The following is a 70,442-nucleotide window of genomic DNA, read 5'->3' as shown; positions in this document are numbered from 1 at the left end:
TACTTAAAATGTGTCTGTCTTTATATTTAAGCATTATTATCACACATTACAATAAATATATGACTACAAACTTGAACGAATTATCCGGTATACAAATTTCATCAAAATCGTTGGAGCCGTTTCCGAAATCCCCATACATCTATAACACACACACACACACACACACACACACACACACACACACACACAGACACAAGATATATATTTTCTACGCAATGTGAGTGGAAAATACATTACGAGTATTTTAATTACAAGTAAGTTCAGTCAAGTCAGTTAGTGCTTGAAAATAAACATAGGTAAATAAGTGTTTATTTTTTGGCTTTGGTTCAAACAGGGGTCAAAATCGAAAAGTATTTTTGTGTCATTTAGTATTTTATACAAACATTTAGCTACTGCTAATGCTTCTGGGGAAAGTTAATTGACCTCCCTTAATAATTTCTTAAACATAAAAAAATATTTTTCAATAAATCCTAACAAGAGAACAAAAATGAAATAACTATAGTCCGAATTAATTGTCTATGTCTAACCCAGTATTTAATAATTTTAAACGAATCACAAGGCAACAGACGGGTCGGGTATTAACAGCAGAGCGATTGTGATGTGGCACGTCATTTGATAAATTCAGGGAAGGATTACGACGTCCTATTTTTGAAAGTTTTTTCAGTTCTCCGCAGAGAACTTTAATTGCATTGCATACAGTAGCCAGTATCATAGATTAACATTATAACAATTACACTTTTGATCGAGGTTCTTTGTGATTTTGTTTAAAGTAGAAAAAAATATTATATACTCTCAAAGACAAAAAAAACTCCGTCAACTTTTACACTTTAATTAAAGTATTAAACATGATGCAATTAAAATTTATTACCCGACTGCGAAGAAGGAGGGTTATATGTTTTTTTGAAAGGATTCATAGAATTTCCACCCCTAAAGGGATGAATGAACGGATGAACGGGGTAGCATCGTCAAGGAGTTTTTTGGTTCGCTCTTCTTTAATGTGGCGTAGATTTCAACTATTGTGATGGGTTGGTTCTGTAAGTAGGTACATGGAAGCACCTCCTTAAGCGGGAATTAAAGGTAAGTATAACATGACTAATACTGATGACTAATAAGACTGATAAGCCGTGGTGGCATAGTGGTTTGACCGATCTGCTGAGGGTCGTGGGTTCAAACCCCGGCTCGTACCTCTGAGTTTTTCGAAATTCATGTGCGGAATTACATTTGAAATTTACCACGAGCTTTGCGGTGAAGGAAAGCATCGTGAGGAAACCTGCACAAACCTGCGAAGCAATTCAATGGTGTGTGTGAAGTTCCCAATCCGCTCTGGGCCCGCGTGGAAACTATGACCCAAGCCCTCTTGTTCTGAGAGGAGGCCTGTGCCCAGCAGTGGGACTTATATAGGCTGGGATGATAACATGACTACGATATTAGAGACTACGAAAAACGCGCTGATTTTTACATTTTCCATTGTCTTATTGTTTGATGCAAATCGCAAACGAAGCGCTTTAATAGTACATTGTGTCTTAAGGGCGGTAAATAAGAAATTACGAACTTTTACGGGCTTTAATGAGTCGATGTTGGTATATTCTAGTACCGCCCATGCGACATACAATGTTTTTCATCACATTTGCAAGTAAAATTTTATATTTGTAAAAGAAAAAATATAGTTCTTCCAAATATTGGCGATACCTTAGGCTGTGCTCTTGGCAGCGTCGCCCTCTACCTCCCCCTCCCTCGGCATGCGCCGCAACGTGCGTGTGCATGTGGTGGTCCATGTAGTCCTGCAGCAGCGCGCGCAGCGCCATCAGTACGGGCACCGACTCATTTACTGACCTTGGGCTTCATGACAGGAAAATTTGTACGCGCAATGACTCATTTACCGACCACGGGTTTCATGACAAGCACATTAAGGTCGAGGGTTTTATTTGGGGGGTTGCAACTAAGGTAGCCTGCATGTTACGACACTGTTTACGAGCAAGTGCGATGAAAAACATATTTTTCTTAGAGTGCTATAAACATCGAGGGATTTAATAGTACATTGTGTCTTAAGGGCGGTAAATAAGGAATTACGAAGGAGAGTCTATTAGAAGCCCGAAGTCGAAGACTGAGGGCTTTAATGAGTCGATGTTCGTAATTCTAGTACCGCCCGTGCGACATACAATGTTTTTCATCACATTTGCAAGTAAAATTTTATATTTTTTAAAGAAAAAATATAATTCTTCCAAATTTTGGCGATACCTTAGGCTGTGCTCTTGGCAACGTCGCCCTCTACCTCCCTCAGCATGCGCCGCAACGTGCGTGTGCATGTGGCCCATGTAGTCCTGCATGCAGCAGCGCGCGCAGCAGCATCAGTACGGGCACTGACTCATTTACCGACCTTGGGCTTCATGACAAGAAAATTAGTACGGGCAATGACTCATTTACCGACCACGGGTTTCATGAGAAGCACATTTAGGTCGAGGGTTTTATTTGGGGGGTTGCAATCAAGGTAGCCTGCATGTGTTACGACACTGTTTACGAGCAAGTGTGATGAAAAGGATGTTACGAGCTAAAACTAGAGTACAATTGAACATAGGTAAAGCTGAATTAGACTTGATCTCTTTCTCGGTACTTGGTCTCTTGAACAGGCTTAGTAATCAATCATGTTGCTGCATTCGTACACAAACGTTTGAGAATATCAGGAATTTCTGAGTAGTGGGTAGGTACTGGTGCAGGTAAGTCTTTGTGTTGGAGCCGGTCGTCATAGTTACGACCCGATTCCGCATGTGGCGAAGGGGAAACCTCAATCTCGAGTTATTGACCGCCGCATTACCTGCTGCTGACACTAAAATATTAAGGATTCAAACCAGACGGATCAATTAGGTACGACCTTATTGATTTCCATTAAATGTGTTTTAAAGGATGAGGCCATTGTCACAGTTTTTTTTTACTTCTAGATTTTTAGGTATGTTCTTCATGGCCTCTGATCGTTTGAGGTTACCGGTCATAAAACTAAAAAGCTAAAAAGTATAAGGTAGGTTCTTAACTTATACATTATATTTAAGCATAAAACGGATATCTAATGTTTCACCGACAAACGATTAGCCTAGACTAACGATTTCTTTCAATAAAACTTTTTTTACTTATTTTTTATATAACTGCTCTAGTTAGGTACAGTCACGTCTAAAAATATGTATACAAAAACAAGGTTGCATAAATATGTAGTCATACATTGTATCAAAAATATTTATCTATTACTGACACCAAAAATTTGTATTCATTAAACTTTTTCAGTATTATGTAATCACAAAATACTTCAGAAAGTTGCATACTTAAATAAATTCCATTTAAATGTATCCACCTCGTAGGCAAAAATAAGTACACATGAATGGGTTCCATATACATATAACCACACCAATTTGGCAAATATTTGTATATGCCGTTTGATTCATAAATATGTAAACACGATTTGATATTTTGATTCAGTTTGAAGAATTACTGTTTTGTTAAGATTACATGTCTGTCTCTTTCGTAACCTGCATGCGGGCAGGGACATACATACTACGAATCCATACTCCATTAAAATAATATTATATACTGGTGACCCGTTCCGGCACAACACGGTTTCGTTATACATAGACAACGTGAATCACACTATTTATTTGTGAAAACCGCATCAAAATCCGTTGCGTAGTTTGAAAGATCTAAGCGTACAGACAAAAAAAGCGACTTTGTTTTATACTATGGAGTGATGAATTGAAAGTAACTCTGTCTGTTCCGGTATCACGTCGAAACCGACTGGTTTCGACTGTCAAGGGGCTGAACATAGGGTACTTAGTTTTTATCTCCAAAAGCAACCCTTAAGGGGAGAAAATGGGGGATGAACTGACTGGAGTGAGCTGGATGAAATTTGGTACGGATATATTTAATTTTTTATACACCATCAAGATCACCAAATACTTGGAAACGTCCAGAGTGGTCATTAATATCGACTAAGCCAAAGCGATCAAGTTGTTCGGGTCATCCACTGAGGACAGATCCACTGAAGCATCTATAATTTGCAATCTTTAATCATTGCTTCACGTCGATATTCTGTGAGAGTGTGGTACTACCCCGGGTCGAGCCCGCCCATTCGTACTGCAAACCAAGAACTGGCTACAGTGCGGCTCTACCACTAACAATTAACAATATAATTAAAATCAAAACAAAAAAAATGCTTAGTGCACCTTTCTGAGAATGACCCTAAACTAATACTAATACTCAATATTTACAAGTCAATTCAATCTAAAGACTGTCAAGTGCGTCATAGAATAATCGTGAGATAGACGTATGCAGTGACAAGTCCGCACTGTTTTCGTGAATTGTCAAATCAGTTAAATATACAACTTACGATTCTATGCCAGTCAGACAAGGTTTGTTGTTGCAGTCTGGATACATATTTATGAATCAAACGGCGTATACAAATATTTGCCAAATTGGTGTGGTTATATGTATATGGAACCCATTCATGTATACTTATTTTTGCCTACGAGGTGGATACATTTTAATGGAATTTATTTAAGTATGCAACTTTCTGAAGCATTTTGTGATTACATAATACTGAAACAGTTTAATGAATACAATTTTTTGGTGTCAGTAATAGATACATATTTATGATGAAAATGTGTGGCTACATATTTTTCAAATTTTTGTGTGTATACATACTTTTAGACGTGACTGTACATTATTAATTCTAGAACTAAGACTGTTTTGCAAGCAATGCGTGCGAACAGATTATAACATTAGTTATACTTCCCGTTATTGCCATCAAAAGGCTTTTACGCATCGGTAGAGTAGAGATACAAAGACAAAGACCTCCTCTGAGCCTCTAAGTTTAACCAGTAACCACGAGCCACGTTCACGCGGGTCTCTAAGCTTGATTAGTAAAATTAAAATAAAGTAAATGTAAATGGCTAGAGTAACAATCTATTTCGTTACTGACTCAAGTAAAGTACCTATTTACTGCTCGAAACAAGGATAAATTGAGCATCATCGTTTTTGATTTAATATTTATCTGTGAAGGTATCACAAGGTCGTAACTATTTACTATACCTACCTACTATTTATTTAGTGGTTCATTGTTTCAATGATCGTCTTTTGCCATTAAAAAATTGAAAATAACTGAAGTGCCTTTTATAATAAAAAAAAACAATGTTAAAAACCCTGATGCTAACAACAATAATAAAAGTTTATTTTCGGTATTTGCTACGGAACTACGGTTTATGTTTTCATTGTGTTATATATGAGTACCTACCTATGAGTAATTTACATCAGGAAATAGATTATCTGTTGATGAAAATAATGTGGGAGGTACTATGTGATGTTACATATATACTTTAGTATGATATATCATGCTTATGATACACCAGCTGTACTTATTGGGTACTAATGAATGTAAGTGAGTAGGTAATTAAATTTAGCTACACTATTTACATATTTTAATCATGAACTAACAGTATTCATTCGACACACGAATACCTACTGCACAGCTGTCACATCTGAGCGGTGTGGCTATGATGATTTTGTAAAATTCTCTTACTAATAAAAAAATCCCAAAAAATACGGGGCCAGCATCGATTAGATCATAAATTTATCATCATCATCATTCCAATACGTCCCACAGCTGGGCACGGGTTTCTTCTCAGAATGAGAGGGCTTGCGCCGTAGTTCCCACGCGGGCCCAGTGCGGATTGGGAACTTCACACATACCTTTGAATTGCTTCGCAGGTTTGATAATTATAATAATATATAGTATATTCAGCCGCCCTAATATTATAAATGCGACAACTCTGCGATAACTCTGTTAGTCTGTCTGTTTCCTCTTCACTTTTAAAACCGCTGAACCGATTTGAAATTTGGTATGGATATAGTTTTATATAAGTACCTAGGTAGCTTGGAAATGGACAAATGATAGTTTTATCTCGGAAAATTGCATTATTTCCCTCGGGATAGCGATAAACAAATTGTTGTCAAAGAAGTCGCGTACAAAAGCTAGTAAGTATATAATATTTCTCACATTAGTACATCACCAGATAAGTAGCTATTAGTGAGTTGTTTTAAATTTCAACTACATACTAGTCTTTGCCAGCGGCTTCGTCTTAGAATTCGTTTATGGCTTTCCCGCGGGAACTTACCAATTTTCTGGAATAAGTACCTACTATCCTGTGTCTTACGCAGGATTTTCCACTCTCCGTACCAAATTTCATCTTAATCGGTTCATCGGTTTAAGCGTGAAGAAGTAACAGACCGCCAGACAAACAGTCATATAGAGGGACTGGCAAGAATTACTTTTGCATTCTTAATATTAGTAAGATAATACTATCTTACTAATATTAAGAATCGTATCGTATGGCTATGAATGCATAGCCATACGGCTTAGTCAGGATATCTCTTCTGTTATTTTAATAAGAGTACGGGTGCGTGTTTTGTGGCATAAATGTGGTAAAACACGTGTATCAACTTCGAGACTTGGAACAACTTGCCACCACCTCTACGTCTACCAATGTAATATAAACACACATTTAAATTAAAGCTAAAGAAGCACCTTTTCGATTACCAAAAAGAACAACCTGTTGGTGGCAGAGTTGTTCCAACTTACTTGAGGCGTCCCTAATTTTATTTGACTTTGTTGCATCATTACTATTGTCGTTATTGAATTTTTTTTTCTACTCTTATTTTATTTTTAAATCTTTTCGTACAAATTTCCACGCATATATATTTTATGTTTATAGGTATTTTATAATTCTTATATTCGTCATATATATATATTCTTTATATATAATATATAGTTTTTTCTTTTCCCGCAATAATTACGCGTTCTGTTACGTGGGTGCACACTCACCAGGGTTCAGCTGAAAATCAGCGCTGCAGCTCTGGTTACAGGGCTACGGCACATGCTGAGCTGAGTCCTTTTGGCATCACACTACAGCACAATATCTCTATATAATTTTTCTCTCTTCTCCTATTTACGTTTTTACTGTGTTTTTGTTGTCAAAAAATGTTGTGAGCAAAGAGGAAGGAGAGGTTGTGAGTGAGTTTTAGTGACACCTTTTCAACGAAACGTCTATTACTGTAAATTGTCGATTATTTTGTTTCATTCCCTTTTTTTGCATGCGGTAGGTAGCCAGTAGCCGGGAATGCTTACTTGAGGCGCCATCTATTAATCTTCTTCAACCAATGTAAAACTTGTTACAGCACCATCTGTGTTCGAATTCAACAACTACGTAGGCGTGTAAGAGACTTGAAAAAGTGATGGAACCGAGAGACACTAAACTTGTAAAGCAATTTAGTAGTTATAAAATATCACCATAGATGGCGTAATGGTCCAGTATATTGTATTTTTTTTTCAAATTATTAAATAACTAAGGTATCTTTACTAATAAACAGCTGTGCCGCAACTTCGTTCGCGTGGACATACATTTTTATCTCAGCCAGTTTCATAATGTTCGTTTATCATCATATTTCTTAACCCACCAAGGTACTTACAATTTTTTCGAGTCTAGGAACTTATTAAATATTCGAATTTTTATTAATACTTATAGTACTTACAGTTTTTGAATAAAGTGGCTAATAAAAGTGCTTAATAAGGGTTATGTTAATGTGCCTGTGGCAGACAGACAAATAAGCAGACGAACAGGATGATACTATAACGGTTCAGTTTTTACCATTTTGGGTACGGAACCATAAACAATCTGTAGTACGTAAGTACGTAAAGAATAATTTGAACTATGCAGGTTTTATAGTTCTTGAAATATTGCTAAAAAAATCCCTCATATAAAACGATATATTTGCTACCTATTTTTTCTGATTATCTCATTTACTTACCCTTCAAAGTCATCATCATAAGCCGGAAGACATCCACTGAACTAAGGCCTACCCCTTAGAACGCCATAGTGAACGACAACTCACCACTTGCATCCACTAGGTACTAGATACGACCGAATATGGGTTTCGCCGAATACGATTATTCGGCCGAATGTTCGGTAAAACTTTTATTTCCGTATCCCGGATTCTATCGCGCAAAGAAACTACAACCATCCATTGTGAACCTTTATAATTAACAGTAGCCGTTACCCTCGAGCCCGTCCGTGTAGAGTTCGGTTATTGCTATCCCGCAGTTCTGTGCAATTTTCCGGGATAAACTATTCCATGCGTAACAAAGAACTCTCTTAGTGCGAGGGTGCGTCACACAAGGAAGTATGGGTGAATATTTAGTGCGGGGTGCTAGGTATTTGTATTTGCCATATATGTTGTGTCTTTTTAAACATATTGGTATATTTGTAGGCCTCTCTGCGGCTTTATCTAGATGTAGCGGGTGGCTGCCGCCTACCTGCGGTTTTGATCCCATTTTTCCTTTCAGCAGTTTTGTCGTTACCTGTCGTCACCATGGACAGGAGACTCATCTTTCAGCCAAGATTCTAGTTAAGGCCAGCGCTTGGCAATCGGCGACACATATGGAGCGACGTTATCCCCTGCAGCATTGGGAATTTGAAGTTGCCAACGCAACCGAACATGACGCATATGTGGGGTGGCTGATGAAGCCATCCAGATTCTCACTCAGCTCTAAAAGGTTTTTTTTTGTTTTCGCACCAAAGTAAGAAATACGTACAAAAAGTGTCGACATCCCGTTTTGCAAGTTCCAACTTAGGCGTATCATCATAAATCGGATTTACATAAATTCCCGTGGAAATTCTCAAAAAAGCGAACGTCTAACAATTAGAATTTTTAGATTTTAAAAAAAAATTTGCACGGATTTTTCAAAAATTACATCATGGTTCATAGAAAATACTCGTGCCACATTTCGTGCCTCTAAACTTAGCGGTTGAGATAGCTGGATTCTATCCCGATACCCAGGGAACATCAGGATGAAAAGTAGCATATGCGTTATTCCAGACTCCTACGTGTATATAACTCTTAAATGGATGCATTTTCTGTGGAAACCCAATTCCACGACATCTCGCCTAGATCATTTGACTCGGCTACTTACAACAAATGTCGTATTAAAGTTATCTAAAATAAATAGTGAACTGATTTGTGTCCCAGGTTTGTTCTGTGACAAGGTAAAATATAACATAAAAAACAAAGGAGTCAAGACCAGTAGCAATTCATTCGTGAAGCAATTTTTGTTCAACATTCCAGGAAGCTCCAAGGTGTTCACGATTTAACTTTTGTTCCAATTTGTACAAAACTACACTTAAATACTGCCAAGATTAAAAGCATCATAAATAATCTCATTTACCTTTGTATAAGTAGATACGCTTGCCAAAACTTGACAAAAGGCCGACAAGTAATAAAAGGTAACATTAGATGAGCAGTAGCTCATAAAGGTAAATATTTTGGTCAGTGATTGTACTAAAGAACAGTGGAAACAGCAGGTTGCTTTGTTCAGCAATTTGGTGAAGTCCGTGTACCCTCTTGGTAAAAATCCATAAATGGGGTTCAGTTGGCTGAACGAGAAATTTCTCTTATCTCTGAAGGGTTTTTCCCGGCTATCTATCATAAAGGACGGGTATATTTTAATATCACTTCAAATTTATTCATAGTTGCTCATTCAATTTAATGTTTTTTTGTATAATTTATATAAGAAGTCTGGAATAATTAAAAAACTTACTTTAAGTCGAATACACACAGAACAAGGGCTCGATGAAATCACTTAAAAATGGTGAATATAAAACTCATAATATATTTTTTTGTAATTTATGCAAAATTATTTTCACATAAAAAATCGTAGCTGGTCCTCGGTTTAACCAACGCAATTCGGACCTGGCTCTCTTCAGACTACCTTCGGACATGGATGGACCCATCAGGTGTGTCCAATTGCAGCCGCCCATGATCCTTTTGTACTTGTCTTTGTGCAATACACAATAACTTTTGTCCACGTAAAGGATTCAAGAACAAATTATATTCATAAAAAAACTCCTGTGCTACTTACTGTGTGGCATTTGATACTCTGTTTTGCTGTTTTTTGTAATCGTAATTTGAAAAGTAAGATTTTTACTTTTAAATACTAACACGTAGTTGGTAAACGTTGACGGATTTATTAGTTTAGTATAAATTAATTTGCGTTTATACCAAAGGAATATAATGAATACATAGATTTAAAGTCGCAGACGTGACATAGAGGCAAAGCAAAGGCAAAGCAGGCAGGCAGGCAAAGGAGGCATTTGCGAATGTTAGTTCTACTTCTGTTCCAAATATGTAATTATTGTATGTGATAGATTGTATGTTGTTTCAATGTAATTGTAATATGCTTTTTGTTTGTTACGCTTTTATCTACGAGTACACCGAAACTACTCAGCCGATAGTCGCAAAACTCGAAAAAGATCTTAGGTTAAGTAATTTTCATCTCGGAATAAATCTTCGTTTTTTTTTTCATTTAGCCTGTTAGGCTTCCCTCTGCTAAGCAAAGAATTACTATTTTTTTGTAATACTTAGGGGCTATTTCACCATCCATTGATTAGTGTTAACTGGCGGTTAGGTGTGATGCCGTCTCTATTTGTTTTGTTCGAATAGACGGAGACGGCATCACATTTAACCGTCTGTTAATACTAATCAATGGATGGTGAAACAGCCCCTTAGTATGTTAATTATTGTCGATTTATTTATGTTAAACATTTCTGATTGTCATATTTTCAAAACTGTAGACAGCCAATATTAGGCAAAGTATTAAAACTTTGGAAATGTATGTAATTAGTGTAAATGAATAAATTCGATTTGATAACTATACATTAATTTTTGAAGCAGTAGTTTAAAGTGTCACTTCTGGTAGGAAAAGAAGACGTCACCTCGCGTCCACCGTTGGCCTGTCGGTTTGTGCATGGGTTTCATTAGTGGCGTCGACGCTGCTGTATATGTCTTCTAACTTTATTTTATTGAAAATAATAATTTTATTTTTTATTCGACTGGATGGCAAACGAGCAAGTGGGTCTCCTGATCGTAAGAGATCGCCACCGCCCATAAACATCTGCAACACCAGGGGTATTGCAGATGCGTTGCCAACCTAGAGGCCTAAGATGGGATACCTCAAGTGCCAGTAATTTCACCGACTGTCTTACTCTCCACGCCGAAACACAACAGTGCAAGCACTGCTGCTTCACGGCAGGATTAGCGAGCAAGATGGTGGTAGCAATCCGGGCGGAATTTGCACAAGGTCCTACCACCTTAATTCAAAATAAACCATAATTTGCTTATATTGCTAATCCATTTGTTCATGATGGCACAGATAAAATGACTCTACCATAGGTCTTATTACACCTGAGGCCGTAATGTCAATTATGCGGACGTTCGCGATTGCATTTATTATCTCTTGACCTTTATCCTATATGATGCGTGAAAAAAGAAGTGGTAAAAATATTTGTGATTTCGAGTGCGTTAGTCAATAAGGCCTCCGCACCCCCATGTTTATTAGTATTTGGGTTAGCTAAGCTGTATATTTTTTTAAAGCCAATATAAGTGTAGTTATAGGTAAGGGGTAAGAAGGGAAGTGGGACGAGGGCGGTCTACGCGAATAATGAATGCCGCGCTCTGCTTTGTCGCCACGACCAATCGGCCCGCTCTCGTTTTCGGCGGCGCTAGCGTAGGTGTGGGCCACAAAGGGGACATTGAATAATGGTTATAATGATGGTTATCTCAACGAGCGGAATTTTCATAGCAAAAATCAAATTTTACCCGCAACTCTAGTTTATTATATTTTCTTCATCTTGTCTGTAATGTAATAACAAAGAATTTTCATTATTTTCTCTACATTGTCAACATTTAAACTAAGAGAAGTAAGATAATAATTTAAAATTAAGAGAAGGATATGACTTTTTCCATTTGTTAATCGTTTACCATTTTGGTCATCATGGGAACCCAATAAAATAATACTTTTGAAAACTCAAGCGACATCAAATGACAAATGTGACGTGACGTAACGGTCAAATGTTACAGAATAATGTTAAATTCGGTAGCATGCGAAAAATCGATAACTGGAATAGTCGATAAAACACAATGGTCAATCCCTTTTGACATTTGATTTTTGCTATGAGAATACCGCTCCTTTATAATCATGATACTTTTGAGAAGACACTTTCTGCGAAATTATTCATTTATAGACATTACTTTTTCAAAAAAATATCACTGCAATGGTGCTACTATGTTCTATTTTCACCAATATCGATTACATAACTCACGACTTTAAAATATAGGTAGATTGGTTTGAGGTGTTGAATATAGATTCAATTAGGAAAATGCCTATAATATGGTGTGGTGTATTTCGTCATTGTTAAATATAGTAGCCCTAAACAAAAACAAAAAGTTATAAGTGAAACCAATAAGTATGATAATAATAAGAACCAGTTAGTTAGGTATAGGTTAGATAACATATTTATTAGAATAAAAAATATTAAGGAACTAATATTCTGTACGTTCACAGTATTATTATAAACTTTCCCAAAACTTCGCGTAGATCAGTTCGCAGAAACGTGCTGCAGTTTTTCTTTCGCACTATATACAGAGAGAGGTAACGTAAAATAAAACTAAATACACGGTTGGTCTTTTTTAAAGATTCATTTTTTGTACAGTACATTACCATATTTTCTCAGTGTGCCCCGTGCACTGGCGCAGTGATTCCGAACTGTCGGAAACGGTGTCGCGCGCTCCACTTCCATTTTGGGTTAACTTCCTCCGCCACCGCCGATTACCAGCCGCGGGCCAATTGCTAAGCCTTCGAATTGCTACCAATAATTACTGGATTTTTATTAAAGATACAGAGTTAGTAAATCATAGTAGTTAGAAAAACTTTATAAAGTTAACGAAGTGGGGAATGAGATCGAGCTCAGTTTGGTATCATCATCATCATCATCATTGTCATAAGCCTGTGCTGCGTCCAAACATTCACGACTTGAAGAGAAGAATTTTTAATTATTAATAAAATTAGACTAACATTTGTGGAGTCTGAAAATACAAATGAATATAGAACTATATACTTAAAAATGAGTTGTTCTAATAAAATATAGAATAGACGCTTTACTTTTGTTAAGTTTAAAGGAAATACCTAAATTTAATGTATCAAGGTGTCAATGACATATTTTATCACCATTATAAGGTAAGGTATTTATTGTATGGGCCAAGTTGCCCGAAATAAATGAATTTATTATTATTATTATTATTATGAAAACTATCTTGAAATAAATGTTACGAATCAAACAAATTATCAATTTCCTAAACGTTTATAGATGATATCTATCCATTTAGGATCGATACGACGATACGGCTAAAAAAGTGATCCTTAATTGTTAATTGATTCAAGTCACGTTTAATTGTTGTCGTACAGTAAAGTGGCTTATCACCATAAATAAAAAAAGTAACATTTCCGTTCGGGCTTACTTTTCATCGAGGTAAAACCAACATGGGCCTTCAATGGAAAATAAACAATGAAAAGATTATTCAATACTAAGTACGATTTTTAGAAAACCAAACCGAAATACTTTCTTTGTCACACATGTTTCCATTTACGAGTACATTAAGTCATAGTTTTTTCAACCGTTGGAAAGGGTTACAATGGCGTTGTTTGCCCATGGTTTGTTTTTTCGATTTCAATACAGATGCGCGATTTGTTGCGCTCAGCGAGTTCATTTATTTCAAATTGAGACTTATTATTTTTTCGCAGACACTTTTAACAAGGATTTTCAAACGCATCTTTCAAAGTCTATTGGTGCAGTTTTATGCATATTATCCCTCATTTAGCATTTTTAATTTAATACTTCTGCCAATGGTTCATCCAATTTCATTATTAGCGATTATCAGTAATTTACCTATATAATACAATTAACATAATTTTTATTTACAAACACTTGTTTTTGATTACTTATTTGTTTTTGAGGTCGACCATAAATTATTTATTTTAATTAATGCTGAGTTGGAGTTTAATCATATTAATAACAGTCAGTCATTCTTAAGCCACTTTCGTCACTAGCCTGTGAAGACAGGCTGCTATAAGTGTACATGTTTTACCATTAGTGTGCTCACAGAATAATGCTTCATGAGTTAAATAAAAAAATATTAAAAAATAACGGTTCACATAAAATTAGGTTTAAGTACGTGGTTCAATATTTTAACGTACATTTGTAAGAGTAATTCAATGACGACAACCGGAAAAACAAAAAAACTTTGTTTTAAAATTAGTTATAATTAAAAGACAAAGCGCCTAGTTATTTGTTGCAAACCTCTAGTTCTCGCAATGATCACCATTCTACATGAAAATATACGGAATGATTGTCAAAAGCGTAGATTGTTTACAGTTATTTGCTCATATGATTAACTCCTTTGTTGGACATAAGTGTGTCAATTGTCGCGAGCCTTACCGCCATACCGCGCGCGCGCCGGACCGCGGCGGCGAGAAGCTGCGCGCTCAGCGCTCGCGCATACACGCAGATCACACGCTAATATCTACAAATAACAGCCAGCAACTATTAAAACTGCTGCAGCTAGCACAACTTACTATAATTCCTCTATTCACAAATCATCCAAATTTACACTAATTTTCGAAGTCAAAAACGAGCAAAGTTTGGATACATTTACTGTATTACTATACTAGAGAACGGATATGAATACATACCGACCTAGTACCTACATTACAAAGCGTTAAGATAAATAACTAAAACCACAGAATAAGTAATAGTACAAGTGCCGAAACCGGGAAAGTAGTTGTTCAACATCGAAAGTGCGTCGTGCATCGATTACGAAATATTTTGAAGCAGATTATATTTTTTTATTTAAACTTTTTTACACAAGAGGTGGTAAAAGAGCTGATGGGAAGTAGTCACCGCTGCCCATGAACATAAGCCAAAAGGAGGGGTATCATAGGTGCGTTGCCAGCCCTATGAGAGACTGATAGGCGAAACACTGTCCCAGGAAGCTGGTTCCATATTTTAGTCGTGCGTGTAAAAACCTAATGTTAAGGTTGAACTTTCGCGAATGCCTTTGTGAGGACATGCATGATGAGGGCATGCCATTTTGAGTTTCATCATCATCATACAAATACTGACTTTTCTTGTTTTAAGCTAATACAATGCGTATTTTTTTTTACAAATATTACATATAACGAATATATACTTTCCAATACGCATAACACCCACGAGTCGAGTATATACATAAGTACCAACACAATTGGACTCATTGAAAATAAATAAATCTGTGAAAGATATTTTACATTATTTTACATTATTGTATGGGTTTTTTTAGATCTAATTATATTAAGTATGTAAGTAAAGTATTTAGTGTAGTTTAGTTTTATTTGCGGTTATTTTTTATCAATATGTGTATCCCTGGTTGTAATTAATTAAATAAATTATTATCATTTAGTTAAGTAATAATTTTCAGTAAAGTTAAGAAATCGGCTTTGTCGATAAGCGTTAGCAAAATTTAATTTTCTTCCCTCAGTCCTCTACCCGCTATCATTTTTTTACGTATAATTTAAATATATGGAAGGTTTTTATCAAAATAGGTTATAAAGATTCAAAACCGTTGTAAGGGAAACGGACAAAACTAGGAGATACATAATTTTGTCCTCTAAAATATTATATGCAAAACGTGATTGTTGTGGATACGCTTGTCGGATATCTTTACGGTTAACTGTTGATTGCCCGTTCGTCACGGTCCTACCCAAATTGCAGGTGCTATAAACAAATAAACAAGCCCATCCAATCGCTATTTGTGTATCGGCGAAAGGTAAAGGCTGGTGGTCACTTTTCTTTACTTCTGTAAATAGTCGGTCTATTGTCCTTATCGAGCCGCTTTGAAGAAAGTTGTAAAATATGCATTTATTGCGCTGCGCTTACAACTGCGGCCCCGCTACGGTATTTCAACACGGATCAGGTAACGTTAGTAAAAAAACAATGTTTTATTTGGATTCAACGCTCTTTAAAATAGCAACGGTTTAAAGTTTAAGTGTGGAATTGTCGCACGTTGAAGTCTTTATGCGGCGCGATGGCTAGGAAGCATACGAATTGGAAATAGTACTTGCTTTTAGTATAATTCTATAAGGAATTAGACGTAAGTTCTGGCACTAACATTGGTAAAGAAGTATGATCAATTGCTCTTTTACCCGACTGCCAGAAGGAGGTTTATGTTTACCTACATGTAAGAGTTTGTTTACGCCAACGTCATCAGCTTCTCGAAAGCTTCAAAAAACAGGAAACTTTGAGTCAGCTGGGTCTATTTTAAATCTAACCAGTGCCCCGGCATTCCAGCAGTCGTCGCAATAAATTTGGTATTCGCAAAAACAGTTTCGCGCAGCCGCGGCCGCGCGATCACCGTTACCGGCCGAATTCGGCGTGCGCAGTGCGCAGGTCGCGCAGCCAACAACTGTCCCTTGCCGCGCCCGCGCCTCTTTACCTCATATACATATATGATTATACCAAATACTATGCCAAGTTTGCAATAGTATTTACATGAAATCATCTTCTGCACAATCTTATACAAAGGGCTATTATAATAAATATAGATAAATAAATATGAAACCAATGAACCGACTACGATCGAAAACTGTATTTTAGTTGCTCTTGGGTTGGTCAAAGGTGGGTTCGAGTATTGTAGGTTATGGCTCTGTTATGAGTCGTTATCATTACATATATAACTTAAACTAACACCTAAATACGTGTGTAATTTATGAACATAGTAAGAGAGATTTGGAGCACTATCCTTCGTGTTACAAAATATTCGAAAGTCACTTCTGCTACAAAGGTTAAGATGCGGCAAAAAATAACAAACCAACGCTTTACCACCGGGTATCATATCCAAACGTAAGACAATAATGTAATATACGTATATGATAGTTTTGGGACGTTTTTACGTTTTTAAATGGAACCCAAGAAAAAACGCTCAACGTTATATCGAGCTCAACTCAAGGTCTTGATTTTCGAAATCACATCACTCGGAAATACCATTCAAAAGTGGCAAAAAATGTCATCATCATCAAAATTTAAGATTTGCATTCTTGTCGAGGGGGTAACACGACTCATCTTTTTCTGCCGCCAGCCTTTTGATTTCATTGGGATCCTTTCGTCTGCCATAATTTTATAGGTCATAATTTTTGTCATGTCATAATTTTTTCCCTGCTAAAACCGTGCATTTTTCATAGTATTTTAAATGCTCATCCTGCAGAACTCTATAGGTAAATATGTCAGGTTAGGTTTGTTTTCTAACAATTCTGAAATATAAATGGTTACAGAGAAAAAAAGAGTTATGTCAAACATTATAATTATGACTAAAAATTTTTCACCAGTCGATATAGACCCGATTCCTTTACATGACCCGGCTTGAAATAATTTGTTCTCGGTCTTCATTTTCTAAAAACAGCATTACTTATTATGCTACAACATTACCGCTTGAAAAAAGTTCTGGACTATATATATACAAGATAAATACTTGTGATGTATACATAACATTTAATAATATTGTAAATCTGTTTAAAAAAAATATACCTCGTTTTGTTTCTTGCCGGATTCTTCTCAACAGAGGTTTTTCTGAACCGGTGGTAGATTTTTTTTTGACATTCATAAATGCTTGTTATAGCCTAAATTGAATAAAGATATTTTGACTTTGACTTTGAGTATGTTAAAAATTATTTTCTCCTACTTTCTCGGAAATGTTCTCATTAATGTTGGAAAAATTGACCGGGAAGTCCAACGTTATAATGCGTTGATGCGATAATAAATTTAACAAAAAAGTGGCATTACTTCCCGAAAATATCCGGGAAATGTTTATTATTGTGCAGGTTTTTTTACTTTTAATTTCATCCAAGACCGAAAATTCACCAAACAGCCAGGCAATTGTCCAATAGTCACGTAAAAAAACCGAGATTGAAAAAAAACTTTGTTCTGCGTTTAGCTAATGCCAATAATGATTGTGTCCAAATCATAATATGGTATATTATTTAGACTTAATTATCTTCTCAAACCGCTAAATATTTTGTAACAAAGGTATTTTTTTTAATGTTGTGCGTTTAGGAATTGCCGCTTTAACTAAAAGTAAAAATGTATGATATTTATATTTACTAATCCTATCAGTTTTCTTTTAATTTATTTTGATAACGAATTCAAAACACAAATATACGATAGGGCCCAAATCTTTAATATCGAAATTGAGGCGAAATTGTCGCAATCAATATTAAACATATTAAGTCAAATACATATAATGTTTTTGTTTTATTTTCTCGCATATTTTGAGAAAAGCAGTATACAGGCCTCGGCAGGAATGTCATTTCGTCCACTTTTCCCGCCCTCTGCAGTAATATACTATAAAAGTATTCATTTGCTAGTTATGTTAATCTACTCGTACTACAAATCCTAACATCTTTTACCAATTTCCAGCGGTATTTTCACGAATGTGATACACAAATTGACCCGCTGCATATTAATACGGGCCTCAGATATCTTCATGTTTGTTAACCCCGTGCCCCACTTGTTGCGTCGGGGCTGAGCCGGAGCCCCGGCCTGGGCGGGATGACGCCACGTTGTGCAATCGTGACCAGCAACACGTCCTCGAGTGCTATTAAGATGGGTACAGTTATGCTACCACTCGAATGTCCCACCCGTCATGGTTATTAAATGTTTCATTACAGAAAGAAAAAAAGTAATGAAAGTTTTAACCCCTTTCTATAAACGTTTGTAAGGCTTACTCATACCTATCTTAATTTATTCGTTCGTCTTTAGTGTCACTTTGATGTCATCGTCATCGTCCGTCTTTTTAAGAATAAGAATAAGATTTTTTTTTTTCATAACTAATATAATCAATTAGGAAGTAACACATATTCCAATAACTATCTAAGTACGTTTGTTATGAAAAAGGAATCCACTCAGCATTTGTCAGGTCACGGAAGGCGACTCGACGCTGATATTATGTGGATACTAGTTGGCATGTGATACAGAACTGCCCAAAGCGCCGCGCAACGCAGCCCTACTAAAAATAAAAATAAAAAGTAAAAAAGGAAACCTCACAGATAGAAATGCTGTTGTAACACCCACTACTGCCGAACGTCCTTAAATAGCATCATACCCCAAAGTCTTATCACCTGGTATCTTTGGCCTTCCATAACACCAAGGCACATCCTCATATCACACACACCCCACACACTAGAGCGCTACGTTGGATTAATCTGTAATTTTAGCAAATGATTTTTTAAGTCTCTTTTGAATTTGTATAAAGTTTTCACATTTCTTATTGGAGGAGGGATGTTGTTCCAGCACTTCGTGGCAGCGTATTTAAAGCTACCACGAAATGAAGCGCTCCTATGTCGGAGAAATAGAAGGCGGGGGGCTCGTCGGATGGCGCGGATTGAAAAAATTTGCTTATTGCATATAGAAGAGTAGCAAGATGCAACGTACGACGAGCCTCCATTTTAAGCAGTTTTCCCTTATTAAGAAAAGGTGTCACATGCATGCGATACGGAATGCGAAAACAGAATCTGGCACAAGCGTTCTGCAGGCGTTGTATCATTTTCTTAGTATGAGACAGCAGACATTCGTGAAAAACCGTATCGGCTACGTAGTACGGATTAATCACATTTAATAGTTTTCCTCCTCACTGATTATTAAGGGGAAATGTTGTAAAGCGTTTTATATTTAATATTACTAACCATCGATGAAATAAATGGATATTTCACCCCATTGGTCATTTTCACAAGTAATTCAGACTATTTATATTTTGTCTTTGTTTGTTGAATTTAAATGCCAAAGTGAAAAATAAAACAAGATAATGAAATGTTAACGTACATACAGCCCAAATGGAACGGGATTTATTATTTTAATATATAACAGAGTCGTGTTTGCACACTTGAATTGACGGTAATACCTAAATACTTTTATTGTAACACAGCACGACTAGATATATCAAAATTATCGTGATCATTTTTGATTAGATCACCCTTTAAATTTGATTATAGGTGCAAAAAATACTTAACTAACTGACAGGCACACAAATGAATTATTAAAACTTAAAAAAGCTTTTATTTGAAACATTCAGACGGACGTGCGAACAATGTAGAATGAGACAGCAATTCAAAGGAATAAATCAAAATAAAGCGACGAGCATAAGAAGCGGGTTAGTGTGCCACTCTGTGGGCTATTGCTATTAGTTAGCAACGCTGACTAGGACGCCGGCGCGTGAGCGAGAGCGGGCGCGGAAGCGGGTGCCACTGCTTGTTAAGTAAAAGTACCTGCCTGCATTGTAAGAAAAGATCTATTATATTATACAATTCAGAAAGAAACATAAAACAGTCGTTTGTTTTTGTAAGTAAGTAAGTAGTCTTAATTAACGTCTCCTCTTCTCCATTATTAGTATTAGGTAATTACAACATTTATTAAAAAAACCTGGTCTATATTTTAGCGGATATTTTTTGCATATGATCGAATATAGATTAGAGTTCAATAAAACAGCCGGTTGGATTAAAAAATATAAAAAAGAGTCTGGACTTAATTAATTAGTTATTTGCATAATTAAAGTTATATGCACTTAATTCTGTATAGGTACTATTATAAAATCAAGATGTAGAGTTTTGACGTACCGCCGGTACAATTGCCAGATATGTGTCAGGTGAATTAAAATTACGTGAGAAACGTGTAATTAAGTCACTATTGTGTCAACAATCCTAAAGTTGCTTTGTCTAATGAAGAAAGTAACTGACTGATCTAAATCAGGTCTGTGTACTTACAATTAGTCCAATGGAAGAAAAAAAAAACGGAAATATGATGAACTAGTGTGCGCTTGCCTATAATTAGCATCCCAGCAATTAAGATTAGCATAAAGTGCCGCTTCACAACAGTGATCAGCATGTTATTCCATTTAATACGAAACCAACATAGTCAAGAAAGATCAATAAAAGATATGATTGAATTATTTCTCATTATAAAGAAACTCCATATGATCTATAGATATATCTTTTACTTTATAGGTCGATACGTCACAAAATTAGCTGTCTTCTGAAGACAACGGTCGCAAAACGAGATTCATGGTTTGTTGATTAGCGAAACACCAAACGTGTGCCTTATATGCAATGTCTGTATAACTATAATTCGTTCCATATATAAAACTAGTGGGTCTGTGAGCAGTAGTAGTACACCTCGTGAGTTTTTCGGAATGCCTGTTTTTTTTAAATGTTTTTAACCCACGCGTTTCCACCATTTTGAATACCTAGATTCCATAAAATTATTCTACTAAATAAGTCCATGTAATTAACCTGCTCACAAAATTCCTAAGGTAGGCATGATTTTGAGCTTATGTTACTTTTACAGTGTATTTAAACAAAGTTAAATGTAATTACTGTTATGTTTGTGGATTTCTAGTATGCCTAACGCATTCACTGCCACCGACGCACATATCCGTTGTCGGAACTTCGCCCAGTGCCGCTGTCATAATTATTCATACATTTTGAACGCACATGTGCGTCGGTGGCACCTGTGGAAGTCAGGCGGTAGTGAATGCGTTAATTTTAGTATTTGGGCCACGTGAACAAAGCCGGGTGCTTATAGGTTATGTTAACAAACATTGAATGAACAAGTAGGACTTGGACTTGTACTAGGGTCAAGATGATTCCTTTACCCCGGCCCGGGGATGATCTCGTACTTGCACTAGGGTCAAGATGATTCCTTTACTCCGGCCCGGGGATGATCTCGTACATATAGATTTTCTTACTTACTTTCTTATGTATACAATTTTTTGTAAACAAGTGATGCCGCCTGCTTTGTTTTGTCAGTCTGTCTGTGTTTGTCCTTATTCTGGGTGGTTGTAGTCTATTTTTATTAATAATTCTGAGTTTATATATTTTTTTTTACTTTTTATTACACAAACGTGATGGCGTGTATTTAAAAAAGTAAACTGCTCGAGGCGAGTGGTTAAAGGAATCGATTACAGCCGCTCTTGATGCTGTGAAAAATAGCAAGGCATTTAAAAGCAAGTAAAAAATTTTCAGTGCCCATAAGGTCATTGAAACGAAGGGCCAAATTAAAAAATAAAACAGCTGTTGGTGCAGTAAAATATTATTTTTATTTTGTTTAAATACTATTTTTTGTTACCTTTTTCTTTATAAAACATTTGTTTACTCGAAATGGGGGTAAGATCATTTTACTTCTACTTGGTGGATCATCTTACCCATAGGGAGGTACAAAGGCGATTACTTTGTAAGGTTTTTAAAAAAAATATATATTATAATAAAACCTAAATTATCTTCTGTTTTTGAGTAAGAGGAAAGTTAGATAGATACATATATTAATTGCCTTTATTTTTGGTTTAGCTTGAAAAATATGCACTTTATAGCGATTCCCGCTTAAAGAGATCATCTCGTACTATCTTCCCCTACTAATATATTTGCACTGTATAGTAGCTTCCATTATTTTAACTCTAAAACTCACCCTTTGTCGGACCCTAACGTATTGCTCCTCTCCTCTCATCCACTCAAAGGTTGACTGGTAGAGATCCCTTAAAGGGATAAGTCCGCCTTTGTACAAGTATCTTAAAGTTTGTCAGTAATGTTTTGTTAATTTTCTTTTGTACAATAAAGAGTTTACATACATACATACATACATTAAGGAGTTGGAATCTGGTGGCGAAATTTTAATGTTATATTAGTAAAGCAGTTCAGCTCAGAAGTAATAGCTTAACCTCGTCTGTACTAACGGCAGTCTATTGTATCATCGGATCATCGGATTATATCATGTTGGATTTCAATTTCAACAAATTGAAATCCAACATGATATAATCCGCATACATAACAAAATCTTCACATTTATGTTTCAGAGGGAAATAAAAATTGCAAGGGATTATATTAGAACCAAATAGTTCAGGTTTGAATAGAAGCTTAGATTGTCTGTAACAAGCTCTAAATTTGTAAAAATCAGAGGAACGTGCGTTTCTTGCAGCCAAATAGTTAGGAAAGTTGATATTTTTGAATAGAATAGAAGACATTTATTCACATTCACAAAGACACACAAATACAACCAAACTAAATAACAACAACAGCAAACACAAATAAAACAAAAAAAAGAAATACAAAAATTAAAATGTATGATTTTGTGTGTCCTCGCAATGGTGAAACGGCCGCTGACTCAGCATTATGTTGAGGCGTTAAACGCCTGCAGCGCTGATATTCTGTCAGAACCGTCTGTGACTCGCGGAATGATACACAAATATACTCACATAAATAAAATTAAGACAAAGCATCATTCTACTTTTACAAAAAAATATTTCATAATCGTAAATGAGTCCTGTACTGATAATTTATTTGAATTAAAACTGTGGTTGCTGAATAAGCGCTCAAATTCAACGTTAAAATTGTACTAGGTACTGTAGGGACTAGGCTGTATACCGCTGGCACGTGGTAAACCTGACCACCTGGCAGGTTATATTGACCTTATTATGTATAATGATAGTATTTTTATATTGTGTAATTCTAGAATTAGATTTTAAAAGCGATTGTCAGCGGTATACGTGCCGGAGCGCAGATTGCTCCCGACGGCCTGAAGGGCTGGATCTATCTTTGTAAAGTATTATTATAACAGGAATAAAACAAAATAAGATACTGAAGAACTATCCTTTATATTCAATTAAGTTTAATGCCACGCGCGTAGATTCCATGTACCTAGCTCTAGCATGACTACAGTCCCCACAGTACCTACCTAAAAGAAAATAGGCCCGTGACGATGTGAGTTTCATTCTTTATAACATTCCTTGTCTAAAAATAGTTTTATTTAAAGTACGAGTTCAGTCTAACAGATAAGAACAAAAATACGAGTATATATAAAACTTCATTTTATCGACGAAACTCAAGTGGCCCTTATTTTCTTTTGAGTAGACTCTAAATAAATCTGTAAATTCCGTAATACTTTGTAGTAAGTATAACGATATCAAAGAGTAAACCATACATTGTTGCAGGAACGTGGTGGTACGAGTAGATGTCGGTTTCGAGGACTAAGTAAGTGCTAGCTCTTCGTTGGTTGACTTATCTCCAGACAAGTACTCGTATAAACCAAGACCTTAAGAGAGCCACTGAAGGGCCAATAAAGAAAATCATTCGATGTTCCACTTACTATCTGACTGCCAATTTTCACAACCATTGTTACAAGCAAAAATGACGTCTAAGTAGTTTGTGTTAACGGTTACCTGAAGTGAAAGCATCGTTTGTAGGTCTGTAGGCCTGTCAACTGCTGGAAGTAGGCGTCGCAGTGTGCGCGCGCGCGAGTGTGCTTGTACGCAACGGAGATAGCTGTCCGCAGGGGCTCTCAACTTAAAGAGAAATGCGCCGGTCTAACTTTTTTATCTATCAATAATGAGTCTGAGCTTAATTTGACGTTTTGCGTCTCTCAAATTGGCTCTGATGGAAAGTACCTAAGTATGCATTTACGAGTAGATGCACAGTTTTAATGTTATCAAAAAGCCATATAGATTATTTGTGCATCATTATTATTAGGAACATCAAGAATCATACTGTAGCAATCTTATTCAAAAATAAAAATGAGTGAATAAGCATGATGTGACGTCTGACGTGTGTTATCTACACTTACAGTAATGAAGCAGTCCGGGCGCTACGCGCGCGCTACGGGCCAGCGGACGGCGCGCGAGCGGGCCGCGCTTGCAGAGCCCTGGCCGTTCGGTGGTGGTACACAATTTTGGTGGGAAGTGAGTAGGGTGCGCCCGCGCCACAGTCAGTTGGTGCTACGCGCGGTACGCGCTCGCCTTTTCTTTTTAGTGCAGTGCGGTGTACATACGGACAAAATTGGACAACAAATTATAATAGTGCCACTACAGCGACTTTTAAAATAGTGTATGTCAAAAAAATATGAAACACGTTTTTGTTCCATTTTTGAAAATTGCAACAATTTTGTGAAAAAATGGAGCAAATTGCGGGTGTTTTGGGAATTGTTTGTAATTGGCATTTATAAAGTGACGTGACAGTGCCGCGGATTGTTGGAGTACACAGTGGATAAGCACTCTGGACGCCAGTTTTATTTTTTCTAATTTTTTCCTGTCTTGTTTGTAAATATTCAAGGGAAATTTAACTTTTTTGTTATATTTCATTTTTTATTTATGCCAATCACACTTTTCCTTTTTTCTTTTTGTTCTGTTAACTATCTTTTTACGTGATTCCTTTAACTAACTCTGCATGCTACATTTAATCCCGTAAAAAACAGTTTTATTATTTAATAATTTTACTACGTATCAATTCATAAAATAATTCAGTTGAAAATTCGTGTCGCATTTTCTCGTGTAGCCCGGGCGGGCAGTTCTGTTTTCGGCTGATATTCGGGTTGGCCGGGGTCGGCTGACTGGTTTTTTACAGTTCTAACGGGCGCGCGCGCCGGCCCGCAGCGACACAAATTTTTACGCATTTCTTTGTTAAAATTTATTCAACTTAATCATTACTATAATATCAAATTAATATATCCGATCGTAAATAATTTAACAAAACCTAAAATATCCGCGTGAACATCAAACTTTGCAAATATTAGCCCGTCACGAATCGAAGCAAAGGAGCTTTTTAGAATTACAATTGCATGTCATGCTCATGAATATGTAAAGCTAGCTTTTCTTTAGGTATTCGTAGTTAAGATAAATTCTTCGTAGGCACTGTCGGATACTACGTTACTCGTCCTACTAAGACCTAAAGTCTATCATTCTTGTTTTCTAGTTTCCACCCCGATCCCGTGCTTGTTGCCCCACTTTCGACCCTGGGTTCTCCCCTGTACGCTGTTGAAGGCACTTAAGTGATTCCTGTGACATTTGACAAGTGACGCGCCAAGTTCGAGCTAGAGAAACTGTTGAAAAGTGGACTTTTTATGATGTTGCCGCGGATCTGACAGGAGAAGACTGCACGCTACTTTCGATCTCGCTACAGCTTATCCAGGTGAGCCCCCGTCTCCTTAACATCTTCCTCTGCAGTCTGCACCTAGCGTGGTCAACCATACATTGTTACCTTGTTATGGCAATGTAGTTAATTCGACGTATCAACCTATTTACAACATAAGAATCGGTTCTCTCAGCATTGCTAGGACTCGATCTCAGTGAATGGTTGGCAATTTTCTAGGTAAAGTATTTTGAATTTTAATGTCAACATAAAATTGTTACTTACTTTGAAATTTACAAGATTATTGTTATTTTTGTGCCTTTCTTGTCTTTGCGAATGTTTTGTTTAATGCAAAATTCGTTTGAAAAATCACAAACTTATGATTGTGTGTTTCACTTGTGTAAACGTTCATGTGCATGCACGATATTGTGTTCCAATTGATTTAGTACCTATTAAAATTTAGTTAGTAATTGCATTACATCTCAGCAGGTGGATACATCATAATAAAATATTTTTAAATATTTATAAAACGGGTACACCGTCTAAAATAGTTAACTACACTTACCTAAATGATAATAGCAATTAGAAAAAATATATATTTATAAAAAATATCTACTTACTACAAATTGTAATCAAAGACTGAACAAATCGTACTAGGATTGATTACGTTACTCAAAATTAGGTGTTTTGAAACTTATTACTTAGTTCCGCACAACCAGGTCAGCGGTATTTCTTCAACCAAGTCTAGACAAATCCTAAATTCGAAGCAGGTGCTTTATTATCGTCTCACTGCGTTTATTGGACAGTGTATTTATTTCTTTTCATAAAGTAATTAATCGCTTTGATGCAATAATTAAGAGAACTGGTCGGGCGGAAAGCACTATAATTATTAGACGAAATTTAATTAAGTGGGCTACATAATTAATTTCCCTTAAATACTCTAAGTATTAAAATTACATATTGTTAGGTTTAGAATGATGTATGAGTTTTGTATTAGGGATGTGACCTAGAAGTACAGGACAACAGTTGTTCCTAGCGCCCACAGCACACATTGCTTCACAGAAAGTTTGGTGACTCATTTGGTTCCGTCGGATTGGAGGCGAAGGCTGTGTGTATCATCTACGACCTCTAAAATGTTAGTAATTAGGCCTTTTAGGTGACATATTGCAGCACGAAATACCTCATATCTATCAGAAATCAGTCGGTCAGGGATAATTTTCAACGATTTTTTTAACTTTGTCTAATAATTCCTGCATCCTCCTCTATGATGACAACTGCCAAAGGGGTGTACTTATGTTACATACTTTACAGCCCAGCTTATTGGTCGATTACTTTTCATCCGACATCGACCGACCGACCGACTACTAGTCTCATCCAGAGTACAGTTCGTAATTAAGCATTAAGCCATCTTCGTAACGGTGTGGTTCTGTATGTCCTGTATGTCGTGAAGCAACAGGATTAGCAACGGATTTTACAATAACTCAAGCACGTGAAGACTCTTAATGACGCATAAGAGCAGAATTAAAGAAAGTTCAAGTTTAAATTGTTTAATTATTTAGTATTAGGGACCTGAAATTCAGAAATGAAATCAAAGTTATTTGCTCTTGTTAATAGCATGTAGGTTGTCTTTCGCTAATTATAAGAGTTAATAAACGTAAGTTTTTTTTCCTGGCAATCCTTCCGGTTGCTTTTATGTCAGATATACATATGTACAGGGGGCCTACCACGCTCTCTTAATACGATTCAGTTTAGGCTCTAAACTGAACTGCATCGCTATTTCGTACCACGACGTTACTTTTGCGATTCAGTTCAAGCACGGTTCAGCGACAGCGATACAGACATTTTCATTCACTCACTTCAAGCGGTTTTCGTACCATGACGCTTAACTTGAGTGGGTATGGGGGCTATCGCGTATGAATTCGCCGCTAGAGGCGCTAGTGTAGCGTGAGGTCTCCGAAATGTCAAATATCATAGTTTTTGGGTGAGCTACGCGGGTTTATTTATAATTAGAATTTTTTTGTGAATATTTTGCATTACCTGAAATTTATTACGGCAGTCTGTGTTTTGAGACAGTTTTGTCTTTCGGAAACTTTTGTCCTCCCTTTTTTTTCGAACAAAACGGGACTACGCAACGCTGTGGTTGCTCGATATTTTTAAGGTGTATTAAATATGATTTTAATCTAAACTTTGTTTTCACGCCCGTAATCACAGACTTTGAAAGCCACACTTAAAAACCTCACGCAACAGTGGCGCCATGTAGAAAGACGAAAAACGATAGCCCTCATTGAATCGCTTCAGTGTCAAATTTAGCGATTCAGTATGTTACTCATTCAGTCAATTATTTTGGACTTCTAAGTATTTTACTTGGAATATTTATTAAACTTCAACAACTTTTTAACTTTTATTCAAGTTTTATAACTTTTCATAGATACTCCTCACGACATTGTGCTTCTTAACTCTTCATTGATAAAACTAATTTTTCAGTGAGAAAAGAGACTCGTGGATTAGTGTCAGCGTAAACATTATTTGTAATCAGCACAACGGTTGCTAAGAACACGGAATGACATAGTGTTATGGTTTTCCAAAATAAAGAGGTTTTAGTATAGAATATTTGGTTTGCATATAGCGGCATCCCTTTCGCGACTTAGCGTTTCAGTTTCGGACCAGAGACAATATCGGTTTTTTATTCACTTGTAAACCATTGAGACTCAGCTCTGAGAAATAAACGTCGTGGTACCAATTTCGACGATTCAGTTTGGGTGCCTAAATTGAACTGCTCTGCGTTTGGATCGTTTATGAAAAGATCATGGTAGGCCCCCAGGCTATCAAAAATCAAACACGTTTTGTCATTGTATTGTGCACACAATATACCGCGAACAGGGTGCATGTGCAACCCGAGCCAATAGAAAGCTACCATTAGCGAGTCGTCAATTGCATTTAACATTGGCAAGCGTTAAGGTCTACGTCTACCAGTGACACATATACCGCGGGGCAGAGGCGGGGGCGCGGGGAGTCCGCAACTTTCACTCGCGCGCCGGAGATGTGCGCCCGCGCGGTGGATCTGCGGCAATGACCACGCGAACTGGCAACAAGGCGACATGTCAAGTGCACAAGAGTACACTTGCAATCTACTTGCACCAGAAGCTCAGCGTGATACAAGACGAATAGTAGTCTGGTACTCTAGTTATCCCATCATAATGTATGTTTCGTATCAACAATATTTTGTTTTCAAGAATCTTAACAAGCGGTTATGAATGAGGAGGTGATCCTCACTCGCTAACCGATATTGGTGTCATTAAGTAGATATTTAGTCTAGAAACCACCGTACAGGTAGGCTTTGGAGAAGAACAAAGAGTTCCGAGCAAAGTAAAAATATTTTCGGCGTGGAGAGTAAGACAGTCGGTGAAATTACTGGCACTTGAGGTATCCCATCTTAGGCCTCTAGGTTGGCAACGCATCTGCTATCCCCCTGGTATTGCAGGTGTCTATGGGCGGTGGTGATCTCTTACGATCAGGAGACCCACTTGCTCGTTTGCCATCCAGTCGAATAAAAAAAAAGTTACTACAAATACTAGGGTGAATATTTTCGTATCTCGTTTATGACGATGAAGTATTAGGATTTCTCTGCAAATCTCTTATTTATTTTTGAATAGGTACGTTGGTTGCGATCAGCTGATCCCACAAGCCGCGCCTGCGTCTGCGCCTGTGCTGCGCTTTCACCACGATGGCCAATGGCCGCTCGATCTATGTTATTGATTCTACTCGTAGCGACATCGCGTGCGCGGTTTATATGTAATGTATGTAGATTTATGACACCTAAAAAATTTTATTGGATATCAAAATATGACAACAATTAAAGTAAACTACAAATCAGGTAATGAAGAAGATGTTTTTCTTCTTAATTACCTATTGGCTATAAATTATTTCCATCTGAATGATAAGCATAACAGCTGTAAAAATTTAAATTTAAACCTTTTATTTGTCGTCAATTAAGAAAATGGTTCAACACTTTGCAAAAACCTTCCCTAACGATACTAGGAGCAATTCTGCTCTACAGGTTAACAAGAGTTATAGCCTATATACTCCCTTCTCAATAAAAAATGTAAACATTCCCAACTAAAATGGTTTTGACCCTTATAACCCTTTAAAAAAAAAACTATCGCGAAAGGACTAACTATTTCCTAATTTGATGGTCAGATTTATCAATTTACTGATTGTGTGTTCGATACTTAGATTTTTCATGTCTTTTGTGACAAAATGTAAGTAACTTTTATATTATGATTGTTTTTTATCAAAATATCGTAGTGAAATAGCTAACTGTCATAACTAATTGTCTAAATTTAACTAACTATCTAATATTAATTTAATTATATTTGTAACTAACTAAATAATTGTCGTTAATACTTTGAGCGAGACACCTAGCATTTAAATTCCAATCTTCTTCTTTATATTCTATTCAATTGCCCAACCACGTACTCTATCTTGTTTTTTAGGGTTCCGTAGTCAACTAGGAACCCTTATAGTTCCGCCATGTCTGTCCGTCTGTCCGTCTGTCAGCGGCTAAGCTCAGAGACCATTAGGACTAGAATGCCGTAATTTGGCATGAATATACATATCAGTCACCCTGTCGAAGTGGTAAAATAAAATAAAAATTTTGGGTCCCTTCCATAGACGTGAAGTGGGGATGATGTTTTTTCTCGACTAATCATATAGTGTGGGGTATCGTTGGATAGGTCTTTTAAAACCATTGGGAGATTGCATTAGTAGTTAAGAGTTTACTAGCAGCCTGAGGTATAAATATACCTAAACATGGAAGATTCCGTACACAATGCGAAATCCTTAGAAAAATATTACATAAGTACCTACTTGATTTTTTCGTAATATTTGCGGAACCCTATCTTGGGCATGTCCGACACGCTCTTGGGCGGTTTTTTTTACAGTAAGTATAAGAGTCTTGCTTACCCTAAGCCATATAAATTGTCAAAAATATTTTAAACGTTTTATAGGTTCCCACTCCCATATAGCAAAAGGGGGGAGGGGGGCGCGCAAAAAAAAACCTAACAATGGAATGAAAAGCCACCAAAGACAACTTTTTTTTTTCAAAACTTTGTACTTTTCTAATAATACTATATTATAGCCACACGTCAAAAAGTCAAAAATATTTTGTTATATTTCCCGATAAACATTCTTTGTATGTCTTTGTGAACAAACATCCGTAGTATGTATTATAATGAATGAGTTTGTGATTTATTTGCGATGTACTAGAAACGACTATATTTTTTTACGATTATCGTTGTATGTGAGCAGCGTGTGTACTGTTCGTATCGCAAACGGCGGAGCGCGGAGAAAGCTACTCATCTCGGCAGACCGGTCGCTCGAGCCGCCGGCTAGACCTAATTCCTAGACCTAGACCGACTCACTCCTATGACCTAAAACAAAATAGCTTCTCATTAAGCTCTTATTTAAAAAGAAAACAAATTTTCCATAAATTTTTCTTGATTACTTTGTAATTGTCAGAGAAGAGCAAACTCGTTGAAGTCTATTGAAAGAAATTGCGTTTTCCAACAAGTTACATTCCCGAATTTCAATTTACTTTTATAAGAAAGTTTCATATCTTTTGAAAATTATTTAACCAGCAAACAATTAAAAAAAAAACTTTTATAAAAAATAAATACCATACGTATTCAATACAGAATACCATTCAAATTTTTGGAAGTTAAGGGACACATGTTACGTCGAACAGTACAATACAGTTTTGTAACACATGCTGCCCAAAATACATGTAAGTAAAGGCTTTCCCATCGCGTGAGGCTTTCTCCGGCGTAAGATAAAGGGCTGCGACAGATGTACCACGAACCCTTCAATCAGTCAATATTTGAATTCAAATTTGGAACGGCAGGTAGAAAAAAAAGAACATCTGCATATACGGTGTGGGAACATTGCCGGGTATGCGACAGGCAGTCAGCAATTTGAGTAGATATTTATAGGTATTGTATTTACAAAACAGTTGACTATTTTAATATGAATCATATATGCTCATGCGAATTATACACCCTGGCCAGGCAAGTAGGTTAAAATTAAAATTACACACACAAAGATCAAAATTTGACTGCCTGTCTGTTTCTCAAAAAAATAAGCTACCGGGAGTCAAAAATAAATACTATCCCTTTGTCTGATATTATTGGATGTTTAATTATAAAGATATGTTCAACTTAATCTGATTAAGTACTCAATTTCCTGTTCCCATTTTATTTAGCCGTACTTAATTAAAGGCGTAAACGACTTCACTGTGAATTCATTGAAGAATTTGTATCTCGCAAAATGCCAAAGCGAAATTAATGTGGTGGTTTAATTATTGTGGTACCGTGGCAACAATGGTACGTCGGGACACCTGACAAAAGGTTCCATCTCTTAATGGGTTAGTGGGTTCAAGACGTGTCGAGTAACTCCCGCGCACATGATCTAACATCCGGCGCTTATTAAAACGATTTCCGGTTCGTTCCGGATTTAAGGGCGATATAAATAAGGGGTGATCACAATAGGCCGCGTCTAATGACGGTGTTCGAACGTTTAAGATCAATACAAAGGCGTTATCTAAACGAGCATAAACAAATTACAGAGTGGGATATCAGTGCGTGAAAAAAAATTGATTCTAATAACGTAATAACAATTGTAATACGGTATTTGACAACTTCTGATTTTGCCATATCTTAATATTATTTTGAAAATATAGATAAACAGATAGTGTTTAGCGAAGAGAAAATTTAAATCGGTTGAAAATTAGATTGATAGTGATTTTTTGAAAAATCTATATACCTGTCTTTTTCGCAAACGCTTTTCTCTATGCAGCAAGTATGGCGGTACTGGCGTGTGACGTCACATGCCAGTATGTCTTTCTCTGTCTAATCTTGAATTTCAAACCTTTATAACTTTGTAATTTGTAAACGTAGGTTAAAAATTGTTTTTCTATTCGATAACAGGCATTGTGTAGTTTTCATTTATAAAACATATACAAAATAGTCAAATACCGTATTAGTAAAGGTAAAATCATGTTCATAAAACAGCGATTACTTAATAGACTCAATTTTAAGCAGTTAATTTAAAAAGAAGTGATTAATCCAGTAGTTTGACCCTTCACGAAGAGGGCATAGGTTTAAATTCAAACCCAGTTATTAGTATATGTACCTACTCGCACCTTCTGTAATAAAATTCAATTGTGAAATTTATTTCATCTGTTGTGGACTTTAAAATACCCCAGGTACACACTTGTATGTAAGGCAATTTAAAAGTGTTAATCGTATGTAAAGTTCTCAAGCCGTAGTTTCCCTATTTCCCCTGAAAGGGGAAGTCTGAGCCCAGCAGGATTATATTTATACGTATAGCCTGGATAATAATGAGTATATAAATTTAATTCATAAAGGGGTCAGACCACTTGGAAGAACTATGGGATTCAAATTGTTTCTAGGCGGATGCCTAAGTTAGACTCAGTAAGTGCCACATTAAAAAAAAGATTAACATTATGTAATGACCGTAAATACCTATTACATGCCAAGTAACTTAACCTTTTCGATTATTAGCATCCTTGACTTTTATTCCTTACACTGTTCTATACAAACACAACGTCATTCGAACCTTTTTTCCGATTTCGGTAAAATCTATGTATTGGTTGACTACCAAAGGCAAGAAGGCTCCATGAAGACTTTGTGAGTGAAAAAGACAAAAGCATGTGCGAGTGAGATGCCGCACGGGCAATGTCCTGATTTGTCAATAAACTTGACCCACATTTCATTGAGAACGAGTTGGGCAGGAATCTTCGTAAAGCAGTGTTCATAATTATCTAATTTAGACGATTCATTTAAATAGATTTTGTTTTTTTTACGCGATAAATAAGTATACTATTATTTAGGCACTGCTGCTTAAAGCTAAGAGCTTAAATATAATTAGGTAATCTTACGTATCCTTAGATAGATAATAAAATAAATACTACTATAATGCATTGCACTGCTACTACTCGTTCTAGAATATTATTTTCCTAGATCTTTCTATTTCTCTATTTCCAAGAAATTACTCAATTGTCTAAACCTTTTAATAATTCAATCCAAATTTGAACACACAGAAAAATAAGAAAAGTACGACTAATTATAGTTGGGATAACTGTTTTAAACAGTTATTTTAAGAATCAGGGAAAAGCGGTGTCGGTCTAAATGATCAAGGAATGTGTAAGATGTTTAGTATGGGCACAGGCTTAGCGTGAGGTCCTCGTCCGGTGTAACGGTCCTGAGAGGGCAGCATTTCGGGCGTGCGCGGTGCCGTGCGCGCGCGCCTCTGTTGCTACGCCGACATTACTCTATCCTAAGTTAAAAGCCGTCCAAGTGTGTCAGACAACACGTAGAGTAGAGTTCCGTACTGACAAGCGACAAATATTCAATATTATATTTTGATTAAATAGGTAACTAGTTACTCATTAACTTGTAAAACGTAATCAGTTGCGATAGTCGTCCTTTTAAATTCGTTATTGATATACTTTCTGATTTTATTTAATTATGTCGAATCAGCTGTTTTGCCTGTAGTAGGGGTAGAATACACTTGACTTTAACAAAAATGTATGCTTTTAGCGTAATATTTTTTGCAAGCGAATCCTTAAATCAAAAAATGATCTTACCAAATCTATTATGTTTTTGAAAGAGCCATGTTATCTCACACTATGGGTTTAGACGAGTAAAAAATCTGCCCATATTACGTATAGGGGAGGTAACATTAAAAAAAAAACAAAAAAATATTTTGCTTCTTTTCTTCTGTGATTAATAAATAATAATATATCCATTAAAAATTACAGCCTTCAAAAAAGAAAAAGAAAGCAAAAGCATTTATTCGTGAAATTATTATACAAAATACTATAGGTATAGAATTAAACAAAAAAATACTTATCACGGTCACGAAATGGTCCCAAATCAGCATAATACCGACCGTGCGAACGGCGCTGCTCTTCTAGCACTAAGACTTTCTAAGGTAAGCCGCGGACGTAGGTACGGACCGACATGGCAAAACTATAATGCACGGGTCTCCACGAAAAAATCCTACGAAAACGTCAATATAGGTTACCACTCCCACCATGTAGACCTGCTCTTGCTAGACGATCGCCCGCCTATTCTCATTGTTGTATATACAACTATATCTGCAATCACTGCAACATAAAACGTCTTAAAGTTCCCATTGCGGTGGGACTTGTAAAACGGTGGTTAATCACACGGAACTACAGTGAAACGGAGGATATTATTGAAGTTATTAAGAAAAAATAAACCTCATCTATGCACACCTACATGAACACACACACTCTCTAAACATGCGAGCACACATATTTATTTGAATTTGTATTTATGGCTTATATTTAATACGTAACCACAACATTTTTTTATCATCATGAACATTTGTATCCTTTTGGTCTACTGGTAATATTAAAAACGAGGTTTAGTCTAAAAAATCATAAAATTATGTACAAAATATAATATTCAGCCAATATACAGGCTTAGCCTAGTTTGGCCTCTGACGGATTACTAAGTTGTATATACAGTTATCTCTTTTGGTGAAATAAATTATTTTGTATTTTTGTATAAGGTTCTTTGTTGAATTACGGAATCCTAAAAAGTTCTCTTTTCAGTATTACGCTTCAGTTATTATATTACATAATATAAACTTAAATACTACTACACGCTACTTGCACATAATAATATTAGTTGTTATTACAGAAATAATTATTTATTAACCACTACTAGCTGTTTATTAATTATTGACCAGATATAGTCTGAAACGCTGATCGTAACCGTATGGGCATAAAAGCTGTAAACGGTGTTTACACAGTATATTACACACACACACACACACACACACACACACACACAACTGCGCATTACACAGTGTACCTAATGCGTATTTTTCAACCGGAATTTAAAAATAATTAATAGGTTAGTCTTATTGACTACTTCACCGGGATCAAACAAAACTTAGCTGTAATCAGTTACCGCCCGCTAAATATAATCTTCCATTGAACGATGAGCTCAATGAACAAACTTGCTTGCCCAAGCACAACAATAATTGCGACCATAGACCCAGTTTCCAGTACTTACATTATAACTACAAAGTTTTGTCCCCTACTGCAGCGAATGCGCTAATGATATCGCATTTCATTTAATGCTCCACATTAAGGTGGTTGCTTTCCCGTAGTAAATAATCAAACCTGGTAAATGTTAAATTGCCAGTAATATTAGAACCTTTGTCCATCTATACACCAGTTTTTCATTCTAGGAAATGTAATCCTACTTGGCCTTCCTTTTCGGCATGAATTACGTTTGGACAAGTGTTTTTTGTAATGTCATTATTATTTTGGTATTGAAGGGTAACAATGATTTGAAATTCTACTTTATAAAATGTCTTGCACTTAGAAAACTCGAGTATAATATATATGTACAACATTTGTATTTTTCAACTACCAAAGATTTTTCTGCACTACTACCTGTGGAATGCTCTGTTGGTTTGAATGGATGCGCAGAAGCAGTGGTCTCTAAAAACAAATCATCTGAATATATTAAAGAACATTTGTAGGTAGGTAGACATTGTAATTCTTCAACGCCCCGGCTTCGCCCGCTGGCCATAGAGATAACCGTTAATTATTTATCTATATAAAGTTAGAGACGGTTCATACGAACTGTATACCATCACACAAGTATCTCGACGTAGCAAGTAAATGTTTTTGGCTTCGTGTTGCATCTCTCTAAGTAGTAAATATGTACCTTAATCTTCAGTGTAAGTAGTTTTAATTTGCGATTCGTTTACGTGCCAGTAACACAAGCGTTTTACATGATGATTGTATTATGTAAATGGCCGAGTCCCGAAGAGCGAACGGTTCCTTAGCACGTGGTGTGAGCAGGGCGGCGAACGGCCTTGTTGGCGGCGGAGCGTGCGCGCAGTTAGCTACGTCACGCGGGCCGCGGCTAACGGGACCCGCACGTGGTCGCAGCCCACTACATGATCATAATTATTAGCGGGGAGTTCGCCAACGTCCGCGTTTTGATAGAAAATATAAAAAGAGGATACTATTGACTTCCCATTAATTTATAAAGTTTATTGTTTATATGTAGTGTTTAAAAATATGGGACACGAATTTTAAATAAGTTTATAAGAAACTAATAGTTGCAGATGAGTAGAGATGTTCAGAATCCAAAATTTATTGACTTGTTTTCTTATAGTCATGTAAAGAGTTAATGACATACATATTATGAATATCGAAGTATTTTTCTCACAGTGTATCGAACAGAAATACGATTTCATTCGCATACCTATCCACTAGCAAAATGAACAGAAATCTCGCGCGCTAGAAGCAACAAGCGCTGCGCAGGCGCAGGCCGGGGAAAGGTCTCGCCCGTCACGTAGGCTGTACTTGACTTTGAATCGAGGTTTCGCGGACACGGCGGGCGGAGGCGCGGGGGACGCGTCTCAAAAAGTGAAACGTCCATAACAGTACCCGTGTGATTCACAGATTGGATCCCCAGGCTCATTGCAGCGAATTTGTGTGTAGTACCAATAATTATTCTCATTAAACATGCTATCTAGCTGGTTAATACTGTGTAAAAACACGATATTCTGTACAAACTGAAGATGATTGTTTAAAATTAACGATAATTAAGGGTTCATATATGGTGGGGGTACATAACAGGATGCAAGGATTCTCCCTATAAGGTTTTCTGACGCGCTTGTGTAAAACGCCAAATCTCCTCTTGGACTCCCCTATTATTAAATGGGTTTTAAAATTTCCCGTGAGATATGCGTGCCGTTTTACCCGGTTATTTGAAGACGGATTCGCGTGACTTTCTTCTCATGAATATCTCGTTTATAGCGTCACATGAAATGACCCAATGATCCGAGGCCAGCGGCAGCGTGATCAAACGGGATGCTCTTCAAATTTTAACCAAAATTAGGTCACGCGCAGAACCGGTCGCTGCGAAACCTGGTGTAAGAAGAGCCTTACTCAAGTTTAATATTTGCGTGTCTCAATTGCTTCCTAAGGTATAAATGTACCGTCGACGAACTGGAGTCATAGTGCTCAAACAAAAAAGTTTTTTGGAAAAGTTTTACTCGTATTTGTAAAAAATGTTTATACCTTTTAACACAGTTGAAGCTAATAAACTGCCCTCCTAAGCCAAAAGGCGCTATCAAAAAACAAAAACACTTTTGAGTTATTTATACTATGTGATGCGGAACGTCTTAAGCTACACAATAGTACCAATAACTCAAAAGTTTTTTTCAGATAGCGCATTTTGGTTTAAATAGGAGGGCAGTAAAATATTTTGAACTTTGGTCGGGGTGGTCGACTTAATTGTAAACATAATATCTGCACTGCAAATTAATACCTTTAATGGGGCGATAGGCGTTTGTTTTATTTCAATAAAATTTTCTATGTGAGTGTTTTCCCGGGACAGAATCGACCCAGTTTCGCCTTATCTCGGGGAAAACGCGTGTTTTCGAGTGTACATGTTTTAAAACCAAGTTTAATTTTATTACAGCCTTTAAAACGGTCATCTTCAGATTTGACAAATTTTATGACCATTCGTTTTACTGTCTTTAGCTGTAAAGCCTGAAATTGGAACAGATTTACTTTCACATTTATTAATAAAATGCAATTAGTAGTGTCTGACCTTTGCCAGGTTTTATTCCGTGGAAAGCACGTAATTTTGTATTTTTTTTTTAGTTTCATGACGAATAAGAGACAGAAATACCTGAATCTGTTTGATATAGCTAAATTTTAAATTATTTATGTTGCCTATATGAGTATCTAATATCAATCACATTTAAAAATTAAATAAAGATCAATTGCATATTGCATCAGGTTTAATCAAGCATGCAAGTACACTAAAATTACACTAGAAAACGTATTTTTCGATTTTTTTTGCTTACGGAATGAAAAAATAACAGTAAATAATGTCCTATTGGAAACGTATATACATACATGTAGAATGGGATGTAGCCGGTTTTCCAAAAAGCCGTTATTGGGGTCAGGTGGGTTCCGTTACCCGGGACAAACCTGTTCACCGCCACAGTTTTGGCAGGACTCTGTGACTTCAACAATAGGTAGATAGCTTCTTTTATATTGGAAATAAATAGGAATTCCTTTAGAATACGAGTGTTCCAGTTTATATTCGCTATATTAGAAAATGTGACGTACGTGCACACCTAATAAGAGAGATGTTATGAAGCTCCGTAATCTTAATCTTTGTTTTCCGTTCTTATCTGACAAATATTGGATAATCCGAAATCATTTCGTACCCGTACCATCCTAAATATTTAAGTATATATCGATAGCTGGTACAATATTTACTACTATACTATACTATAATCTGTCCCCAGATTCAGATTCGAAAATTCATATCCGCAATATCCATGCTAACTAAACATAATAAGAAGCAGATTAATTAAGTTAATTTACAGATAAATGACATGAGTACCTACAAATATTATTTTAGGGTACAATACACACTGTGACAGATCTTAGAACTCAACTTCCATTTACCAAAACATATATTAGATGTATATGTAAACTATTTATTGCACATGAAAAATAAAATAAATACAAATACACAGAAAGGAGATCAAAGGCGAGCTTATCCTTAAAAAGGGATGTTGAGATAATGATGTTGTGATGCAGCTAACCTAGTTAAGAGAAGACATTTTATTAAGACGAAGATATATAGGCAAACAGTTTAAATTACATGCATAAAGAGGAAAATAGAAATACTTAAAAAAAAGGAAAATAAACACCAAATTATATACATTAACTCCAACATAAAAACAAATAAAACATTTACAAAAGCGGACACAGTCTCGCCTCAAGTGTCAGTGTCAATGTCAAGCCACAATTTCTTTAACCTTTCCCTGAACGAGGCCACCGACGGAGATTCCCTTAGGGACTAGAGTAAATCGTCTCACAGCTTGACAGAATGGATAGTGAAAGATTTAGCATAAGAGCGTGCATTGTTAGGCGGGAAAGCAAGTGTAAGTTTGGAACTCGACCGCAAACGGTGACCGCTTCCAGCGGTCATGTAGCTTAATCTTTCAGAGAGGTAAGAAGTAAAAGCAGGGTTAAACAGGACATTATGAAGAAGGCAGATGGTCTCAATGTATCTGTGACGACGAACAGGTAGCTAATGAAGCTGTTCGCAGACCTTACTGTACTGCAGTACGTAGACCATAAATGTACCTGATAAAAACATTCAGCAGACGTTCTAGCCTGTTAAGCAGCTCGAGCTGCTTAACTGAGAGAGGATCCTTTCTCAGGTTAAAAAAAGCAATGTCACCATAATCGAAGAGAGGCTAGAATAGAGAACGAGCGAGTGTAAGTTTCGTTTGAAACAGAAAAAGTACTGCAGACATCTCAAGGAGTGAAGTGATGCAAAAAGCTTTCGACTAACCTCATTTATATGAGCAGTCCACGAAAGTTTGGTCCATGATAATACCCAAGTTTTTAACCGTAGTTGATAACGGGATCGTAGTTCCTCAAAATAACATTTTAGGTATTACCACTTCCGATAGTCCATCAATAAAATAAGAACTGCCAATAATTAGAGACGCAGGTCTTAGCAGCATTAACTTTTAGACCAAACTTTTAGCATAGATTTGCAGGTCACCAGCGTATAAATGGTAAGATGAGTGAAGAGAGTTGATAATACCATTAATAAAAATTGAAAAAATAATTAAATTATAGGATTTGATATTTTTTTATGCAAACACGTCAATAATTTTATAGCTCCTTCTGGTAATAATGAACATGATAAAACGGGGTTGCGTATTAGACGTATCGGGCTGTCCTCCAATTAGTTCAATTCAAATGGTGTCATCTGGCCGATGACGTTGTAAACACGTACCAACTGGCGATCTAACGGGATGGACTATACAACCTGAAAACAGAAATAATGAACTACCATCGCTCTATAGAGCTGTCATTTTGCGCTGATACCGTTAAACAGTTAAAAATTTGACGTCTTTAATTATTGCCCCGATTTGTGTGCTTATTCCCACGGTAGGCATACGGCTGTCTTCGATGTATCCACTTAGTTTCCTATTCTTTCCAATATTAAATATGTAAGTAGATATAAATCGGTTTTTAAAAAAACTACGGGAGAACAGAGATTCTAATTGGCGGTCAAGGACTTTAACTCCGATTATATTAAAATACGATTTTCCTTGTTAATTAATGCGATGTCAATGTGACGTTTACTGTGAAGTGGTTCCATAGTGGCTCACGTATTAAAGTCCTTGACCGTACATGTACCGGCAAAGTCTATTCAAACGCCAGACCTATATAATATAACTTTGGTTTCACTTATTTAGGAGAATCCATGTCCATACTAATATTATAAATGCGAAAGTGTGCGTCTTTGTATGTTTGTGTGTTTGTATGTTTGTCCGTCTTTCACGTCAAATCGTAGCGACTGATCGACGTGATTTTTGGCATATTGATAGTTTATGGGCCAGAAAGTGACATAGGCTACTTTTTATCCCGGAAAAATGCACAGTTCCTGAGGGAACACCACGCGATAACCGAACTCCACACGGGCGAAGCCGCGGGCATAAGCTAGTTTAATTATAAAGCTAGTAAAGTCAACTATGGTACTTTACGATTTACTGCTTCGAAATTAAATTCTTATCTTCGGCAATAAATAAGTGAAAACTGAAAAGTTAGATCCGTGCCTACGTTTAATTTTTTATTTTTAATTTTAATCGTTCCATATTATTTTCCGTCAAGACAAGCCTTACAAAATGCAGCAACAAAATCTACAAGCCGGAGTTTTGTGTTGGTTGCCAATATATAAAAAACTATCTTTTATCACGCACTATATAAGTTATCCTCGGGAACTAAGCATTTTTTCGGGATAAAAAGTAGCCTATAATATTAATATGGATGAGTCAAAATCAGTAGAGTAGTTAGGGTGTGCAAAAATTATCACCGTTTGTATGAAAGGCAGGTTTCGTTTATACCCACTACGTATTGCTCTTGAGACTGATTCATCATCGCCCAAACCGTTGGGCCTATACGACACGATACAGTTTATAAACACAAATGACATCACGCTAGGCGGACAAAATTTTGGTGATGGCCAAAAGAGTTTGTTGCAGTGACCGTTACAAGTTTTGTGATTCCTAAAGAATGAAGCATTGACGAGATAGCTAGAACTGTTATGTTAAATATAAGGTTAATAATTATCTCGTACCTAATTTAATCTCTTTCAGATATACAAACGTACCGTACAGTAGCACTTGCGTCGTTACCACATCAAATTCAATTAATCACTTTGGAATGTCAAATAAGCGTAGATTAAGTTTTTATTCATTTCAGTCCAAATTGTATTCAAGTGAAGCACAAAGTAGATTTTGCATCATAAAATGAGTGCATATATTATTATGTACCTACTTATAGGTCACTAAATTCAATGACAATCTGAATCTTATTCGAGTACGTAACTATTTTATTATTGGGTTGGTCGATTTTTTTATCTATCATATTTATTTATGTTAGATTAGTGAAATTTTGGATATAGTTTTTGTTTACTAGCTATAAAAGTGGTAGGTATAGTCTAAAATAAAACAAAAAACATTTTGTGTCATACTCAAGTAGTAATCGAGATACTAGTATCAAAGGAAACGTAAGAAAATTTACGTCTACCTGCGCAACAGTTCTATAATAATATTAATAATAATAATTTATTTCAGATTTCTCATATCCATAGATTGTTAGTTACACTTAGTTAGTTATAAGCACTTATAAGACTGTTAGTATGCAAAACAAAATTAAATTAAGTAAAAATTAAAACTAAATTACATTAATTGAAAATTAAAACAAAATTAAATTAAATAAAAATTAAAACAAAATAAAATACCTACATCAAAATAGTCATTATAAAATTTAATTAAATTAACCTATAAATGCTGCCCCTAGAGTCCATAATGTACAGAGTTCCAGTGCCTACTCATTGCGCAGGCCGGGTCAGCCCAGACGAGCTGTAGGAGACTGTTGGGACTGTCGCGCACCCGATACATCAGGGAGGCTGTCCTCTTGCGAAGTATCGCGCTAAAACTGTCAACCCTAGCCTCCGCGAGCATTCCTGAAGCACTACACCTATATGGTGTCCGACGAGTTCCAAATCCTGGAAGCAGGCCTATGCCCAGCACTTGAACATGTGTAGGCGGAAGATGAAAGTAAAAAAACTATTAAATAATTTACACAAAGGTAGCCTCGATGGCGCTGGAGCTAATCCGTATTTCAAAAAAACGGGGCTTTCCAAAATTTTAAAACAACTGATTGGCGATTGCTTTTTGACCTTTTTTTTGTTTGTAACAATAAAGTACTTTATCTTTAAATAATTACGAAAAAGAGTTTCTTCAGAGGCGAGGCCTAGTTTAGATCGATTTTTCTCCTAAAAAAATCCCAATAATGTATAGCTAATTTTATCGTATTCGTTTCCCATTATCGAGATCGCTCGTTTGATGGTACAGTATAATGTGAGCTAGCCGCAAACTATCCGCTAGAAGGTGGATAGTATCTGTGGCACCGTGGCCGAGCCGCCATGCTGCGCTCACAAAAAGATCCGCTGCGCTCGCGTCGCAGTGGGTCACTGTGCCGCGCGCGTTGATGTCTTTTCCACTGCTTTATTTAGACATCTTAAATCGCTGTTTTAATCCTCATTTTCCTTACTAAAATTATAGCACGAAAGTGAGTTTGATTGTGTGTTCCGCTTTCTTATCTTATTTATTACCATATAATTTTGCATATATCACATTAAAAGATCAGAATAAAATAGTAAAAGCATCCATCCACATTTTATCTTGAAAAAAAAAGTAGTCCTGAGGGCGCTCGATAAATTAATTCTTCGCTGGTGAAGTCGCTGGCAACAGCTAGTACAGTCAGTTACAAAAATATGTATACACGACCATAATGTTAAGTGCATAAAGTCGTGTACAAATGTTTTTGTAACTTTGGCCGTGTCGATTTCTTTGCACTTGACTCTAAGTACCATATACTGACTGAGTTGAGACCTGAGTTATTTGGTTTTATTCCATATAAAACACCCTAAATGAAGTGTACAATGCCGTGTATGTTAAGAAAATGTACCTAAGTACATACATCGGTGATTTTGACTATTGATGAACCGTTTTTTGTGTAGTGGTAAGTACATACCTGACTTCATTTTTGATGACAAATTTGTTTGGGCTATCCCGAAGTCAAACGTCAAAACAATACCATACGAATAAACAATTGTGAGAATATTTCGAATTCACATACAATTATGCATATCTAGAAATAATTCTCTGCCAATTCTTTACTGCAGTCAAAGTTTAGTAATGTGTACGTGGTAGTTCATTTACTATTTATCTTCGTTGTTTTGATGTTGGCCATAGGGACGCCTTATGTTTTTTTACCAAAGTGTTTATTTGTGTTTCCTACTCGTGAAAGATAAAAAAGCAGCCCAGTTCCCTGTCTCAATGGAATTTCCAAAAATTTCATCTACCTGCCAAATTTCAAATCTCTAGCTCCTGTGGCTTATGCTGTGCGTTGTTTGTCAGCCAGTCAATTCTTTAAAAAAAAAATCTAACCTGTGTAATGAATGTGTCACTGCTGTTATAAATAAATCATTTTCTTTCTTTCTTTCAATGGTAGTGCGCATGACATTGTTTTGTAGATAGGTAGGTATAGATGACAGGCGTATTTTAATATAAAAGTGATATTTGAAAATGGTTTTAATGATGACGTCAAAATTTTGTGTAGAGGCTACGCGAGCAAAAAATAATCTGGTTAAGTCACATCTCTCGGAAAACGCGTCGTTTTAGTTTTGCACAAACCCGTAGAATAATAAATAAATAAATAAATAAATAATAAGGTAACTTTAAAGTATTCATTTATCGGCTTTATATCGCATCCCTTCTAGAAAAGCACCTGCAGTCATGTGGACACAATCAACGAAGTAAGAACGGGACGTAAATAATAACAGTTCATGCTTAGGGTGTTTGACCTCTCTCGTCCGCGCCCGAACCAGTTGACTGAAGAAATAAGCCACAGCAGCGGTGGCTTTACCGACAGACACTTATGAACCAAAAAATAAATTATAAAACCATAGACCATGTAAATTCAATTTATATTCAGAAAAATCGCTTTTAATAACTAAATTAAAACAGGGGCTGTTTCACCATCTATTGATTAGTGTTAAATGGCGGTTAGGTGTGATGCTGTCTCTATTTGTTTTGTTCGAATAGACGGAGACGGCATCACATTTAACCGTCGGTTAACGCTAATCAATGGATGGTGAAACAGCCCCTAAAACTATAAATAAATACATACGGATGTCTTATGTCCCAAATAAAAATTGAAATAACTGTTTTAGTATGTAAAGCAGTCTTGCAAGCAAAATCTATTTAGTACTTACATAAAAGTTGTTCAGGTTTGACAGTTACATATTTTATATTCTGATACTAGTAAAATGAGCGTATCATTTTTTTAAACAAGTGGCTATAATAAAACTTTTTGAATACCTAGGAAAAGTTAGGCATTCCTGCCAACGAGAGATGGCACTTTATATTTAGTAAAACGTATTTATTTACACAAGATCAATATCGTGCACGCATTAGCATAAGACTATTAAATTAAGCTATGTTTTATTATTGCGGTCTTGAATAATATTGCTTGGCGACATTATGACGCTTTTATTGCGAATTAATTGTGTAATTTTATCCAGTTTTTATTTATTTAACGCTTCTGCACTATGGTAGTAATGAGCATAATTGCGAGTTGAAAATAGCACAGCTTTGTAATTACCATCACCCTTTTTAAGTAATTTCATATAATAGCTTTGATGTTTGACACTTTACAAGTAAATACTTAGTTTTGCACTGCGAACCATTATCAATTGACTTCAAATATGAAGAAGGTTTTCAGCTATACAATAATATAAACTGATGTTGATTTGTTAGTACGTAATAGTTGTACCAGTACGTACTATTTCTAACCAACGTATACATGTAACTTTGCTAATGAAAATGTGTAAAAATGTATTAATTCACATTATTATCAATTTGAAGCCGGTTTTTAACGGATTTTTTATGTTTATTAGACACTAAACTGAAAAATTATCCTTTTCCATCGTAGAAATTAGAACATTTTTAGTTCAGTAACTACCTAATTGACCATTAAAGACAAAACTATAATAACTGTCTACAAGGTGTGAATTGCAATAACTGAAAACCTGAGAGTAGTTTGCTCAGAATCGAGAGTAGAATGGATCACACTATGTTTTAAATTAGGTTGTGTTTGTATTTTAAAATCCTTTTTTTATTGCGCCCAGTCTAAAAGTTACGACTGCAACATGCGCCATTTAAATATTTTAGCGAGGTTGTGTACTATTTCGATAGTTTAATACTAGCTGTTTTGTTGTCAATGTATGATTTTCTTCTAAAAACGTCAAAGCGCAACTGACAAGTATAAATTATAGGTGTAGAGTTAGAAAGGAAGTAGAATTACTGACTATACAAAACATATGAATATCTTTTAAAATAATTATGGTATTCAACCTACCTAAACCTACCGTATACCGTAGGCGACAGACCTGCCACTATTGTACCGTTTTTGTCAAACTTAAAACCTAAAATTGCTAAAAGTGGCTCCGAAGCTGTAACGTTTCGTGTACTCTGCCTACCCCATTTGGGAATACAGGCGTGACGTTTGTGTGTGTGTGTGTGTGTGTGTGTGTGTGTGTGTGTGTGTGTGTGTGTGTGTGTGTGTGTGTGTGTGTGTGTGTGTGTGTGTGTGTGTGTGTGTGTGTGTGTGTGTGTGTGTGTGTGTGTGTGTGTGTGGTATTCAAAAATAATTGCAATCAACTGACTTAAACTGAAATAATATTTTTGGGGTGTCTGAGGTTTTCAGTTATTTAAATAACACCTTGTATAGTTGAAAAGAATTGATAATATAACTTTTTGAGTATTACAGTAATACACACAGTATTCACACATCATATTCCAAAACTGTCAAATTTCAGCAACAGAATGGCGAGAATATTACGAAGTATACAAAATATTGACGCACTCTTATTTAAGAACATAACATTACTTATTGACATGCCTGTTTACCTTTATGGCTTAATTTTATTATGTCATCACATCAGATTCGCCCTTGTCTACAACGCGGCAATCTTTGGTTTTTTAAATGTAACATACAAATTTTTAGACGTGTATAGATGTTTTTTTGGTATTTAGGAAAATATTATTTTCCTAGTAAGTATACATGAGTTTCGTAAGTAGGGTTGATTGTTAGTAAATATATAATTTTATTTAAACCCTTTTTATCAAGGCAAAAAAAGGCAAGGCACTCAAAAACTACATGACAAGACTCAGTGATTGCTGTTAATAAGTTAATCGACTCGGCATTAGAACATTGCCACCAGACAGACGTAACGAATACCCATTTATAGTGACGTCGCAAAGAAAACGTCAAGATAAGTCGGATTACAAAAGTTACAAAAATGGTATGTTCCGGAGTAGCCTCAAGGCCAGCCAGGCTCATTAGGTCGATCCCCCTCCCACGTGGGCGACGACCCCGGCCGAGACTGCGATAACTGTAAATGCGGTGTAAATAGTTCCTTCCCCAGGCAATCCCAGAAAAAAATATAGGCCGTTGACCGCGGGAATCGGACTACGCTACTTTTTAATTCGGAAGGATGTAAGAGTTATTCTATTTTAGGCATAGTGTGACCTTGGTGTGCCGTGGATGGACATAGATTACTTAAAAATGCCGGCAAATTTCTTGAGTGATGACCTTAAAAGCGCAAAAGCGATTTAACATGTCTTTAATAGATAGTAAGTTAGTAGAATGGCTGGTCGTACAGGATACAGCTTACGGTTTTAATATGTTTATATTTATTCATAACTACTTATGACTTATGACTGAAGTAGTAATGTAGTTATGGGCTGTTTGTTTCATACTATTTTTTTGTTCGTAACATGTAAATAATGAAGTGTAATCTATGTAATTATGATTACGATTTTGAACATTGCTCGTATAGCCTCAAATCTGTTCCGTCTACATTATTATTCAATACGATTATAGTAGGTAAGGTACACAATATATGAATACATCCAAATAAATATACAGTAGTATAAAAATCAATGAAAAGAACGTTTTATAGGTAGTAAATTATATTAGTATGAGGTTTTTACCTGTTTGAAAAAAAAAACGCTGAAAACAAAGATGACACAATCGGAATTCGGAACCAATCGAATCGGACCGGAATCTGTACGATATTTATGTGTTTTTCCGAACTGCGACTGTCTCATGTCTAGTACTCTGACGTACCGTCTTTCTTCTTCATGTTTCTAAACAAAGTGGACATAAGTTTCTTTATAATTATCATGTGGAATTTTGGATTTTCACTAGCATAGATCGCTTAAGGGTGAAGAGCTTTTAGCGAATTTAGTTATTGCATTCATTATAACCCCTTGCTGTATCATTACAAGTTACAATATCCCCTCTGTTCGTTATTTCGCGGTCGTGGTATCTATTATAACAACCGACTTATATCAAAAAATCAAGCCCTGCACTACGAAATGCAAAATTCGAACTTTGTATGTTGCCGTCCCGCTGACGCTTATATTGCTTAATACGAGAGTGAGAGTGACGACACGACACGAACTTCAAATTTCGTAGTAGCCCCCCTAAATTAGCTAGCAGTTAATTTGCAAAAAGAACACGAATCAAACCATTTATTCTGTTAATAGGCCGCAAAGGGCTCTTTTACGTGTCTTGCCATAGATTACCACGCTTGATCTTATTACTACAAGTCCACTACTGGCAAAAAATTGCCATCACAACAAAAAATATTCATCTATATATTCGTTATTTCATTGCTCTTCTCTACCAGTCAAAGCTTGGCTCCCTTCAGGGATAAGTCCGCTTTTGTACTTAGCACTTTTTTATACCCCACTTTTTTCTCTTGTTCTGAGAGGAGGCCTGTACCCAGCAGTGGGACGTATATAGGCTGGGAATGATGATGATGACTTTTTTATAACCTTTTGTATTTCGTTTTAGGCAATAGAGAGTAACAAATAAAAATAATTCAAGAAAACTAAAGTAAAAAATAAATAAGGCTATCACACAGAAACGCGTTTTTTTTAGGGCTCCGTACCGAAAAGGTGCCAACGGGACCCTATTAGTGAGACTGCGCTGTCTGTCTGTCTGTCTGTCACAGAGCTCTATCTCTTGAGCCGTAATACCTAGAAAATGGAAATTTTCACAGATTATTTACTACTGTGGCCGCTATAACAAGAATTGTTAGGCGGCCAAGCTAACAGCCGGCAGTTGCTAGGAACACGCGAGGGACCTCATGTTGCTTGAATGTTTATCTACCTATAAGGTTGCGATTTTAGTGCTGTTTTATAAAACCTTCGATAATATAGTGACTGTCACTAAGGCTGTGATTTATTATGACATGAAGCTGATCTGATGATGAAAACAGAGGGTGGCCATAGGAACTCTGTAATAAAACGACACGACCGCATTGAGTTTGGAGTTGTTTGATTCTTCTTGACGAGTACTTTGGTAACCTAACTAGGGGTAAAAAGTACTTACAGCCAGCAGAAAAAGCTATAATTAAATTTTATTTTATTACTGAACCGTTTTTAAACGACCAGACCGTTTTAGACGACCAGATGGCCTAGTGGTTAGAGAACCTGACTGCGAAGCTTGAGGTCCCGGGTTCGATTCCCGTGTCGGGGCAGATATTTGTATGAAAAATACGAATGTTTGTTCTCGGGTCTTGGGTGTTTACTATGTATTTAAGTATGTATCTATCTATATAATTATATTTATCCGTTGCTTAGTACCCATAACACAAGCTTTGCTAAGCTTACTTTGGGACTAGGTCAATTGGTGTGAATTGTCCCGTGATATTTATTTTTTTTTTTATTTTTTTTATTTTATTTAAAATAATATACGGAGATACGGATCCCTTCATGTACGAGTTCGACTCGCACTTAGCTGATTTTTCTAATGTTGCTATATAAAATTTCTATTAAATTTTATACCTATACCTAAATTACTGATGTTACATTCGAGAAGGTCTAATAAACTTCTATCAAGCCTTATGTCTACTCTGGGATTGTACTAAACGACACGTGGGGTTGGGTTCAACTTCTTGGATCCATATTGACTGTTATTTTCATCAGATTTTTTTATATATATTTTATGACCACACAATTCATGACAGACAGTAGTCATCATTTTATTACAAATAATTTTATTAATGAAATTCAATTCAATTTATTTAATTCCGATAAAAGTCCATATTGGGTTAGTAACAATTAATTATTAATAAGAACATACTTACCTACTCTTACCTACCCACCTACTTTGCCTATGAATTTCAATGATTCGGAGTGACCATTAGTGACAAATACGTAGAAGTTATAAATATTGATAACTAATTATTATGTAAAATTGAATGAAAAATCGGACTTCCAATAATAGTACAGGACTTATAAAGTTACGAAGAAAATACGTAGCACTACATCCCTATTCGTGAAGCGGATTGTAGTACCAATAACATCATTATTCCTACTTTTCATTCGTTTCTATAGAAGTATTCTTACTCTTGGCCACCGAAATATTTTAAGGGATTTTTAAGTGATCATTTTGTGCGGCTCTGCTTACTGTGCTGTGGGTAGAGTTTTAAGGTAAAGCCAGCGCGAAGCTGCGCCTGCGCGGGCGCGTCCACTCCCAAAAACCCGTTGTAGGCCCATAACGGTCCGCGCCGTGAGCCTTGACAAACCGATGGACAAACACTTTATATTAAGCAATTAGGATGCGAGGATTCTCAAACGTGCCGACTCTTTGTGTTTGTGCTGTCCGCAGCGCCTAATTGCTTTATGTCTTAGTTGCCTAGAGATAGACCGGTAAAATATCGCATAAAGCACATATTATAAGGCGGGTAAAAAAGCTTTTTTCCCTCGACCGTTACTTAATTTATACCTAGTTTAATTAACGGTTAACTACATTATATTTTTAACACTTAAGGGCGTAAACTAGATATTTTTGACAATTCTTCATATGTAGAGTAAAAAATTAAAGTCTAAAAAGTGTACGGAGGGATACCACTTGGATACATTTTTTGAACTTTCGGAGTGAATATCTCCGAAAATATCTACACAAACATCACGCCTGTATTCACAAATGGGTTAGCGCTTAACGTTTCGTGTGCTCACTTGTGTGAAGTCACTTTTAGCAATTTACGAAAATATTAACTTTATCAAAAAATGGTTTTTGCAAACCAAGATTCATTTTCAAATACCTATCCAACAATACCCCACACCCTATGTTGGGTGGAAGTGAAAAAAAAAACCTCCTTATATTCATGCCAAATTACAGCTTTCTAGTACTAACGGTCTCTGACTTTAGCCGCGAACAGACAAACAGACAGACGGATAGATATGGCGAAACTATAAGGTTTCCTAGTTGACTACGGAACCCTAAAAAGTGAAAATTAAGAAAATTTACAAGGTAAGCAATGTGCGGCCCTATTCCTACAGAGAGATCTTGCTGAGTAACGTTTGAAAATTAAAAGAAACAGATTTAAGCAGGTGGTGCAATTAAGTAGGTATCCACATAATAGATTGTTAATAAAATACATAAAATAAACCGAACCGTACTGAATACTGTTACCGTTTTACGCACCTTTTCCCTATTTCGATCGATATGGGTAGAAACAATGGTTTGATGAATAGGTATAGCTGATACTATTAGTACCTACCTACATATTTTATTCTACCGATATCTTTTGAGGTATCTATGCCGGTCCTTCTTTCTTTGTTATTTTTATTGAGCATGCTGAAAGCCATTTTAAAGCCATTAGCTGGCAGCTACCTCACTCTATTAGCCTAGCGATTCAACGAGGAAATGCTGCCAGCATCTTCGGCACATTGCCGCAGGGGGCTGTTTTAGATATAGCTTAGTTTTTAATAAAGGTTTTTATTTAGTTAGTATTATTTCTGCTTTTTGTTTTGTTTTTATCTTAATAAATCCAAATTATTGCATTAATTTGATTTTGTTGATCTCACAGACTGAACATTTGTTTTCGATGTAAATGTTTATGTTAATTGGTTATTCGTCAAATAAAGGACAGTATAATTAAATTTTTAGCGAAAGCCGATGAAAAATAATGTCAAGTAGTGATACACATACTCGTAGTACCAGCAAACCAATATGCGACTAATGTTATTATTCATCATTTATAACCCCTTCAATGCAGAAAAAAATCGTATCACGATACTATTATTTAGGCCAACCCACACACAGTGCCCGCATCGAAAATTTGTCGCACGACAAGCGAGATAGAAGATACTATCTGAACGAGAGTGAAAGAGTAGGATACAAGAAAAACAGGGCCGGCTAACGGTACACACACGGAAGTGTGTCAGTAGCGTAAAGTGCGCTTCTAAAGCGATAGGCAGTAAGCGACAGCGCTCTCGCAATAGAATAGCAACCTTGACCTCGTCCAATAGATTCGGAAGTTATACGACTTGCGGTCAGGTTTTCGATTTTCACGGTGCTGATTCACTACAATAGAGCGTTCTCCGTTTCTATTTAATGCCTACATAGACAGCCCAATTTGGAGCCTACCTCAAGGGTAGACAAACTTATCGCTTCAAAAGACAGTAACAAAACATTATCCAGGTAGTACATTTCCAACCAAGTTTACTGCAATATTTTTGGTCTATGTAAATTAAAATTGGTTGTTTCAGCAGCTATTGAATAAAGTGGTGACAAACAAACGTATAATGTTTTAAATAAACTCTATCCAATGATACTACACACTTTGTTTTAGACGAGAAAAAATCATCCTCACATGACGTTTAGGAGAGGTAGGTACCTCAAAAAAAAACTTTTTTCACGGTGTGATTAACATATAGGTATACTTATGCAAAATTGCAGCTTTCTAGCACTAGTATCAAGTCTCTAAGCTAACGGACGCACAGATGGACGGATTGACGAACGAACGGACATGGCGAAACTATACATATATTTAATCCTTGTAGGAACCGTACAAAGACTAAGGGCGGGTCGGACATACCAACATTTGGGTATGTTTTATATGTAGCTATTGTAAATAGATATACATTACATAACTAACAAAGTAAAAGTCACCAAATCTTCTGTTTCCTCACTTAGTACTTTTCAACCATTTTCTTTCCATTCCATTTTCTTGACAATTACTAATAAACCAAAAAAGTTTGTTTTATCTTTATCATTTTAGCTAAGTGTCGTGTTAGCCTAATGACTAGCCGATCCCTCTTCAAATAGTAGATCTCTACTGTCCTTTTGTCTGTCTTAATATCTAAATAAAAATCCATCGCCGTATGAGGACAGATCAATCACTTTGATAACGGGTCAGCCATTTTAGCTGTATTATTTTTGTTGAGGGCATAATATTATCAGGATAATGTTTGTATGTTTGAGTAAACAAACATGCTATGGGGGCGAGTTAAAGATAAATGAACATAGGCTTTGGAATAATGAAAAAAAAAATTAAAAACATTCTTTCGTATACGCATTTTGAACTAGTAGCGCCTATTAATTCACGAAATTATTGCATATGGTAAATGTGCGAGGGCTTGATCACTATCTAATTAGTTTCCATTAGCAACAGAGGTGACACCCAGAGTGCTATCTATTGAGCATTGGCATCTCACTAATACTATAAATGCGAAAGTTTGTAAGTCTGTTTGTTTGTACACTTCTACTTCATCACGGTCTAAACCGCTGAATCAATTTAGATGAAATTCGGTATACAGATAGTTAGTTCCTGGGCAGGATAGCGATAACCGTATTCTACTCGGAAGGAGTCATGGGTAGGGTGACGGCTAGTATCAATCACTAGGACATTTATCTCACATATTCATAAAAGATATAGTCGAAAAGATTTAACGGTACTTCCCTTCACCCTTTTTTACTTGCGTATATTTTTGAAAGAAAGGCAGATAATGTACTTATCATTAAGTACTTTCACTATCACTCACCATCGAAGCGAATAATAACATGAAAAATATTGCAGCGACTTATTGAAGGCCATTAACGAAGAAATGACAATTTTGGAAACTCACAAATAGTTAGGTGAATCTAATTACTGTAGTTAGTCAAATCATGTACTTATGTACGTATCTGTGAATGGTATTTTTTTCCAAAGCTTAGGTATATTATAAAAATAATATATTCAACGACAAGTCGGCGAACAAAAGGCAAAACCATACGTGATGCCAACAACAGTGAAGTACGGTGGAGGATCAGTTATGGTCTGGGGATGTTTTACGGGTGATAAAGTTGGTGATCTAGTGAAGAGTCAATGGCATAATGGATATGGAACTGTATCATAACATTTTGGAACTTCACGGTTGTATATTGTTCTTTTAAATTAGAGTGTTAGCTCTCACACACACACACACACACACACACACACACACACACACACACACACACACACACACAAACATCACGCCTGTATTCCCAAATGGGGTAGGCAGAGCACACGAAACGTAATAGTTTGAAAATAAACTCGTGTCTTGTGACTTAATATTGCTTTATTCAGACAGTTTATTTCGTCAAAATATTAAAAATTAACAAAGAGCGCATACAAAATCGAGTTTTTCTGTCACCGCCCAAGTCACGTTCCGTGCCGAGGTTCGGAACGCAATCGGTAGTCTTGTAATTCAGTTTTTTTTACAACGATGCATTGCGCCAGGCGGCCGCCACGGGCCGTTGACCCGTGCAATCGGGCTTTATTCACACTCGGACATTTTGTGAAAAATCCATTCAAGGCCGCACTCCGAACTGCCGAAACAAATCTATATTTTAATAGCATTTTTTTAGTTTGATATTGCCAATTGCGTGACGCAGTTACCTTGTTGGCCAACTAAATAATTGCGTGATGCCATGAATATTGTGAAGTGTTTTTTTTTGCCATTATCTTATCTATGTCGTAGAGAACTTTCGTGTTTACATTACCAAGAAAAAGAAACCTATATATAACATATGTCCACTATATATAGATGATTTTTATCTAATCATATTATTTGAATAATGATCGATAAAGTATATAAAAAATATTCTTTGAACTTAACTCGAAGCGTAAGTAGGTACCTACACAATTAATTCTTGGGCGCGTAGAGAAAAACCACTCTTAATATCACTGTAATAGTCCACTAGCAGATTGAAATGACTTACCTGTCAGAATAAAAGAAATATGGTAACACTGGTCAGTCACATTTAAGTTAGCCCACGATCCCCTACAAAATTGATGATCAACTTTTAATCAACCTAAGTAACATAACCTAACCTTCGGACGGACGGTAGTATCAAACATTCAACAAATTCTTGCTAAATAATAAAAAGATGACGCTTTACATACCAATAGATTCACCACTGCTTATCCTAGCCAACATCAAATTCATAAGCACGCCTATTATTCGCATCCTGATTTCGTTACGATTGGCAGTAGATAGTTACGAAGAACACGGTCAGCTAACTCGAATAACTCGGTTAATTGTGCATGCCGCTAAGTGGCTCGCTGGCGGTAATCAGCCGGTATGGTATCTATATGTTCATCGGTAGATTCCCTTGTGAAGCTCCTGCGCGGGAATTATAGCAAATACCATGGGATAACTAAAAACTTTTCGCATTCAGCGATGCTTACTTAGCCATGAAGATTGACGAGCTATGCATGAAGGATGATTGCAACACTCGCATCCCACGTTTGATAACCTATTTAAAATGGTCTAAGCGAAAACTATTTGAGATTCTTCCTAACTGTTGAAATAATATTTCAACAACTTTCTCCTGCATGATTAGAAACATGACAGAAAATACAGAAATATCGGCAATTCAGATAGATAAACGATGACAATCTCTGTATGGTTCATTTTAGAACAATTTAATTAACTGAATTCATAACCATAATAGAATTTGAAGTCTTGCGTGTTTCAATAGATTTCAAGTTTTTAATATCACCTCTACATCTTAGCAATAAAGTTCTGTTCTTTGATTCAGTAACTTCAGTTCTCAAAGTCATATGATATTATGTGATGGTATATTATACTTCGCTGCTTTAATTTGATAGTGATCATAGTCTATTCAATCAAAGTTCAATTTTACCGCCCCTTTTATTTTGGGTTGTGTCACTAAGTATCAAATTATGGCAGCGATTTTATAAAGTCGCCGACGCATATCACAGTCATTGTGTTTTAAGGGCGGTAAGTTAGAAAGTATGAATGAGACTCTATTAGAAGTCCGATGTCGTAGGCTGCGAGCTTTCCGAGTCGAGCTTTGTTATTCCTCTACACCGCCCGTAAAACATACAATGTTTTTCATAATATCTTTGATGAAACAAAATATAACATACCAACTTGCTTAGAAAAGTGACCAAGGAAGAGGGTCTGCACCTCATGGATGTACGGACATAAATAATATCTTTATACTTACTTACGTTACTCAAAGCTGAAGGTAGACTGTTTGCCATAAGAGATAAAACTGTTCAAGATTTACACGAATATACTATAATAAAATAATAAAACTATCTTTTATGTAATAATAAATCTAACGTTTATTTTTTAAGGAAGTACATTTTGTGTTTACAGCAGTTGCTCGAAGTGACGACCTTATTGTGCGATACATTGACGATAACGGGCCCTCTTCAATGTTTTTAAATGAACTAAGTGGATAAAATAAATAAAATTAAATGTTTATATTTAAATAAATGTATGGGAGGGTTTGAAAATGTATTTCAATTAAAAAAAATTGAAAAAAAAGTTATTGATGTCATTTTACTCATTGGGTAATTTCGATGTCAGTTTAAACTTTTCTGATATCTGTTATATTTACTAAATAATCGCCTGGCTACACTTACAGACACACTGTATAGTCCAGGGACTTAGCTCAGGAGCTGTAATTCCAGAGAAAAGGTTCGCGCTATTCATTTTCGTGTAGAGCATTGCATATTGCAGTTAGCCTGCATGTAAGGGCGTTGTTTACAAACAAGGTGAAAAATAATATACCTACTCAGCGGCAAAAAATTTGGCCCACTCTACGTACATACAAAAATTTTATATACATTTGAGGGCCAGATTTTTTGACGCTCAGTATATTTTAGAAGACGTACGTGGATCCTATTTAGAATGTCATTAGATTAAAGTGCATTACGGCACACCAAATTCCAATGCTATCAAAATAATTCTATTTCTTTTTTCGCCATTTAAAGTAACTGCAGACTTCTGTTGAATTATCTTCTCGTCTAATAAATAGCTACACATTAAAACGGATACTTTTCGTCTGCCTGAGTGAGTGACTTGATTTGAACTACCTGTGGAGACTATCCCACTGCCGTTACACTGAGACCACGCACACACCACCACACTTTGCAACATTTTCCTTCCCAGTCCACCTGGATGTGAAGGCTATAGAGACTATGATCACGTTAACCACTGCTTAATTAACTGCTGGCTACATGATTAGATAGGCGGCCAATATCCTACTGACAAATCACCACGATGAATACGTCTAAATTCAATTGTTTGTTCAATATTTCGACCAAGTTTGGTCACACGAATAAATAGTTACAATATAAGTAGTTTTTGTTTTTAATATTTAGTCGTAGCGTTAGCGAACCCATGCATATTGCATATAGTACGTCGATGGATACTTCAATAGCAGGGAAATGTACTGACAGCCTACTTTTACTGTCAATTGTAAACAAAACCTTAGCGACGAGAAGATAGGGACTAAGATCGTGCCCATAGGTTTGGTGCTTCAGTCATAACATAGCACAAATACTCTTTAAGTCACTGAACTGAAAATTACTATACTCAAAGAAACTCAAAATCAAAATGCAATAATCAAAATTTTGCAAGCAAAGAATATCAATCGCGTGTAAGTAGGTTGAGAGCCCATAAATAGTAATGTGACTTATCAGTTGGACAGTTCTCGAAACTCTTTGTTCTGGCCTATGATTATAATATTCAATATTTTTTTGTTAATTTTTTATGTCTTATTCAAATTATTTTTGTTGACTGTATTTTGAATGACTACACTTGTGTTGTCATCCTAACTACAACATCCTACACATAGTTACGAATTTTCAAGTCGATGCCATTGAACGTAGAAGAGTTCCGTCCTGCGGTGACGAGTCTGTCCGGAACACCAGAATTATGTATATGTATATAAGTATGTCAAATTTGAATCTCAACTAAATACCATAATATGCTTCGCGTTAACTTCATACTAGTTATCAGAACAATACTTTAAAAAATACACACAATGCTGGGGGCGATTACTAGTGTATGAAAAAAGCATCGATAATTGAGATTATCGATATAGAAACTTACCTACTACCTGTCATAAAATTTTGCCCCGTGGATTCCTATGTCTGCTGATAATTATTACTTAACTCACAAATAATTTTTCACCTCACTAGCTCGAAAAGGCTTTCTTTATCCTTCGAAATCTGCGTGGATAAACGCTTTTTCAACCCCCGACGCAAAAGGATGTTGCTGTCATAATCAGACTGTTAGTTAGTATGTACCTTGTACTATAGGAAACAGGAACACAAGTTTGGTAACAAAACATCTATAGGTGGTAATTAATTCATTTCACAAAAATACATAATATATTGATAAGTAGTTAGTTACTATCAACAGCTACAGCAGCAACACCGATAACTAGTGAAGCGAAGCGTCTAAATGGAAGCTATTATTATTTCACCTACATCTTGATTGCGTACGCGTTACAGGCCGCGAACCGGCGTGGATTTAGAATCCTGACTAATTTATGTACTCATTTGCGTGAGTGCCCTTGCATGTTATTTGAATAAACGATACCTACAGGTATATTTTTTTACTTTAAAATGACTCCGGTAGATTTGGTATAAACATATTTCATCATCATCATCATCATCATCATGTCAGCCGAAAGACGTCCACTGCTGGACATAGGCCTCCCCCAAGGCTCTCCACTCAGACCGGTCTTGTGCTTTTCGCATCCACCGCGATCCCGCGATCTTAACCAGGTCGTCGCTCTATCTTGTTGGAGGCCTACCGACAGCTCGTCTCCCGGTCCGCAGACGCCATTCGAGAACCTTTTGACCCCATCGGCCATCAGTCCTGCGAGCAATGTGCTCCGCCCATTGCCACTTCAGTTTCGCAATTCTTTTGAGCTATGTCGGTAACCTTAGTTCTATTGCGGATATCATCATTTCTGATTCTATCCCGCAGAGAAACCCCGAGCATAGCCCTCTCCATAGCCCTAACATAAACATATTTATTTAAACTGAATTCGGAGACAAATTATGTACGTCGATAGTGATTTTTGAGTTCAGATAGAGATGGAAAATCTTTCGAATTCTTTATTATACTGACGTCCAAATTACAAGTAATTTACTTTAAATAGGTCTAATAACTCATAGTATTTGGATCATCACAATCTTTTCTTGATGTTATGAGACAAGAATATTTGTCCACACGGAGTAAACAGCTGCTTAATATTTTGAATAATTGTTACAGATAGTACAGCAGGGTGGCGGCGTCTAAGTATGGCAGTGGCGGGATCTCGCTGGGATCGGGAGTCGCGGTGAGGCGAGGGATGAAGTGCACGGGGGTCGCCGGCGGTGGGGGCGGTGATGAACTGTTGCTGGGCGCGTGCTGGCTCGACCCCAAGCTGGATTCTTCTTCGCCTCCTCCGACATGCCATGAACTTCTGGATTCTTTACTAGCCCCACCTCCATTGGCAGAACTGAAACCTTTACCTCCATTTACTGGCTACACAGGTCATCTTTCTATTAATGGAATTTCTGGTCACCATTACCACGCCATTGCTCAACGTCTTCCAGAAGAAAACAATAACTACCCCACACAGAGCGGATACGGTGCTGATCATGATGTTGTATCTTCGTCAACATGTGCCGCTGACAATGAGCCACCCGATCTTGAAGATGTTAAACCATTTCCACTAGATGCTGATACGAAACCTTTTCCTGCAGACAATTCGGCTTCTGGTGCTCCTGATTCTTGCGCAACATCTTGTTCACCATCGACAAAACTTTTTGATGATGGTCACAAGCAAGACATGTATGACGATATAAGCTCCATTGAAGATATAGCGGCCATAATTGGGTCCGCAATTGCTGACACCACGGTTCCATCACAGCCAGAAGATCCTGAACGAAATGATTCAAGAGATAGTTGGATGGATATTGATGCGTGGATTGCCGGTGCCTGCAGTCAGCATAGTGACAAAATAGTACCACAAGACCTAGCCGAGTTTTTACCAAGCTCGCCACCACCTTCACTTCCAAATTCCCACCATTCTGGCTTAGATTTTCCATGTAAGCCGGGACAAGAATTCTCCAAAAGTCAAGAATTTCTTCACAAAAACCTTGGGCAAGCGGGATCAACACTGCAGACTCTCCTTACTCATGGCTACATGCCACTTCTACAAAACCGACTGCAAAATGGTCCACCGGTAAAACAGGAAGCACCTAGTTCAACTAGTTTTGGGATGGATGTAATATCGACTTCTTCTCCCCCGGGTAATGCTGTATCAACAACAGACGGCGTAGGTGGTCTTCTTAACGGTCGATACCCACCTCATTACGCGCTCGGACTTAAGCCTGACGGACTATGTAGTCCAGATCGGCTACTGGGTTATCCTCACGCTCATACTACGACTTCTACCACCTCAAGCAAAAGTAAAAGAAGCAGAGCAAAAGCGAAACAATCCAACAACGGCGGAAATATGCACGGGAGCTCCTTAGCTTTTTCTTCTGCTACAGCAGCCGAGCTGAGTGGTCTTCTTGGAAAAGAAAAGCCCGTTCATCGCTGTGGTATATGTAATAGAGGCTTTTTGAACAAATCTAATATAAAGGTTCACCTCCGAACTCACACAGGAGAGAAGCCTTTCCGATGCGACGTGTGTGCCAAAGCGTTTCGCCAGAAGGCGCACCTCATCAAACACCAGCAAATACACAAGCGGATTGGGAGGGACTAATACTAAAGCAATTGCTATTGGAAGGGACAAATGATAGACCAATCCCGACACTAGCTCAAAATAAAGCATTTTAATAGATCGTAGGTGTGTGCGTGATTGTCGAATGTGTACGAACGTATCAATGTGTGCTGCTGGTACCTCAACTTGAGCGGAATCTCACTTTAGGCTATTGTACATGAGTACTTCAAGATTGACCAATGTATGTTTATGTCATTGTCTTCTAACTGGGTAATGAAATATTTTCTTGTATTAGTCTAATATTAACCCCTTTAGCTTAACACTCCTCCTAAGGACAAGTGCAATGTTAACTATTTTTAAGATATCTCCGGAGTTATTTTGGTGTAGATAATATTATTTATGTTAATTTAATCGGAGATTAATGAAATTGATTAGTTTCATTTATGATTACGATTAATTAGTGTTTTTTTTTACTTTCTATTGTTAAATTTCATCTCATTAGATAGGACCGTTTATTTTAAATTTGGCAAAATAGTAATTATTTCGTTAATGTTTTGATGTCTTTGATTTGTAATTATTATCGTTCGTTCCACGTATAAATCGACCTCAAAACGTAATTGAAATACTTCTGATTACTTTCATATTTATTTGCCTTCTATTCGTTTGTGATTGGTTTTCCGATTGCCTATGTATAGTCAATTCTAACGAATATTACATTATAGTTAGGACGTATGGATATGGATGGCTGGTCTTTGTTCCATATAAGAAATATGACAAACCTAACGAGGCTAACGCATTTTATCGCTAGCACATCAATATTATTTAAGTATAGCTATTTTTTGTTAACTCATTTTTCCGATAATATATTTAATGTTTTAGATATTTAGATGTACATAACTTTACCTTGATTTTCACGTATTTGAAATAGTACTCGGAGTAAGTACTAACCAGTTCTTAAAAATGGGATGCTTATAACTGCCTAATACAAATGAAACGAATTTGAGATATAATAAAATGGTGCAGCGCTGTAAATGAAGTAGTTCAGCGTCACAAGTACGATCGATTCTTTCGCGCTGCGCCGGCGCACGCGAGTCGCCGGAACTGGCCGCGTCCGGGAAGCGGATGGAAAAAAATTAAAAATATTGTTCCAATAATACCTATACGATGTTGCGCAACACAGCAATTAACTAATGTATAAAGTAAAATAATTTAACGGTCATATAAATAGGGCGCCCGGCATTTGATCAGTGACTAACGATTTAAATCAATTTAGGTATGCCTCATTTGTAATTTAAGTTGGTGAATATTATTGTTTACATGCTGTTTATACCTATAATGTGTACTTAAAATTAAATACTTATTAAGTTACAATTACTTAATATCTGCATTGCTTCTTGGTCAATATACTCTGTAACTACTTACCATTCCGCCTCCGTCAGATATTCGTCTTCATCATCATAATATTTTTTCTTAAAGTTACCTAATGCTATATAACTAATAACCATTAACCCATTATTAATATGACTTATTTTTATGACTCATTTGTCAAATTAGTTTTTCATAATAATATGTTCTATTTACCAACCCATGACATTTTATGTTTTTTTCTTATCTATGGCCAAATATTACATTAACACTGTGAAATTGTTACATAATACTGTACTTATTATAATTTAGAAAGACTGCTTGAAATAACTTGCACGTTAATAATAGATAGATACGTTAATATAGCGCGCGCGCAGTCGGTGCGTCGCAACTGCTGCAGCCGAGCAGCTAACCTGTATCATCCCACTTTGTACCAGTTTGTACTGTCAGTCTATTTATGTACTTAATAGTCTTTAACAAAACAAGGTACTTCGGTGGTAATAACTTATTTATATTTACAAGATTTATTGAGGAAGAAGTATCTAAGCACGCATAATATGTAGGTAGGGACTTGAAACACTGAGAAACATAAAATTTAAGAAAAATAATACAGCCACTGGTTTACTGCTTCGTCCACTTTAACAATATTCTAAAATAACTATCGGTACCATTTATAGGACTCTCAATGTGGTAATATTAGTAATCTAGTGATTTTATAGATAAAATAACAAAAGGAAACCAAAATGATAAGTAGAGAGCATGTACTACCCTTTGACCGCCACGGTCGGTAAAACACGACCGCTGAAAAAAGTGCCATGGTGGCCATGTCGGCATTTCGTGGCGCATATGGAACGATTTTCAGAATTTTTTTTCGTCGGCTGTGGCTGACCGTGGCGGTTAAAAGGTTTGATCTGAACTTAAACCAAGCAGCAACCTAATAATTTGCTGTTGAAATCCATTCCTCGTCGCTAGTAGCACATTTTTGAAAGCAAGTTGCAAATACCTAAGTAATTTGTCTACCTAATTTGTTTAACAAGCTACTGATGATACTACCAAAGCCTTCATTATATACTACCAACTACCATAACAGTTTAAAATTTTCCAAAAATATTTCCAGCTTGTATAGAGTCATATGTTTATAAAGTACCTTTTATTTAGTAGATAAGTGATTAAAATGTTAAGTATTTATTGGTAACTTTAGTTTTGTAATTATTTTTCATTGTACATCCTTTAAAAATCGGTTATGCATTACCGATACCTTGTGTGTAGTAGGTAATAAGTATTTGTACTTAGTAGTTTTAAGGAACAATGTTAAATTTTTCAAGATGTTTTTCAATCACTTTTAAGTAAATTGTAAATTAATGTAAAATGAATGAAAATTTTTCGTTAACTAAATCCATGTTTTTGTCCTACCAGTATATCCTTGTCGTAGGCTTAGTGCACCTTTCACCGAAGACTCGTGCTTATTGTAAATAATCAGAAAACTTTTCCAACACAGTTAGGTACTATAAAAAGTAGGTCATGTAAGACATCAATGTCGTAAACAAAGGTGTGAAAAAGACAAAGTGAAAGATTCCACTAAAAGTTCACACAACACACGTAATATTCCCGTGCGTCGGAAGAAAGTCGGATGTGAAAATTGTCATAATGCACACACCGGCAAGCTATTGCTTTTTGCGACTGCGGCACAAGCGCAGGGCACACGAGAGAAAACGAGCACTCACACATGCAGCGACTACACGCGAATAGCAGCGTCACTGCGACGCGACACACCAGCACGTACGTACAGCCAACAAAATAAAACTTGTTGAATTTCAAAAAGATACCAATTTTAATTTAAAAAATCCTTTGTATTTCTAATATGCATATTTTAAAAGTAATTTCTACACATTTAACTACGAAAAGAAAATATTCGAGATGAATAACTTGTAATATAAAAAATGCGTTCGATTAAAAAGGTATAATTTATTAGCAAATATTTTACAATATGAATTAACCGTCATAGGTACTCTAATGATATCGTTAGTTTATCACGGCAATAGCCAAGATAATTTTGGACCTATTTTTGGTTTAATATTTTGTTCTTTTTTAATAATCTTAAAATAACAGAATATGAAATCAATCATATTCTGTTACTTTAAGATTTATTAGCAAAAATACAAAAATCAAGGAAAAATACAATGGTCACATTCATATTTATTGCCTATAATTTTAAACACTTAGGGCTTTACTACTTGAATGTCGGCAATTACCATCTTAGCTTAGAAATACGAGCGGCAGCGATTCCACAAATCTTGAGATACTATTTCATTTAAGGTCTTAAAACTACATATACTTATAAAATACTAGAATCAAACTTATACAGCCTACTAATCTTAATACCTGCCTACAACCTGGGCGTGCCAGTTGTTAGGCATGAGCTTGCCGACGCTACGAGCGCCCGCGCACGGCGCGCGGAGAGATTCTTTCACCAACCCACTTACATAGAGAGGCTTGATTTCACCGCGGCCGCCGCAGCCGCGCCGCACCTACGTGCTACTACAAGAACTATTGACTTAACTTTGTTACATTGCTTTACAGTATAAAATTTGGAAAACAATGGAGTAATCTTTATTTCACGTGACTTTTTGTCAATGAACTTCCCTTTCATACACATGTTTCACGCCACAAACCATCCCAGCTTCGGATAGATTTAAATAGGGCTTGCCATCATACAATTTAAGACTTCAATAATATGCTGGTCTGAATACAAGAAAAATGAGCATCAACCGTATTGGTTATTCTTCAATAAAAGGTACAAGATAAATATTACATTACGCTCACCGCTCAATCGACAAGATTCGCAGTCTTAAATAAACTCTAATACTCAGATGCTCATATTCTTATGAAATTCAAAAATTTAGAAAAATAGTACATAATCACGAAAAATAATTTACCTATAATATAACGTATTAAACCACAAACTGGATTTATCACGCTAAAACACACAAGTAATATTTACCTCACCATTTCGACCACATAACAGTGGCCGTGGTCTCGAGTAGACTGAAGTCTGCCTAGCAGCGCGAGTCCTTCGAACTACCCGCACTTGATCACAAACGACGAGATGACCTATATTAAAACAGAAGAAAGGCAATAAAATAAACTGTTCGAATGTATTAACTAGATAAAATATAGTTTTACAGTATCAAACAAGGTTAGTTACAGTATCAAAAGTTATCAAAATAAACTTTAAAAATGAAAATCCTAAGGCCCGTGTCAAAAAACTTTACTCAAGTATAGAACTACCTATATCGTCACCACTTTAAAAAATCTTGTATCTAAATACGTCAACAAAATTGACCCTTGAAATAATTTTCATGAAGTGAAAAATTGCACAAATTTGATAAGAGCTTTATTAAAGTGGTGACGATAGGTATTCCAATATCATATCCCATTTGAAATTTTAATTTAATTTACGTAAACTTGTGTATTAATTAGAATCTAATTTTTAAATACGGGGTAAGACCGTAGTTGGAGTGGTAGCACTCGTAGGTACTTATACGACTACAATGTAAATGCTGGATTTGCTGAATGGGCGCGAGAGCCAAGAAGACTTCATTGTGGCGGTTTGCTGAATATTGGCGACTCGTGTACGGTAAGTAAGCTCCTGCGTAACTATACTGAACCAAAGACATCGAATAGTAAATACAAATCATAATAATATACAGATTAAAAAGTCAAGGCCTGAAATATGAATAACTACAATTTTTTTTAATAGAATCCATTGTAGAAAGTATGTTTAGTCAACATACGTAACGTTATTACGTGGACTGGACACAGGTATTTAGGTTCCATTGACGAGTTTAGCTTTTTCGAGTCTTACCAATACCATCCCTCATTTTTGTGATAGTTGGGCGGGTTTGGTAAGTAAGTATATTTATTATGCACTGTTGAAAACAAAGAAAACAAATGATTTTCAAAACTAAACAATACCTAACAGCTTTCATGAAAAAAAAAACAGATTAGATCGGGAGACGAACTCAGCAAATATAACATTATCCTTGTTACCTCAACAATTACCTGTATGCTAGATTTAGGGGCTGTTTACCACCCATTGATTAATTTTATTTGATGGATAAATATGATGCCGTCTCCGTCTATTCGAACAAAACAAACCGAGACGGCATCACATTTATCCGTCAAATAAATTTAATCAATGGACGGTGAAACAGGGGTTTAAAGTATTAAAGTTGACCCAAGTAGATACTTTGTCCGAATATCAAAGTTAATACTCGTATTTATAACTCTATCTTGACTCAAAACTATTATATAATTTGCTGATTTAGAAAACTTAAGAACTTCCGATTAAGTACCTACTAAGTATTACTAGCACGGCACCTCTATGTAGAGTTGTCGATAGTAACCCTAAATAAAACTTAAAATAAGAAGGTAAGAAGATAAAGCGATAGCATAATAAAATCGAAAGAATGGTAAATAAAATTAGAACTGAATCGAATTTAATCTCATATTCATATAATATCTTAATCTAAAATATTATTTATTAAAAAAACCACACATCATCACAAGTATATCTGTTAAATCATTAGACAACGAATAGACATTCTGACAAAAACTGAGTGAACTTCGTGAATGATGGCACCTCCAAGATAACACTTTCACATAAATACACTAGTGTCTAAATAAGTAGAGGCAGAAGACGTAGGTACTCCCAAATAAGTAAAGAAAAGGTCAGTGTAACCTTTAGAACATACGCAAAGATCAGGTGAAATGCCTGCCGGTAATAAGTGTGCGCCGCGCCTTGCCCTTCATACTTGAACTTGCGCGGTGACCTTCCGCCGCGGCGCGAGACATGAACGGTACACCATAAACAGCCAAAAATAAGTTACCTGTTTATGCAGAAAGTGATTCACTTTTTAGGGTTCCGTACCTCGAAAGGAAAAAACGGAACCCTTACCACCATGTTCATAATATCGAAAATTAAAATATCGATTGTATCAAAATAACGAAAGTTTATATTGTCGAATGGTTAGATTATCTACGTCCAATATATCGAAAATATATTTATCTACAAAAGTGACATTGAAAGATATTAAATATCGAAGTCCAAAATATCGAAGTACAGAGTATCGAATATCCTATGTATGAACTATCACGTGACAGGGTTGACGGAGCTCCGCTTCGCGGAGCTCCTATTCCGCTCAATTGAGGGGCTTCGCGCCTTGACGCAATACTAACGTAACTTAACCTATTGACAATGAATTACCAAAAATATTTGGTTCGGTTAGGTTAGAACTGTGACCACAACAACGCACGAGCCGAGCGAGCGAAGCGAGCGTGCCGCGGCAGCGGCCGGTGAGTGCTAAAAATGACTAGATTATGTAAAATAAATGCTATTAAGAGAAAGGACGAATAAATAAAGCAGATTTGTATGTACGATATTTTAATTTTCGACATTCAAATATGTTGACATTTACAACTTAGATATATTGGCTATCGATATTTTTACTCATTCGATATTTTAATCAATCGACATTTCAATCTTAGACATTTTGACCATAGGTATAACAACATTCGGTATTGAGATACAATCGATAATTGTACAACTTTAAAAATTACTTGATATAATTAAGTAACATGTGTGTAAATATTATGTATTATTTTAAGTTTGATATCGATAATTAAATTTTCGATATTTTGAACATCGACATTTTAACCGTAGGTATTTTAATTTTCGATATTCAAATATGTAACCCATTTCTTCATTTCATTTAATTATATAATAAAAAATATTTATACGGAACCCTCGGTGCGCGAGTCCGACTCGCACTTGGCCGGTTTTTTATCCTTTACCGCTGAGAGGGTTAACTATGTGTCACGTAAGTGACGTAATTCATATTATATTCATAAGAAGTATTTTATGAAGTCAATTTTTGTATACACTTTCAAAACGTAGCTTTTATCACGTGAACGTAGAGATATTATTTTTCATATTAATTTCAACTCAGTGTCTGGCTAACCGACACACAGTCAGACAACGACGTTAATGTTTTATTTTCTAAAAAAAACCGACAAACGGGCATGCATACCAACTGATGTAAGCAATAAGGTACCTACTTCCACGTGTGGTATCCTACAGTACCATTGGAACTACTGGTGCATTGACGATCTTACAAAAAGTGGTGGGTAGCCTTTTAAAGGCACCCATACTATAGAAAGCCGGGAAAACCTCAGCCGCTAGTTCATTCTAATTTATTTTTTATAATCTATCGCTGTACCTGCGAGTTATTTTCCTTTCGTGATTATGGAACCCTAATATATAAGGAAATGGGTGATCTTGGTTAAAATCTGACCTATTGTGGGGCTTAATATGACTAGGCCGTTGCTTGTTGTTGCTATTAAATATTAATTAAAGGTCAAGAAAACAGCAAGTAAGTCAGCACCTATAGTAGCGACACAAATCTTCTGGAATCCCACATCAACAGGCCAAATTTTAGCTAAGCCTAGTCATTTTGTTGTATTCATCTCTTGGGCTTGACTGTTTTTGGTCGGTTATCTTATTTCACTAATTATTATGGACAAGTTTTTAGCCAATAGTTTTTAGACAATATTTTTAGCTAGCAATAGCTTTATATTTCCTCGAAATTAAAATACCGAAAATGTAGGAGTATTGAAGTTTGAATAATACTTCCAATTCCAATAGTCGCCGCTGCCTCTTAAGCCTTACGCCCCGCGACCTTTGAAATGTATGTAAACTGTGGATCTAGGTTATATTATAATATTCAATACATGCAACTGCCAGGTAAGTGACTACTAAGTTATATGATCCTAGCTGTGATCCTACATTAACTCAAACGAGTCACAAAATGCTTGATGTACTTACTGGATGAATAGTAGATCATAGGTACTTTTATGGAAAATATTTCCTGACTCTCAATGTCTTACATAAGTCAATTTAAATATATATATATATATTAAAAATTAGCTTTTGCCCACAATTTTTCCTGCAAAGAATTCGTTAATCGCTACGTATTCATCGATAACTATGCATTTTTAGTAGGCAATAGGCAAATCAAACTTATGAGACTAAAAGAAAAATTAAATTGTTCTCATTATATTTTTATATTAAATAGAAATAGATGATGACATAGGGAGATCCGCTCTCTCCTAAACAATTAATGAGCACATTAGAACAAGTGTTCCGAAGCCTGGCAGCCTCAAATTACTGGGTAGGTAGTAGGTGACAGAGAATCAAGGTAAAGGGATATTCTTTTTTTATTATTGACGACCGGATGGCCAAGTGGTTAGAGAACATGACTATGAAGCTTGAGGTCCCGGTTGCGATCCTCGGCCGGGACAGAGATTTGTATGAATAATACTAATGTTTGTTCTCTTGTCTTGGATGTTTAATATGTATTTATCTGTATAAGTAAGTTTATCCGTTGCCTAGTATCCATAGTACAAGCTTTGCTTAGTTTCGGTCTAGGTCAATTGGTGTCAAGTGTCTTATGATATTTATTTATTTATTTATGAGAGGAAGGCAAACGAGCATGCGTGTCATAGTACTTAGTGGCTTGTAGTAGACATGAACTTAGTTCATTGCTTTAATATAATTCTCCGCAAAGTAACGCTCAAATAAATCAATTCATTTAATGATTGATATACCCTTTAATACCCGTGGCGGCCTATTGGTTAGATTTGACCTATGGCCTCTCAAGCAGAGGATCGTGGGTTCAAACTCCGGCTCGCACCTCTGAGTTTTCGAAATTCGTGTGCGGAATTACATTTGAAATTTACCACGAGCTTTACGGTGAAGGAAAACATCGTGAGGAAACCAGCAAAACCAGCGAAGCAATTCAAGGGAATGTTTGAAGTTTCCAAACCGCACTGGTCACACTACGGCCCAAGCCATCTCGTTATGAGAGGAGGCCTGTGCCCAGCAGTGGGACGTATATAGGCTTAGATGAGATATACTCTTACTAGTCTTACTCGTATATGTTAGTTGTAGATTAAATTTCTCATTTTCTGGAACTGGTGTTACTTAAAATGCTTCCAGTTTTACGAAATTCCGTTAAATGCTAGTGTCTTATCTTGACGCGCTAACACTAACCCATAACCTTGACCATAAATGGCACTTCCGTTTACGCGGGAAGCTGCGCCGGCGTCGCGGACGCGCGAGCG

At 36.2% G+C, this 70,442-nt stretch overlaps 1 protein-coding gene across 5 annotated transcripts; it reads left to right on the top strand.

Moving 5' to 3' along the window:
- The first annotated feature begins 24,688 nt into the window (after window positions 1–24,688).
- On the top strand, window positions 24,689–63,994 carry ich (zinc finger protein ichor). 5 transcript variants are annotated; one of them, XM_074092950.1, is made up of 3 exons: window positions 24,689–24,811; window positions 25,776–25,891; window positions 59,456–63,994. In XM_074092950.1, the coding sequence occupies exon 3, from the start codon at window positions 59,535–59,537 to the stop codon at window positions 60,936–60,938; it is 1,404 nt and encodes a 467-aa protein (XP_073949051.1). In that variant the 5' UTR covers window positions 24,689–24,811; window positions 25,776–25,891; window positions 59,456–59,534; the 3' UTR covers window positions 60,939–63,994. The 5 variants fall into 5 exon arrangements, with proteins under 5 accessions (XP_073949051.1, XP_073949036.1, XP_073949042.1 ...); XM_074092935.1 differs by having other exon boundaries at window positions 25,676–25,891; XM_074092941.1 differs by lacking the exon at window positions 24,689–24,811 and adding an exon at window positions 24,818–24,985 and having other exon boundaries at window positions 25,676–25,891.
- The last annotated feature ends 6,448 nt before the right edge of the window (window positions 63,995–70,442 follow it).

This window comes from Choristoneura fumiferana, chromosome Z (assembly GCF_025370935.1).
Source record: "Choristoneura fumiferana chromosome Z, NRCan_CFum_1, whole genome shotgun sequence".
Classification (NCBI taxonomy): Eukaryota; Metazoa; Arthropoda; class Insecta; order Lepidoptera; family Tortricidae; genus Choristoneura; species Choristoneura fumiferana.
The sequence above is the reverse complement of the archived record's forward strand: the minus strand, read 5'-3'. Positions and strand labels throughout refer to the sequence as shown.

Bases quoted from the DNA above. Each gene is read 5' to 3' on its own strand.
- ich (XM_074092950.1), top strand. From the start codon at position 59,535: ATGAAGTGCACGGGGGTCGCCGGCGGTGGGGGCGGTGATGAACTGTTG.